The sequence below is a fragment of the Haplochromis burtoni genome, unplaced genomic scaffold (assembly GCF_018398535.1).
Source record: "Haplochromis burtoni strain Fernald_Lab_line unplaced genomic scaffold, NCSU_Asbu1 Contig_29, whole genome shotgun sequence".
In the NCBI taxonomy this organism is placed as follows: Eukaryota; Metazoa; Chordata; class Actinopteri; order Cichliformes; family Cichlidae; genus Haplochromis; species Haplochromis burtoni.
Genome location: NW_024582390.1, coordinates 1727656 through 1799744, shown reverse-complemented (window position 1 = coordinate 1799744; position 72089 = coordinate 1727656). Strand labels below are relative to the sequence as shown.

General features: G+C 38.9%; 3 protein-coding genes across 5 annotated transcripts in view; 1 reads left to right on the top strand and 2 right to left on the bottom strand.

The window, feature by feature from the left end:
- The window catches only part of kcnj3a (potassium inwardly rectifying channel subfamily J member 3a), a 23628-nt gene extending 9803 nt beyond the window's left edge, over positions 1–13825 (bottom strand). Inside the window, exons 1-2 of the mRNA XM_005918248.3 lie at positions 12230–13825; positions 11044–11260 (exon numbers count right to left, since the gene is read on the bottom strand). Of these exons, the coding sequence (XP_005918310.1) occupies positions 11044–11260; positions 12230–12907 (895 nt within the window). The 5' untranslated portion in view covers positions 12908–13825. The remainder of the gene's footprint in view (positions 1–11043; positions 11261–12229) is intronic.
- Positions 13826–23229: 9404 nt separating this feature from the next.
- On the bottom strand, positions 23230–58905 carry galnt13 (UDP-N-acetyl-alpha-D-galactosamine:polypeptide N-acetylgalactosaminyltransferase 13). Of its 3 annotated transcripts, XM_005918249.3 has the most exons (14): positions 58444–58905; positions 52790–53070; positions 48269–48437; positions 45795–45961; positions 44715–44922; positions 41638–41808; positions 40901–41018; positions 39386–39566; positions 37559–37698; positions 35518–35616; positions 34272–34406; positions 33937–33966; positions 30835–31057; positions 24877–24964 (listed from the first exon to the last, which is right to left on the bottom strand). In XM_005918249.3, the coding sequence occupies exons 2-13, from the start codon at positions 52929–52931 to the stop codon at positions 30872–30874; spliced, it is 1746 nt and encodes a 581-aa protein (XP_005918311.1). In that variant the 5' UTR covers positions 52932–53070; positions 58444–58905; the 3' UTR covers positions 24877–24964; positions 30835–30871. The 3 variants fall into 3 exon arrangements, with proteins under 3 accessions (XP_005918314.1, XP_005918311.1, XP_042075125.1); XM_005918252.3 differs by lacking the exons at positions 30835–31057; positions 33937–33966 and having other exon boundaries at positions 23230–24964; positions 58444–58903; XM_042219191.1 differs by lacking the exons at positions 24877–24964; positions 33937–33966.
- Positions 58906–61063: 2158 nt separating this feature from the next.
- rprma (reprimo, TP53 dependent G2 arrest mediator candidate a) lies at positions 61064–62207 on the top strand. The gene has a single exon (XM_014332343.2). The coding sequence runs from the start codon at positions 61331–61333 to the stop codon at positions 61637–61639; it is 309 nt and encodes a 102-aa protein (XP_014187829.1). The 5' UTR covers positions 61064–61330; the 3' UTR covers positions 61640–62207.
- Positions 62208–72089: the final 9882 nt, after the last annotated feature.

Here is a 72089-nt window from a genome sequence, read left to right as displayed (position 1 = left end):
AGACGTCCCAGAGGAGGGCCTTGCAAGAAGACAAGCCTTCAGAACAACATGTTCATGGGGCTCTGTGTTTAGGCCTCGGGATTGATTCACCTGCACTTCAGGGACGGTCACAGCTCCGCAAATCAATGCTGCGAGTGCATCACAACCTTCTTTGGGGTGATAACCTCTTAAACAAGCATAACAACGTAACACTTGCCCTGAGTGTCTGTCCTCTATTATGGCTGGAGTCATGTCAATGTTGAGGTCTCCAGTTTGTGTTATTAATAAAATAAAAAAAAGAAGTGTCCTCACAACAAAGTGGCACACGCATCTTCTGAGAGACAACATCTACTCAAACCAAGTCAGTTATTTCTCGCACTCGGAGTAGAGGCAAAAATTGAGGTACTGCTATTTTATCGCGCAGGTTCATTCCAGGTCTGCCACCACACCTCTTCTACCAGTGATTTATTGCCATCCAACAGAGACTTGACAAATCCCTAAAGACACAATTACCGTGCTCACCCCTTGGGATGGCAGCATCTGAAAGGGATAATGAATCCGGTATGTCATAGCTAGTTCGTTGCAATGTCCATTATGAGGGGTTCAGCCCCAGAGCAATTATTGTATGTGCAATAGCCATAAGATGTTAATCTTACACGTCTTCCTAGAATATCCTTGTTTACCTAAAATTTGCAATGCTAATGTCGCGATACGACATGAAGGAAACGCATTTGTGCAGAGCAGCAGTTGCTACAGGTGTTGGACAAAATACGTTGAACACATTTTAAATATAACATAAGCAAATCAGCTTTGAAATAAATATGCTGATGCCTATAAAGCTTAGGCTACAAGACGCTCTGACTTGTTTCTATGATGAATATGAAGCTTCAGTTTTTCTTGTTGTTGTAATGGAGTGAAATATATTGCAAATAAAACCCAATTACCCAATCCAGTGCAACTACAGACTTTAGCTGAACCAACACCTCTCTGACATTCTCATAAAATGAAACGGTTTGCTTCATAAAGTTAGTTCTTATTGTGGGACTAGTGTGACGCATTGCATTAAATTTATATAGAACTTTGTGATTCTGTGTCATTTCTTTTTTTTCTTTCTGGATGTGTCACAGCTACAGATCTTTGAAGTTATTCATTTCAAGTGAGAAATACATGCAAAACCTGATTCTTTACTCAGGTACAATAAAGCAGTTTACAGTAAAGTGGCTTTTGAAATACAGTACATAAATGAAAACACAATTGAATTCATTAAATATTAATGCAAAGTGAAGCTATACTGTAGGTAAAGTTTATATAGGAAAGTCTCATTGAAAATATTTAAACTTAAAGCTGAAAGGCATCCAACACGTGGTTTATCTCCTCAGCTGCACAGGTGGATCTCTGCAGGGACAGACACCTCTCTCAGGAGCTCTCACCCCGAGCACGTTAGATTTAATTGGAAAGCCTTGCTCTCACCTGAGCTGCGACTCTCAACTTCTCCACCGAACCCACTTTAACCCTTTGACCCGCAGGCCCGAGACAGGGAGCATGACACTGAGATGAGAGGACATGCTCTCGCTTCAATGACTCAAAATGAATTATGGTCAGCTCCTCTGATCTTTCACAGCTGGCTCATAAACGGGGTTTGCGTCTGTAACTGACGTCAGGTGACCCCAGACCTCCGGGGCAATGGCCTCTTGCTCATATGAATGAAACTGTGAGGCCTCTGGCGTAAAAGAAAGGTCTCAGTGTTCATTTCAATTACTGCTGCTGCTGATGATAAAGCACAGATCAAGCCATGACATTGGCTGCTCTGTTAATCAGTGGCAATGAATGTTCCCAATTAATTATGCTGGCTGGCTTTACCACTAGACAGAGTCTACATCAAAGTGATTATTACTCTTAATTTCATTTTCCAAGTATGTGTATTTGTTGCACAACAACTTAATTGATGATATTATATAACTTAATAGTTTTTCCTCCACACAAATCAGTATTCATTGTTGTTTATTTACATAAAATGAGTGCCAAGCCTTTTTAATTCCTTTTTTATTACTGATTCCACAATCTGATGATAAATCTCGAGCATCTGTTTATGTAGACGAATCCAAATGCTAATATTTTCTCCATCGTGTTTTAAAACTTTAACGCATGCCCAAACACAAACTTCATTTATAACAGACACACTGCTGTTCCAACAAACTGAAGGTAGAAGATTCATCATTCAGGGCTGATCTCTCCAGTCAGTATTTATACAGTATTTATGCATACAAAAGCACATGAATAAACATTAGTAGCTGCTCCAGTCTATAAGCAACCACCCCTGCCACCTACACTCATTTAACAAAAAATGAGCAGATAGCTGGGTTATTCTATTTTTTATTCCATAACAGTAATTCATGACAAATCTTTGTAGCAGTATGAAAAAGAGGGGGCCGAAAGAAACCTTTGCAAACAATCCAAATCAATGCACAACTTAATCGATGAAAAGAGAGTGCTTTTGATGTTTTACCCATAATTTCCTTCATTATCGGCCTCAGAACCAAATCAAGAGATGAAGCGTGATTCAGTGTTTCATGTACGACACAGAGGAAAATCATTTCGAAACACTGAGATCATTAGTTAGTGCAGTAAGCTGAATGCGTTTGTGCCCGCGGTACAAAAGTGATGCGTCACCAGAAGAATGAAGCAAAATCTGAGTGAAAACTGAGAAGAAGAAAAAAAGTAATCCAACCAACTAAATGACGTCTAAGAGCGCTGAGTTCATCATGAAGTATAAATCCTGAAGAACCTTGGCAACTGTGCTTAAAAACATTTCTAAATATGACTTATATGCAGCACTCTATGAATTTCGCAACAAGTATAATGATCACACTCCACACATTTGCATGAAAGTCACATCTCTCTGAAAAGATAAAGAGTTTATGCTGATGATACACTTTATGCTCATGAATCACTGCTTTTCATAGCCGATGAGTGAATTTAGAAACACTTTTCGGAGGTTTGCGAAGATTTCAACACTGTTTTGCCGCCATGTTAGACTGAAAACATAATACAAAATTTCAGGGACAGACTAATGTGCTGACTTTCACTTCTGTAATGAAAATGAGGCCCCACGAAATAAATCATTAGCTTGTTTATCGTTATTTATTACGTCTCTAATCTGAAAAGTGCATGGTCTTAAATTACATAGATGCACATTAGCTCCGTGGGAAAGAAAAAAACACAGCATTCGCACAGGAGCGCTGTGGAAATCATGAAATACATTTATTTGCAACACACTAATGAGTTTCATGGCTACAGCAACCTAAACGTCTGTTACTGGCAGCTACAGTTTATTTTGAGCTCTCAAGATTCACCTCCACTAACGAACAGATTGCCTCTGGCTCGGTATTTAAGCCTTCGTAGTGCTGAGCAGCATTACTGGTGTTAATGGGACACTTATCTAAACTTCTGATGTATTTTAAGACTGCATGTAGTAGTTGTGATTCATCTGGCAAGTCAAACTCAGGTCACCATCCGCGCTGCAGCAGAACAGTGAAAATGACCTGCAGCGCTATTAATATGTCATTATATCACAATTTGTTTCTATTTTTCTGACATTCAAGATCAACTTTTTTATATATATTTAGAACAATACTTGTCATTTGCTGTGCTGCACAACAGCAGACGTGCGGCATGTCATACCAGGAAAAAAGTGTGACTGCATTGTATTTGGGTGGGCTGGGTTTGGGGACCTGCTATTGTGTATGCTGGCTGCCTGGTATGAGATAAACTGTTGCCCATGAAGAGTATGATTTCAGTCAATATAGGTGATGCAAGGTATTATATGGTAAAAGATAACGGGAGTCATACTGGAAATCTGTCTGGTGCCTGTATTATATTCTGATGCCTATACTTGTTTAGCACAAATAGTAAATGAGCTGGTTCTTTTATAGCACGTTTCCACTTGCTCTACTTTCCTATCTAGCATTCACGCACACTTCAATGAAAGCACTGGAGAGCAACTTCAGTTCAGTATCTTGCCCAAGGATACTTCAGCATGCAGACTGGAGCAGTCTGGGATTGAACACCAACCTTCTGAGTTGTAGTTGACCTGCTCTACCTCCTGAGCTACAGTCATCCCAGTCCCAGCCTGTAGAAACTATATTTATGTAAAACTAACGTGAATTATTTTCTTGAAAAATATGTTCTTTCTGACCTGTGATTATATGTGACACTCGTTTTAAAACACATAAACAGATTTTTCAAGAAAGGGCTGGTTCAGTTCTGCACCTCATCTTGGAGGTAATTTAAGTGGATGGTTGAGTGGAAGGATTCAAAGTGAAGGGCTTTGACACTAGAGTTTGCATCCTGCATATCTTGTTGTTCAAGCCACTTTAAAATTATTCTGTATGAAAGCAAAACCACGATCTTTCCTCACATTCAATTAATCCCAATGAGTGGTTGCACGTTCATCAAACTATACAGCCCGTACTGCAGACCAGGAGCATGCCTTGCAAGTTAACAATTTGCAGATGTTAAAATGCATTTATAGAAAACAATCAGAGTATCTTTGTTTATTTATTTTTAACTAATTTCATATTTGAGGTAAGTTCATAAGTAGAATATTTTCTGTCATTTCATTTCCTCCTTATGCAATTCCTTTTAATTGAGTTTTATGCATATATTGCCGCTTCACAATAACAGTCATGTCAAGGTGTTTAATATCATAAGGTAAGTCCCTGCCCAACTAGAGCTAAACTCTAAGGGATGAGCCTGTATGATCAAGCACTTGGCAACTGTGGGAAGGAAGAACTCCATTTTAACATAAAAAAAAACCCCTCTAATAGAACCAGGCTCAGGGATGGGCAGCCATCTACTTCAAGAAACAAAAATGAGAGCACAGAGATACAGAGTCAAACATTAATGCCGGCAGAGAGAAGACAACATTAAACGCAAAAGTCCAAAGGTGGTGTAGAAACACATGAGTGAAAAATGGTGACAGAAGAAGGAAGGTTCAGGGCATCGTGGGAAGTCCCCGACAGAGCCTATTGCAGTGTAATTAAGCCATGATTGACCTGATCCAGCCCTAACTATAAAAGGGAAAGTTTTAAGTCTAATCTTAAAAGTAGAGAGGCTGTCCATTTCCCAAATTTATACTGAGCCAGTTCTTCACAGAAAATGAGAGGAACTTTGTAGCTGAAGGCCTTACCTCCTATTCTACTTTGAGAATGTCTGAAAACCACAAGCCTGCAATCTGAGAGCAAAGTGTTCAATGGTGGGGTGTTATTGAGAATGATTTCAAATTCAGTTAGATAGGTCATACAAAATGCCTGAGTCAGGCATAGGTAGATGATAAATGACAAAGAAAACATTTTTTATGTGTTTGTTTGTTTTTGATTGGATATATAAGAGTAAAAGATTCGAATAAATTATAACTCCTTTTAGGTCTTTGTAAGCTAACATGAAAGATTGCTGCCACTCCTCCTCCTGGGCTTATGCTTCAAGACACTTAACAGTTAGTATAATGTGAGGGGTTTGATTCATTTAAACTAATGTATTATTCCTGCCATTGCTAGGTTTCTGTAAAGCAACATAAATCACAACTGAACAATTATAAAATCATTTACTCATAAGCATTTAGAAGAGAGAAATCTAATGATTATAAAACCATATTTCATTGTTTTGCTCTTTGGTGCTGTTTCAAAAGTCATTTTTAATGTATTTTTTTGTGTTGATCTATTGTAGCTGATCTGGGAGCAGTCACAGTCTCTGTGAGGATGAGGTTTTGGAGGGATAACAATAGAAGGGAAGCTGCAGAGAGGAGCGTAAGATTGCAAGTCTGCTTTACAGTCCAAATTCTGGAATGTCGGGTTTTGGGGAAGTTTTACGTATTCAGCCATTCTTCTAGAAATGGGAGCAGCACCATCCAAAGTGGGATGGATGTCATCTCTCCTAATAAGACCAGGTTTTCCCCAGAGAGTTTGTCAGGTGTCTATAAAGCTCACATCATTTTCTGGACATGATCTAGACAGCCAGAGGTTGAAGGACAGCATGCAGCTGTACACGTACACAATTATAAATATATATTTTAACTCAAAAGTACAGTTTTTAAATGTAATGTTGCTGAAACAACAAAATATTTTTAAAAAAAAATCTAACTGATCGAGAAATCACTCATCTTTGAAAAAAAGAGTTTATTACAGACAAATGGCTCTTTCCAAAATAAAAGCTATATTATAAGCTTCTTCTGGGCTATATTCTCAGCAGCATATTAAACATATCAGGTCCCCATAAGGAGAATCATGTGCTAACGGCTGTCTAAATGACTCGGGTAAAGTTTGTAGCATGCGTGCTTGTTGTTTTTGTCTGCTTCCACTTGTCTTTGCACTAGGATGATGTCGGAGTAAATGTGCAGTCATATGCATTGTGTTCCCACTAGTGCTGTCAGCGTTAATCTTGTTAAAATGACATTAACGCCATAACGCCGCAAATCTCCGTTAACGAGTAACCGCGGATCGCCCCGTGCGTGGGGCTGGACGGCGTCAACACGTTAACAAGCTAACTGGGCTAACGCACTGGCGTGGCACGTCCAACATACTGTTTTACTTTCTAATGTCCATGACACGCTTACCATCAGGGTCATACTTCACATGAAAACCAAAATAGTTCCAAACGCCAGATCTGAATGAGGGTGGGAGAGGTTCAATTTCGGCTAGCGTTGAGGCAGCTGCCATGTTGCAACTAGCTTAGCTTCATCTTGCGCTGCGCTCAGTGGATCTGCGCAGATCTGTGCAGATCAGTGCAGCCTAGGCGGAGTAGTCGAAGGCAGATCCACTGAGCTCTCAACACAGACAGCATCGTCAGAAGGAAAGTTGATAAAATAAATTAAAAATTTTGTATTGTTCGATACATATGCGTACCGAACCGAAAGCACTGTATCAAACGGTTCAATACCGATACGAGTATTGTTGCACCCCTAATATATATATATATTTTTTATTTTTTATTATTATTTTTTTAGCAGGTGTGTTACCAAGTGGGGAAAATCAATTGTGGTTATATGGGCTATTCTTGCTGCCCTGTTTTCATCATCGCTTCTGTTTTCACACACTGTCATCCAAATTGTAGACTTACTACTTTTTTCCAATGATTTATCTGCCCACATTGTCCAAATCAATCCGCCCCTGTTCTTTTAATTCTTTGCGATCTGTCAATCTCCCTTTCGAGCTGCCCTGACACCCCTCGTCCCTGTCGCCAACTCTTTGAGGTTGTCCAGAGCACCTCATCCAAAGTCTCGTCACTCATCTGCTTACTCTGCCTTCATCTGAGACTCACTGAAAAGGACTTAAATTTTGCATATTCAAATTTTTTGGTGAAAAATCTTTTTTTGTTGATTCCATTATAAATAGTATACTGCTAACTAATTCTAGTAGTAAATAAAGAGAAAAAATAACGTGACCACTAATATCTTCGGTTATGAAGAAATACAAAAAAACGACAATCTGAAGCTTTATGTATATTTATATGTATTATCAGATAAATAAATTGAGATTGTAGGCAGGATGGGTTTGTTGCAGTCTTGCTGTATTAACAGTTTCTATGAGACAAACTCTGAATAATCACAAATGGACAGCGAGTGTAAACGGCCACTAGACCACTTGCCAGGATTGATCTGGGACTCATTAGACCCTACGTCCTCTGAAGGGTGTTCTCTGCTTTCTCTGTATTATTGCAGGGTCTTTATCTTTAAATATAACACACCTTGAGGAAACTGTTGTTGTGATTTGGTGCTATATAAATAAAATTGAATTGAAATGAATTGTGCAAATACTATTGTGTTCTGAGACAGCCTCAAAAAAGGCAAAACAAAACAATACACGGGATGTATTAGTGCAGGATATGGTAGTCCTTTTTCTCACTACCCTAAATAGCTGGAATAACCCGTACATCTTGAGCCATTTAGGGGTTTTTTTTGCTCAACCTTGCTAAATAAATTTTTTGCTTCACTGGCGACAGACAATAAATTTGACCTTCTAGCGGAAGTGATGTAAAAAAAATCAGAGCACGATTGGTCAGCGAGACACCTTGGAGACACATAACGACACATGACACAGGTCTATGGTGACTGAGCCACGCTTTTCACACCTAATTACTCTTCAGTCTGACTGTTCGAAATGCATCTTCACATCCAGTTTAAACAGAGTCCAGCATGCACAGAAAACGCTTAAGCATATAATAATCACTTTTTCCAGCAGACCCTACCTTATTGAAAGTGAGCAAATATTTCTGCCCTACAGTCTTAGTCTATCACAGACTGTGCATTTAATGTCAAATGTATAATCACATATGTACAAAATGTTATCATTACTCTAAAAGGACAAAATGCATTTGTATTTATTAAGCATTGCAGTTATACCAGAGTCGCAAACATCAGATATTAGCTGGTTTGTAGTCATTACTTGTTATCCACTCCTGCTGCAATAAATTCCTCCTCTTTGATCCAAGCACCTGTCAGGCCTGCAGTGCTCGAATAATGCTGAAATAACTAAGCCGGGTATTATTTTACAGAGATCCAGTAAGTAATAGGTGGATGAAGCACACACAGACACAGAGCCTGATGCGTACTGCTCTGTAGCCCATCACACTGCTAAAATTTCTTGCTGGGAAGTAAATTGGTGTGTGTTGCTTCTATTGATTGTTTGACATTATTCCTGTTAGCGCCATTAACTCATCTAAAACTTGTTACTACAAGCCTATGCTGTTTTTTTCTAAAGCTAGTCTGCTCTTCTGGCAGCATGCACAGTACATTAACTGCAATTTATCCTCTGGAGCACAACTGGTATTACTGCGGAAAAGAAAAAAGATAGGATGCCACGAGACAACCTACACGTCTCATCTGGAAGCTGTATCACATTGAGGCAGTGATTAAAAACACCTTAGGCTCTTGTTTAAAAGAGAAGAGGGTAGGCTTGTGCCTTTTTGCACAATGTAGGGGTTTTCTGAGGTTACAGCAAAATAGAACAATTCTGAGTTCCTTCACGCTCTTCTTTTCTTCTTTTGTGCGGAAAAAGAACTGACAAAATATTTTCGTGTGATCTAGAGGAACGAAAGGTTAGTGTGTCAAAAAGGGTACAGTGTTGTGTCTGTTATTATCTAATGGGAAGCCCAACAGCCCAGTGATGGCGAGGCTTTAATCTGGAGAGTATTTTAACTCATGTTCCAGACAGTGTTTTTCCACGCATAACAAGAGAGAGAGAGAAAAGAAAATAGTGGGGAGTTGGGCAGCTTCTTCACTAGTAAACACGAAGCCTCATAAATATTTCATCTTATTCTTTCTCTGCTGTATCACCTGTTCTGGAAAGCACTTTATGGAAGAGTAACGCCTCTGTGTGCTTTTCACATTTCAGAGGAGAGTCTCCTTGATGCCAGGTGGTGTCAACAACTGGAAATTAGATTCATGTTTAAAAAACATGTTTACCCAATTTATTACCAAAATGATTATATGATTCCTATACCATAAGAATATAAAAAATATCTAAGTTTAGGTGCAGTGCTGCAATCCTGAATACTTAAGGAGAGGTTGCCATGGAAACAGAGTTACACTGGCCAGAAATGAAAGCGTCTGAGGATTTAGACTTTCACTGTACATCAATTTTTAACTATAGATTGTTTCTACATCACCCTTCTCACCAACTTCACGTAACCGCAAGTGCTCCTCCATACAGACACTTCTGTGGAATACAAACGTGAGCACAACAATCCCCCCCAAAAAACACACGGATGATGCGATGACACATGCTTCAGTGACAGCGTAACGCTATAAATATCTGCAAATATAACAATGATGATTTTTATCGCATTGCTACACTGCAGATTTGCCGCACTTGCTTAAAACAGCGAGTTTTAGTTGTCTAGCCAAATGTGCGACAGTCACAAAAGATGTACAGTCACAGCAAGATGAAAGATTAAGATTTAGATCATTTTACACCAGATGTTTAGTGATTATTTATTTAATTTATAATGAGACATCCTCAATTTGTCTTTCACAGAATTAAGTCTGTACAGATGCTGCGTACTGGAATATATTAAAACACAATACAAACTGCAATATATTAACACAACTCAATAATGTGCAGCGCACTTTCATCTATGCAACATGCCAGTGAAATGACGAATCATAAATACTGAATGCCCTGAGCTGGAGGGTCACAGTGAGCTCAATCTTTGATACAATTGCAATAAATTGCTATCATGATTATCTATCAGGAATTGAATGTCTATGCTAATTACTGTCTGCAGTGTTGCCCTGCAAGCTTCCCTGTCACATCTCCATATGCTGTTTTCTCTGAACCAGCCTATTACAACTGCTCCTGTGTTCACTCTGTAACACTGAGGGAGCTCGCCCCACTCTTACTATAGCAACTGTGTCAAATAAATCGTCGAATTTAAAATGACCACGGTGGAGAATTTTACTCGGGGCATTGCTCATCTTGTGGAAATGGAATTCCCCTAATTCTAAAGGGACCTTAGAAAGCAAATTATCATGCCCTCTGAGAACAGCAGCCAAGAGGTAAGAGCTGTTCAGGCACAAAGACGGAGGAATGGAATTTACTGCAGATGACAAAAAGAAAAGGTGTAAAACCAAAACGGTGACCTGCTAGAGCTTCAAGTGTTCTGCACTTAAGTGTGGTTTAAAATTCTGCCTAACTTCTCAAAGCACACAAGGTGTTAAAATTCATTTAAAGCCTGCAGACAAAATTAATCATCAGTGATTTATAAATGCCAACCACTTTCATTATTAGCAGCTCTGTGTGTTTGCCAGAGAAATAAAAATCAATGAATTGCAATCAAGAGGTCAATACCAAGTCCGTTTGGATGTCAACCATTAACACCTATGAAGAAGCTCAATATTATCCATTTCTGTTACAGAAACACATCAAAGTACTTTAGCACCATTAAAAAGACAATCCAACATACTCCTATACTGAAGATGTAGACTGCAGCTATGACTTGAAGTAAAACAGGCTACAAGCTGTCATTTTCACCACAGCAAGCCAACAAAAATGCATGTTTGCTCTTACTCACCTGTGGTCTCCACTATTCCTTCTAATATAACCACAATTTCAAACTGCTCTGTTTGCATGGACCTCTGGGAGAGGTCGTAGAAGGGGCTTTTGGTGTCAATCACATGGCAGATCGTGAGTGGTGAGACGAGAAAGAGCTGATCTGCTCCGGTGCTGAAACCCACGTCCAACTCCAGCTGATCCAGCGGAAGAAACTCGCCTTCGGGGGTCTGGCGAGACTAAAGAAGCATACAGAAAGTGACAGAGAACTCTTCAGTAGAGAGAAGGAAGGGGTAAGACAGCTATCCACAGCATATCAAGAGCCTTTGTGTAAGCTTTTCACATTTTATATGCAATCAGATCCAACCAGTCTATCAGGAAAATTACTACAATTTTCTTAAATTAAGGCAAAAGAAGGACACATGCTCTGAGAATATCCATTTTAGCATAGATTGGAGGTGTCACTGACTCTTTACATGTGTAATTAAATAAACTGGATTTAGTTTGATCCACTTGATCAAAGTGGATTCACCTGCATTAAACTCACCTGCCGTGGCTTATTTGCCCCTATGGAAAAACGAATAAACAAAGCAAAGCAAAAAAGCAACTGTCATCATTTACTAACATGGATGTTGTTGCAGTGTGGCGTATACGTCTTTAATGTGATAGAAGCTGCAGGGTTTTTTTGCAATGTTTCTGCTGTATTGTCAGCATACTCTTGTCTGTTGTTATGATAGTGGATGTACATTTATATTATGGAAAGTGTTTATGAAGCAAAGCAGTAAAAGGCATGGGAAGTGACAAATAAGAATATTCTTGTGTAGAGAAATGAACTCATGGACACACAATGTTATTACTAAGGTGCAGGCCGCTTGGAAAAAGTTGCCAAATTATTTTTTACTGTTATTGTTCTTTTTGTAATTGTATTATAATTCCTGAAAACCATATGCCTTTTGTGTTTTGATTTAGGGTAGGTAATGATCTTCCTGGAGTTATGTCACAAATGTGGTGTAACGTGCATCCACTGCAGTCTATGAAATTTGGAAATACAAATGAGGATTTGTCCAACAGATGCCTCGCGGCTCTATGAACAGTTAGGAGTAGGCTTAAATGTCAGTGTGTAGGCCTTTCTGTATCAGTTTTCTAAACAACTCATGAGGTGAACTATGAGAAACACTGGGGACAAACCCAAAAGCATCATCACTCACTTTTAGCAATTTGCAGCGGATCTGTGCAGAGACCATATGGCTGTTACGCAGGTTCCCGACCCTGAACATGAGAGTTAGTTTTCCATCTCGCATAGAAATCGCCGCATGTTCACTGAACATCAAAGTCTCGGCCCTTTTCTTGGGCTGAGACATCTTGATAAACATGCAGCCGATCAAAAATGCATCGACGATCGATCCGAGGATCGACTGGAAAAGGAAGAGAATGATCCCCTCGGGGCATTTGTCTGTAATGTATCTGTAACCATATCCTATCGTGGCCTCGGTCTCTATGAAGAAGAGAAAGGCTGAGGGAAAGTTATAGACATTGGCCACACATGGAGTGTACTTATCATTGTGGGCTTTGTTGAGGTCTCCTCTGATGTACGCGATGAGCCACCACATAGAGGCCATGAAGAGCCAAGCGACTGTGTAGGTGAGGATGAAAATAAATAGATTCCAGCGCCATTTCAAATCTACTAGTGTTGTGAATAAGTCTGAGAGATATCTGCTGGTTTCACCACCCAGGTTCCCATGCTGGACGTTACATCGCCCGTTCTTGTCCACGAACCGCTGCCTCTTCTTCTTTTTCTCTGGGGGAGGCTGATTGAATCCAGACCCGCTAGATGAGGTGGTCACTACCTGATAATCGTCCCCAAATTTCTTTCGAAGTGCAGACATACTACGATGACAGCAGCGAAAGAAATAACAAATGATTCAATGTTTTTTTTTTCCTTTTTTTAAAGTCTGGCTTTTAGTTGCTGCAGTCGTTAGTGCCCGTGCGCAATGTCTCCTTTTTGGGAAATAAGGTGGTAAAAGTGCGATGTCTTCTCCCGAGTTAGACTTGCATCGTCCTCTTTCGCCACACACTACTGTTGCTACACTCTACAGCCATGAAATATCAATAATGGACGACCAGCTTACAAACCCCAAAGATAGAAGCCATATGAAAAAATAAAATAAAATAAAATAAAATAAGCGACACACAGGATAAGGTATCCAAACGCGCCAGTCGCAGTCCAGGTTTTAGAGGTTTATCAGTTGCAGCGTCGTGGATTACTCATCGCCAGTGAAGGTTGGGGGGCTATATCGACTTGTTCAAAACTGTACTCACGAAGTAAGTTTTCATTGGAAAGTTCAAAATCCTTAAGTGGTCTATAAAAGACAATTATCTCTGCGTAATTAGTCTGTGGAAACGGTTTCCAAGATGAAAACGCTCTTTGCGCACTTGCGGCTGTGTTGGAGATAATTCGGTTTCCAGTCCTTCCTTTGCGATCTCTACACATAGAAGATAAATTGCGCCCAAGTATATGACTGTAAAAAATGACGAGCTGGAGGAAGAAAATCACTGTCCCACTGTCGTCATTTGCTGCTGCGCGCATCGACGCTGTTTGCCTGGTTCTTTTCGGGCACCTTTTCTCCTCTCTTAGAGAAATATCGACTGGATTCTCATAGTTCAGCGGCAGAGATCCACCAGATGCTCTTTTAGCTGCTTAAATCATTCTTTCCCTTCGATTTCCCTGTTCGGCTCCTGCGCACTTCCACGATTTCAGTGATGCACTCACTGTTGCCTAGTGGTACTACAAAGACAGACAATTTGGAGGAGGAGGGAAGAGGATTCGCCTGATTTGACAGGTTTTTTTTCGGGTTTTTTTTTTTTTCAAGTGATCAAATATGGGAAATTGCAGTCGAGATGTCTTGATCACTTTCAAATAATTGCACCGAAAGCAACATTTTAGACTCCAATAATGGAAGAATGAACCCCTGGCTTAGAGATAGATTGCCAATAACAGTTATTAAGGATATTATAAATGCCTTTTGCGTGTTTTAAAAAGCTACATTTTCCTCCTGCAGCTTATCTCTATTTTGCAAAAAATAAAATAAAATAAAAAGTTGCCAAACTAATGCTCATTAGTCTTTTTAAGCACGTAACCAGTTTAAGGAAAAATCGTCCCAATGCCAGTGAACATTTTGAAATGTTTAGCGGCTATTCTTCTGGGTCACCTGTACTGACAGCCACAGCTGACCCCCACATTCATCGATCTCATGGGTGACTGCACCCGATCTATGCTACACACTATCTCTTAACAGAGTAACACCTTCAGCGGGGTAGTTGCTGTCACTCCCAGCAAACTCTTTTAGATCTCAGGAGGACAAAAAAGCTGAAACCAGAATTCACCCATCATATTACCAAGATCAAGGCCACGGGGGAATACACCCACACCATAGTTACCCAGGCTTTCTCTCAAACACATGAAGCAGGGTGAGCAGCCTAAAACAAACAGCTTGTCTATTGTATCTCCACCCTTTTTCCTCTCTATTATTTTCTATTTTATTTTTGTGATTATGTCTTTTTTTCTTGCTAAAATCACAATTACCCCTATCGAAGTCAATGATGTGTGCCTCTTAGATATTAAAGCATTAAAGCAGGATACACACTGCATCATCAGCGCAACAGCAATGTGGATTGATTCGGCTGTATTCATTTTCACCCCAGAAAGAGTAAATAGATCAAATGAATAAATCACCTTCTGAATCAGGCCTGACAGTCACCTACACATCTTGTTGCATCCGGTGTAGTATCACACACAGTCATCTGTGAATATCAATCATTTGTTTTGTATTTACTGCCATTTCATGCAGTATCTCTTGATTTTGTAGTGTAAATATCTATAATGGCCTGTTGCTCCCTTTTCTTTAACCCTTTCTCAATGCAAAGTCTCTGCTAAGTCAGTCTGGTTCCAGGCGAAATCTACCTCCCCTAATATCTTTTATGTCCCTGTACTTAACCACATGATATTCCTTGTCCAGTCAGAACCCAGCAAGCCCTACTGTACCAATGGTAGCTTCTAAAAACAGCACTAAGGCCTGACATAACTGTTTCCAAATGAATGATTGCATGGCAGCACAGAGCAAAGTTGAGATGCCTCTGAGCACTGTCTGCAAGGCACTGTGATTCAGTCCTCTTGAGGAGAACACACAGGAAAAGATTTCCCCATCAGTCACCAGGCCATCATAATTGCCAGGTGAACATTGGCTTCAGCTTCTGCACGATTCTGTGCTTTTATAATGAGTGCAGGGGGACACAGGTCACCCAATTCCTGCATTCTGGCCCTCATTAAGAGGAAAAGGCTATTCACATATTTGCAGAGCAAAAAAATATGGCTATTAGTTTGGATTGGCCATCAGCCAGCCAGCCAGCACCACGAGCTAGAAATTTTTAATTGCTGTATTTCATACATATGCTCACTGAAACAAAAGTCTGTACACTACTTTTGTCAAAGTGTCTCTCCTGCATGTACTTCCAGAAAAAGAGCAATTAACTCCAGGATACAGTGGAGCTTTTTTAATGACAAAGTCCCTTTGGATTATCTTCAGTGTTCATGATTTAAAAATCCCCTGAGGCCTCCAAATCAAGAGAAAATTAAATGTTCCTGATTAAATAGGCACCGAGTAAAGTAAGAAAAAAACACTTTTTTTTAAGAATATAAAAGAGCCAAAAGCCTGTGTGCTGAACACAGCACCCTGCACACAATGCACCCAGTGGCTTACTAACAATGACTCTTGTTAATGCTTACATAGTAAAATCAAAATTCTAAATGTGTGGAAACTGTGGCAGAGTCAGTGATACTGACAGACAGATATAGAAATTGGCTTTAAAAGTTTGAAAATGTAAGTTAGTCCATTTCAAGCAGGGCTTCGTTATCAGATTCAACCAGCTGCCTGACAGAGAGACAAGGTTTGAACACTTTGTGAACACATGAAAAAAAAGCATTCACCAATCAGCGAGTAAGAGTAGGGAGATTTGAATCCTCATCAACTGTTTGTCTGAAATGTGAAATGTGCTCGCCACTCCTTTCATAAAATTGCTTGCATAGCTCAAACTGTAACTCAGATCGACCTGGGTTAAAAATCATGAATCCTCTTGCCTTTATTTTGCTTTGTTTTTTATTTGTGTGTGTGAGCATGTGAGTTTAGCCCATGATTTTCATTGAAATGCTGCTAAATTCTAGGAAGTAGAGAAGAGAAATGTTTCATCACTCATCCAAGTGACTTCCTCAGTCTCAGCTGACTGCGGGTTTCCCTAATCTTATAAACAGTACATTTGCATATATGACCAAACCTAGCACCACTGACTAACAGCATTGTGAGAAGGTGAAAGATGTACCTTCAGGCTCCCTCCTCAATTCAGAGATGGTATGCAGGAACCTTTGAAACTGCACAGTCCTGGTTACTGGAACCGTTTGTCATTGTGTACCTTTACTTTCATGTAATTCCCAACAAAAGCTCCCATTTCCACATGGATTGATTTCAGGTTAACGTGCAGCCACAGAGACAATTACAAAAAAAAAAAAAGATCATGCAGTGTTAGTAAGTGTTTTTTATCCAAACATGCAGAACTTATCAACTGTAAGGGAGTCTATAGAAACCATTAATTGAAGCATCATTCAAGCATCCCCAACCCTGCAGACACGCTTCTTTAATTCTGCTCAGCACATACGGTAGACCTTGTCAGTGACAGCTAAATCCAAGAAAGAGGTTAAAGTCCGGGCTTGTTCTTGTCACACACCAGGAGGCAGCTGATGTGTAACACTGTGCACTAAATTGGAATATATGCAGAGAAGTTCTCATCTAATAATGAGAGAATTTTAAAAAAGTAGTGCATTTTGCTTCAACAAAGAAAAAGGGGTTTTCTCCACCAAAAGCACTTCTTCCATTTGCCATCTATAACCAGCACTTTCCATGCAGATGTTAGTTATGCAACAGCTAGTGTCATGTGTTAGTCAGTGATCAGAAATACTTTGATGATCTTCTGTAACCCATTTCTTAAAAATAGCCTGGGCAAAACCTGATGGGCGGGTGAGGATGGGATTGATTTATTAATCTAATCAGACCAATGTAGGACACTAGATGCATTTGTCCCCCTCCCTAAATCAGCTAGGATAGCACTTGAGGTTATTCTCGGAAGATCAGCCATCATGTCAGGCAATCTTCTCTTATTTTCTATCTTCCTTTATAATCTCTACAATCAAAGACAGTGCAGGGAAAACCGCCTCAGCTTTGATGCTGGCTTTGATGGATTTGTTCTTCTACGCCCCCCACAAATTTACGACTTCCTCACTAAAAATTCTCTGTAATCTTATTTAGCTGCTACAGTATTGATTTCTTGAATTTTGAACAAGCAATCCTCTTCTTATAAAAGATGTGTGCTATGTCTTTTCTCCCTGCAAAGATTAGGCTTTAACATGATCTGAAGCATGCTCATTGGATGCTGAAGCATTATCAGACTCTCCTCTATACTTGGCATGTAATGTAAAACCATGTGGTGGATATAAGAAGAGCAGCATCTCTAAACAAAAGGGCACCCTGGGAGTGCATTCAATGAGCCCATGGGGCAATGCCCTATTTTGCAATTTAAAAGAAAAGGATATATTGCAAACACACCATACACATAAACTGAACGGCTTCTTCCTTTGCTACACCTCTGCACCAAGTTTCATGACATTCACCTCAGACCCACCTCAGCCCTTGCTTTGGTGGAGAAATGGGAGTAAAGCAATTGGGTCACAATGTGGTGCCTCCAAGGGACATATGAAATTGTCAGCATCTTGTGGTAATCAAATGACATTACAGCTTTTTGTCAGTGATTGAAAGAGATGGCAACATTTAACCGCAAAACAAACTATCATACCTCTTACAGCTACGCAATCATAGATTTAAAAAGAGATAAAAATTGTAGGTACACTGAACAGCAAATGGGAATATTATTCTGCGTCTGTTGGTTTTTCTGTCCCTAGCTGAAGCGAGACCTTATTAGTTGTTGCCTGGGTCAAAAATAGCATCTGAACAGGAGTGCTTTGTCGAACAGCTCCTGGAGATTGATGATTGATTACCACACAATTACTGCTGAAAGCAGCGGGGCCCTTCCTCCTAATCACTGCTTTCGTCGTAAAAAGGAGATTATCACATAGGAGAAGCTTGTTAGAGCCACTTCCTCCCTGAAAATCAATAAAAATTACTCAAGAGATGGCAAGCATACATCAGAAATGTCTCAGTTGAATCCCTAGGCTGGCTCTGCACATCTACAGGCAGGTACTGTACATTATTCTCGGTATGTGTGGGTGTGTGGGTGCCTCCTGTGGCAGTGGATGTTACCCCATCTGAGATATTAGCCTCAAACTATGTCTAATTAAAGCTGCTTTCCAACGTAGGCGCTCTGGAACTTTAGGTCCCCTCAACAATTAAGTGCAGGATTTCTCCTTTGGTCTCAAGCGAGGCGAAAAGACACATCCAGAGGTTTGATTATCCCCTCTCTCTCTCTTCTACTACCCATTATTGGATTCACTTAGTTGATGGAAACCTATATATAGTGCAGGGGAGAGCCAGGCAAACTGCAGATACTTGGAGGGATAGGACACAAAATGTACAGCCTTGGATTTGAAGTCAGGGCACGAAAGTGTTGAGTTTCTTGTCATGATGGTTTAATGGAAACGGGTTAGGGAGACTATCAGACTTAAGGAGACGAGGTTCAATTGCTCCTGTTGCGTCCTTGGAAATTCCACCAGGATGAGCTCGAGGAAAAAAAACAACAACAAACAAAAATGAGCTTTTCTATAAGCAACAGTAGTCATGATTTAAAGGTGAAAAAAACTCAAGTTAATGCTTGGATTTACCTTTAAAAGGATGGCATTTACCAACCTTATTAATAACACTATTTATAATAACCCACTAAAACACATTTATGCACTTCAACACAATTATTCTATTGTTCATACTGTTACTTTTGTATTAACTATAACTAACTGCAACACACAAGACACAATTTAGTGCACACAAATCACACACTATCGTCTTTTATTGCCACATGTAGCTGAATGCACTGCAGTAAGTCTCACACACCGGTGCAGCAACTTAAATATTTCCTTTGCACTCATTTGATTTTGCTGGTGACACAAATACTACTGTAAACCTAAAGGTACGTTTATAGTGTGCATGCTTGGCTTCTGAATGAATTCACGTTTTTGAATAAAACATTAAATAATTCCCTTGTGTTTTCTAAACAAACAGTCTCAGGAATAATAGGGACTTTGTTGTGTAAAATGGGGGAATTAGACATGGTGTAATATGGTCTTTGGTCTCTAGATAAAACCACCTATTTATACAGTATTTCCTGAGCATAAAAAAGACCATGTTTTAAATAGCGGAGAACTGCAGAGTCTTCATCGTGAGGATGTTCTACCTTCCGGAGCGACAGTAAGCTGCAGACAGCCACAGATAAGGCTTCCATTAGGGCTATTATTTTAAAGCATCTCACCCCTTAATGGACCCTCCTGGTGTGCCCACAAACCCGCTATCTTATCCTCACAGGGCCCGTTAACCAGCCTGGGTTTCGCTTCCTACAGGTGTGAAACTGTCTGAAACCACAGTCAGTCCCCTCAGGGCAGCTGCTGGGAGCGCTGTGAGGCACTGATGTTTTGTCAGCCCCACAACAACAACTGTTAATACCTCTGCAGTGGGCACCTTAGAGAGCTTTGAGAAATACTGATCAAAAAGCTACCATAAGTGAGGACAATGAAAATGCACAGTATATCTGCTATAAGTGTTTATTATTTACCCACTATGTCTAATGAGACTTTAGGCACAAATAGTTTTTGTTTCTAATTTTATGCTTAAATGGTTATTCTTTCTTTTATTTGGTGAAAAAATGAAGACTTACACCACTCTCCTCACTGTACTTTAAATGCGAAGCTGAGCAGAAACAAGGAACATCAGCACACCCAACACAGTCAATATTCATTATTGGTCTATTTTTATATTTTTTGTACAAATATTTTTGCATGGACTTTGTTCTGGATTGCACTTCGAGCCAACACATCTCTATGAGGCTGTCAGGTTTTATTCAAAGCCCCTCCTTGAGCGTGGTTCTGCCAGAGGTTTCTTCCTGTTAAAAGCGAGTTTTTCTTTCCCACTGTTGCCAAAGTGCTTGCTCATAGGGGGTCGCCTGATTGTTGGTGTTTGTCTGTATTACTAGGTCTTTACCTTACAGTGTTAAGTGACTTGTATTGACCATTGTTGGGATTTGGCACTATATTAAAAAATATATATATATTTTGGCTGGATAAATGATGCTATACCCAACAAGTTAAAAAGTTAGCTTCAGAGATTCTTTGTTTCATGTAGATGTGAGAAAGGTGTTGAGACTCACATACTTGCTAACATCATATCTAATCAGCCAATCACAGCCAGTGAATTTAGGCATGCAGATAATGACAGGATTATCGGCTGAAGTTCAAATCGAGCATCACCTAGATGTCATCTGAACATGGCGCTCTTGTTGGCACCGGGTTGGCTGAAATTACTTATGTACTGGAATTTTCCCACACAACCATCTCTGGGGTTTCGCAAAAATGGATCGAAAAAGAGAAAACACCAAGTGAGCGGCAATTCTCTGGTCCAATGTCAAACTGGAACATGACAGTTCATTGTACTTAAACGGCCTTCATAGGCACCTGGTTACAATCTAATATATCTCATGTGGTGGAAAGAGGCAGTTGCATCATTGATGTGCAGAAAACAAATCTATGCAATAGCAAATTCAATTAGTTCGCAAGGCAAAAGTGGGTACTAGTCAAGCCTAACTTACTGTATAAAGTGATGAGTGTAAGGATGTTCGTCAGCATGTTCAAATCGTTTTCTAATTCCTACGCTCTGTGCTAACAAAGAGTGGCAGCAAATAATATTGTGCTGGAAAAAAAATGCCGATTTCAAACACATTTGCAGTGAGGAAGGTGTTTTATGCCATTTTTAGTCGTTTTACTAGTTTTTAGTTGGGTGACTACACTGACACCAGCTGTTCTTGAAAGTATTAACATGATTTGCTATGAAGTCTATTATGAAGCCTGATTTGATAGCTATAATAGAAGAAGTTGGAAATGCTACCTTGTGTTATATCATGGTGGCCACTGGACTGTGGGCAGCACTTTGGAAATCCTGGTTCCAATCAATAAGCCTGACATTTATTGAGTAAGTCATCAAGCCTTTTTTTTCCTGATTCCAGCTTCTGAAATGTGCAGACTTGCTGTTCAGACAACTTTGCCTGTAAGAGGTTTGAGTATAGAAAACAAATATTAAAAATATATGCTGTCCTTTTCAACAACTTAAGGCTTCAAGGCTAAGCCGTTAATTAATCAACTGAACAAAAATCAGAAAAATGAATGAATATTCCAAATAATAATTAGTAAAGTTGTATAATTCATGACGTCCAGTGTCTGCTGGGTATTCTGCTAGCTTTATTTTTTCAAAGTTTTGCTCAAAAAGAACAATTCTGTGTCTCAGACTTTTTCAGAGTCACCTGAAAGGTCGAGCCTTCTGTGATTAAAAGCACACAGAATAATGACAAACTCCTTTACACATAAAGCAAAAAACCAACAACTAACATTCATTACAATGTAACTCTTATAGTATCCTGTTGTATTGGTGTTTTTTTCTAGCTCATAATAAAAGAGACGGTACAATTTGCTACATTTAAAAAGGACAGAGTAACCCCGGGTAATGAGATGTACGTGAGGCCTTAAAAGCTTATTAATCAACCGTATATTTTGGTGCGACAAGCTGTCAGGTGCTCAACAGTGAAGCTAATCATTATTTTATGTTCAGAAGTTTTATTTTTTCTACAAAAAAAAAAAAAAAAAAAAAAAAAAAAGCGAAATGTACAAACAGATGACAAATGTGCAACCCACACATTGAAACATTACATTCCTGTTCTAACACCATGCACTTTAAGATAATGAAAAACAATAAATGTGTGTGCGTAATATGAAAGAGGTCACTGATTTTCAATCTGAATGCCAAGCAGGCACCTGGCATCAGTTCAGTATTCAAGCAGCATGGGCAGTATACCCCACCCCACCCCTCATGTACTTAGTCCTTCAGATAGTCTCCGAATTGGTTTTTGTGGGACCAATGAGGATTTCTAAAACACAGCACAATTTCAAAACCCAGAGTCAGCACTGTTTTTATTACTTCCAAATCCATCACGTGATTTTGTTTAATCATCATTCAGTATGTTTTGCAAGAATATTCCAGTTTTACAGCATCTTAGAAAAATAATTGGTTCTGTATATATAACAACAATGGTGCTAGATACATCTGAACAGCATTATGTACAATACAATTTGTTTGCCGAATGTGGTGAAAGATATCTGTAAAGGTAACGATGAGTACTGATATACTTCATATTCACTTAATACAATGATCAAGACTTTGTATCATTTATTTATGAGATATGGTAATTATTTAATATCAGTAAGCTGCAATATTTTATCTCAAACCATCCTTTTCAAACATAAAATGCATCAACCATCCAAAATCACTAAAAACCAAACATGTAACAACTTTTATAAGGAAAGATTTGCACCCGGATATGTCATGATATCTCCTATGGAAAGAATTTGAAATCATATGGAAACAGACTTAAAAATAATCTTTTTGATGTAATGATGTTTTGATAGCTATAATATTACAGTGTGATTTTCTCAAAAGTACCTGTTAAAATCTACATTCATTCAAAATGTATCACTTTTATTTCTAGTCCAAAACCAACATCATATTTCTCATCACCTGTAATAGATTAACTTCCATGATGTAATTCCTGTTGGAGTAATACGGAACATCAACAGCTGCGTCAGTTAACAACCGACCTGGAATTTCAAAGATATGTTTCAGGTATAGTGCTGTGCAAAAGTCTCGAGTTGCCCCTCATTTCCTTTTGCTTTGCTTCCAAAGTAGTTAGAGTTTCATGCAATTTTTAAAGTGGTCTTGAGCAATAATTATCATTTGAATCTTTAAAATTTTGTCTTTGGACATTGACTGCTTTTTTTGTTGTTGTTTTTAATTTCAGACAAGTTCTTGCACCTGACCATGGGATTTTGCATTTTTGGGGGGATTTTGCCATTTTCTTATTGGGGGGGGGGGGAGCGTCGGGGTGGGGGGGGGGAGGGAGGGGGGGGTTCTTTAAGGCGCTTTGTTATTAGCATTCTGTTGCAAAAACATTTTTCCCACAATTTCTTTAAACCAAGACTATGAACAAAGGCATTCAGGAGAGAGGTTCAATAGTGAGTCTCTATGGCCATCTGTAAAACAAGGTGGCGGCTCTGTCATGGTTGTGACTGCAATTCAGCCACTATTACTGGGGGATCTTCAAAACTCATCAAAATTGATCAGATTTAGATCCACCATCCCCAAACACACCGCCAATGTAGCAAAAACATACCTGGATAGAAAAGCACACAGTGAAACACTGTCAATCATGGACTGGCGTCCCCAGAGCCCGGATCTCAACATTAATAAAGCAGTGTGGGATCAACTTGACAGAATGGAAAGAAAGGCAGCCAACATCCAAAGACGACCTTTGAATGTCTTTTAAAAAGCCTGGAGAACTATTCCTGAAGACTTACTTATGGAAGTTACAAGAAAGCTGCCTAAGAGAGTTCAGGCTGTGTTGAAGAATACTAAAAACTGATTTTTTTTAAAGCTCCCTAGAATTATACAAACTGTTTTATCTTATACTGCATTTCCATGTATGTTTGCATACTTCAATAAAGCACTGCAAATATCAAGAAGTTAAGGGTGGCTCAAGACTTTCTGCACAGTACTAGAAACTTTAAAGAGATTAGTACAACTCTTTAACAAAGTTTAAGGGATCTTCATAAAAATGGCACTCCTCTTAAGTTAAACTGTAACAACTGATATGGGTGTCAGGGCTTCAACTGAAATTTGATTGTTCAGTTTGTTAAGGTTGGGCTTCCGTTTTCTCTCGAGCAGATTTATTACCACACGGTCTCATGAAATGTGATAAAAAGACACGTCCTAAATAGCTAATGCTACAGTGGGCTTGATAAAGAAGAAGGAAAAGCATTTGTAGGTTATACAGGGCTACGACTTTATCCCTTCAGTAAATCACCTCAAGAGGGTAACACCTATCAGTGCTGATCTCCATATGTTAGTCAACAGTTGCAGTTATAATGACCACCATTCTGCTTGAAGCATAGACACAGTAGACACCGACATGAAAAGAGAATGAGCAGCAAACCAGCTGTTTTCTTTTACAACTGTACCTATAGTAGATACATCAATGCCTGTCTGGATACAGTGGTGGTTATAGAATCTCAACCATTGCAAAGATACGTCTCAGAAAATGACAAATGGTCTCCAGTTTATGTTTTTCCAGAAGCTAATCAGCAGTCAGTGCAGCAGATTCACAGCTAGCAGGTGTCCATCACAGTGTGACTCCTTTGATGTGAGTGTTTTCCATGCACGACCCGATACGTCATTATCCTAGTTCAGATCTGTAAAAGTTCCCAAAGCTACAGCTCATCATATTTTTAGAAATGCAGGTGCCAGTGCAGTTTATCCTCAAACCTGTGTTGAACTGTAATACAATCAAATGGAAGAAAAGCCGCTGCTGCCCGGTTCTCTGCATTTCTTGGCCAGGATGTAAAAGCAAGAGGTGCATGATGTGTGGTAAGAGCCATCTGGTGAGGGTAAGGAAAGCCAGGACTGGTTGGGTGGAGAACGACAGAGGACTGAGGTGAAGAGTCAGACGCTAAGGGTCATGTTACGGAGCAGCCACTGCTGGGAACGGCTGCCATTGCAGTCTCTCAATGTGGGGACCATCTTGTCGTCCTCAGAGGGCATGTCCAAGCACTGGTTGCTATTCACATGCAGCAGAGTAAGTCGCTGGAGAGAAAAGATGAAAAAACAAAACAACAGGCAGTTACAACTGATGTAAATATATACGCATGACATTAAACAATTACAAGTTGAAGACCAACCTCCCCTGTGTTTTACAGTCATGTACCCTCAAAGATGCAGGTCATCACTGAGGGCATCAGTGCCGGCTGCCAGTGCCTCACTGCTTCAACTGTGGTCTGAAGAAAAGCTGAATCTATGCGCATCACTCAAACCAACCCTCAGATTCATTTTAACTACCAATTTCCCAAATTTCAGCTTTGTTGTACCATTGACCCAGTAAATAAACTTAAGTCTGTGCCTGCACCATTTATTAAAACAATAAAAACAGAATGACAAAATAAGGAGCATAAAAAAGGGTTACCCCTCATACAATACATCTCTCACTGTGAAACGCTGTGGAAATCGAGGCTCCTGTCGGGGGAGAAACTTGTCATTGGCACTTTAACAAAAGGATGTTTCCGTGATTGACTGAGCTTCAAAAGCATCAACCTCTCTAGAGCCAACTCCCCCCCCACATTCAGTGGTAATGGGAAAAGGAGTTGTTTTAATGTTAAAACCACTGCAACAAACTCGCTACAGTGTTTCCAGTTTTATCACTATGTTTAGGTTTGCAAACTCCTGTATGTTCATTGAATAGCAGGTGAAGACGCATCATGAACAAGTGGATCGCATACAAAGTAAATGTAGACCTGTGCATACATTTGACCTTAACAAGGAGGTCTACTGAGGCGTTTTCTAGTCTTTAAAGCTGATTTTTGGACCATTAAAAAAGTGATTATATTCTGATTACGAATGTAAATAACACATTCTTTACACATCTTGAAATTACAAAGCAGCTTTAAAAATTAATGTAGGGTCTGTTTATACTCCGTTTTTATCTCCGTTTTGGTCTGTGCCATCAACAAAGGAAAAGATCCGGTCCTGTAGCTCCTAATTTTCACCAACCATTCACTGCAGGCCAGAAAATCAAACCAAAGAGCTGAAATGATAGCGATGTGAGGTGATAATAATGTTTGTTCCTCTGAGTGACCCTTATCACATACATGTGGTGATCTGGTCCATTCTCAGGAACAATAACAGTTTTAAATATTTATTTATTCCAATTATTAAAATAACCTAGGAAAAAGAGTTTATTGTTAACACTGCAGCTCATTATATTTACTTTTTGATCAAAGTGCTACAGTATAATACGCACCATTAGCACCAGCAGTAATACTGCTGGTGCTTGTTAGCACTGACCACATCACGATTATTTAATCAACACCATGCTTGGGATAAACTGTGTTTTTATTGTTAATGCGACACATTATAGTAGCATCTTTTTTCAGAACACATAACAAGTAACCAGGGATCACGAGGAGAAGAAAAAGGTTACAATGTGACATTAGTTGCAACAAATATCTCTACCCTAATGATTGTGTGTGCCTTAATCAGTACACCACAATGATCGCCTCTCAGTTGCAAATTGTGTAAAATCTGATAAAAATTTTCCATTTTTGTTACTATGGTTGCTGTAGCTCAGGAGGTAGAGCAGATCATCTACTAATCAGAAGGCTGGTGGTTCGATATCTGGCTCGTCCAGTCTGCATGCCGAATATCCTTGGACAAGATAGTAAATCCAAGTTGCTTGTATGGATGGGTGAATTAGGCAAGTTGTATAAAGCACTTTAAGTGCTCAGTTAGAGTTGAAAAAACCTATATAAGAACCAGTCCATGTATTAGCAGTGTGTCACAAAAAAAACCCACACAATTTGTTGCCATTTTTCAGCTGATTCAAAGACAACACAGTTTGACAGCATTAAATTTTTTGCACCAACAAGGTGATTTGTAAAGAGTTATTAGCAGAAAACCTGGCATATTTGAGCAGGGTGCGCAGTGTGTCCTTAAAATTTTTGAGGAAACTAGACAAGTGAAGGACAAAAGAAGTGGCTACAGCAGATTCACTGTATTTGTCGTGTCCTTATAAAATAGGGGGGGGAAAAAATCCAGCAAAGACCTGACACAGAACCAGAGAGATGTATCTGGCCATTGAACTGATCCATCTCTTGTTCACTGACACCTCATAAGAAATTGTTTGAAATTGAGGCAGAGAAAAGAAAAGGCCAAGACATGCCAAATTATATTTATAGAGTGATAAATCCAGTTTAGAAAATTTAGGTTCAAATCATCATGAACAGAGGAGTTCAGGAGAAAGGTACAACAGGGAGTGTCCACAGTTATGTATTAAACATGGCGGAGGATCGGTCATGGTTGGGGGTTCAATTCAGCCAGTGGTGCTAGGGACCTTGTCAAAATAGATGGAATTATGGACACAGAGAAGTAAAGTCAGACTCTGACCCACCAACAACTATAAGGCATCTGATTGGCAGCAGCTTCAGTTTTCAGCGTGGACTCAAACACACTGCAATGCAGTAAAAGCACGGAACAAAAGAAGAGCTTTGACTGTCCTTCAAGAGGCCTTGAGAATTATTCCTAAAGACTCCTTTAAAAAATGACATGGAAGCTGCCTAAGACAGTTCAGCCTGTGTTAAAGTATAAAGTCAGTAACACCAAATATTGACTTTCAAGCTCATTGCAATTGCACAAACTCTGTTGTTGCCTTATAAACTGTATTTCTATGTATGTTTGCACATGTTTTGAGAATCACTGCACTTAGTTCCCTTTTTCCTAGCAAAATATAAAGAAATAAGAGGTTGCTCTAGACTTGCACAGCATTGTATACCAGTAAAAACACCTGTACAGAACTAATGAAGGTGTGTAACTGCAAAGCTTATCATTATAGAAGTATTTTAATAACCTTACATTTCTCACAGTGGCTTCATTACACATCACAGGCCAAATATGCCATCATCTGCTAACTAAATTGACCGTGGGACAAGTTGGATTGGGCTCTGTCTAACTGGGCTCAGGTGACAATGACTGATTAACTGGCTTTCTTCATGAAAGACATTTTAGTAAAATAATGATGAGTGAAAACCATTTACACTCTCAGGGATCTGGTACTGTGCATACTGGCTCACTGTCACTGCCATAGCTCATCAAGACACTTAAATAGAACAGGGTCCCTGTTAATGTAATTACAGTATTCCTTCTCCTGCGCCACTCCATCGCTCCTGTCTGTCCTATGTGATGCTTTTTCGTGGAAACCAGAAAGGCTAGAAAACAGGACAAACTGGACCAGACTGGAAATAAAACACCTGTTGTGATGAGCTCGAACTCAAGCACCACACAAGTGGTATGTACCACAGGAGAGAATCTGTGGCTATCTGCCACACGTCACCAGAGATAACACCCCCCACTAACAACTGTGAGAGAGCCCTCAATAGCCTTGATTAACCATTTATGTTTAAACCCTCAGTAGTAACATGCTTCCGCAATTTCATTCCTCACTTGAGTTGCTTTTCTCATCCTAATGATCACATGCAGAGGAGTAGGGGACTTGAGAGTTGGTTTGTAAAGAGAAGCAGAGCCTCTGCAGAGAAAAACAATGCCACGAGAGAAATTGGGAAAATTATGTTAGGAGCTACAAAGATGCCATGTAATATATGAAAATGTATAAGCGTATAAATGAAAACCAAAACAGAGATAGCCTCAGGTTTAGCAGTTTGCAGCTTAACACAATGTTATATTAGCATTAAAAAAATAAAACTCAGGTGAACAAGTAACCTAAAAATACATCATGGCATAAAAACTGGTCATTAAGCATGATTTGGGGTTTTTTAAATTCTGCAATCGAGGCATAATTCTTCATTAAAACAAGATTGTGCTTTGACAGTTAACAGAGGATATTCAGACTAATGAGCTCACGGAGACGCTCAGGCCATGTTTGATCTCAAGGTATAAAACACAAGGGCCCAACACTATCTGCCTGGATACAAAGAAGTGCATGCAAACACAGCCACAGCCACACACACACACACACACACTCACACACACACACCTTTCCTGAAGTACACATTGCAGACTGCCCTACAGGGCACACTTGTTCAAACAGAGTGAGAACAAAGAGAGCAGGTGGCACACAACCTCACACACCTGTCTAAAAACAAAGGAAAAGAACAGTAAGCTTGTGCTACACTATACTTTAATTTAAAATGTAGTTCTTTAATAGCAGTTGTAACTTCATAGCAAAGTTCTCCCTAAACTATTGAGAAGAAGAATAAAAAAAAGCAAAGATCAACAATTTTTTCCTAATCCAGACTGAATGAATACTACATTTTTGAGCCATGCGCAGGGCATAATCATTTACAAAGCCTTTCTAAACAGCCTTAAATCATAAAGATACTATTTTTCCTTTCATTCAAAATCTAAATTTACTCCAGGGGAACATGTGGCACAAGAAAAGTATGATTTGAAAAAGAAAAAAGTTCCATGTTCAATGAAATTACTCGAAATATGGAGGCCCTGTCCTTTGCTCATTATCATTTCATGCTTGCTTTGGGGCAGAGAAAACTCCCATCTTCCTCCCAGCAAACCAAGCACAGTCTCCAGAGCAAGAAACCGAGTGTGTGCACAGCTGAGACCAGCTAATTAAATGATGACCGTTTCTAACCATAACCCAGGTTGAGGAATAGCATCCTCTTTATCACCACACAGCACACTGGACTTGCTGAAAGGCAGAGAGGTTCTTGTTTTGACGTGATCTTCTGTGCTTGCTGCTGGGGATCTAGATAGAGGAGTGGCTTTTTTGTGGGAGATACAAACACAGCAGATACTTTTGTATCTCAGGGCAGATTCAGCAACAGTGTCATTTGCTTTAATGGAGCCCTTCTCTTGTGTACGTGCTCCTCTCTGCTTGCTATGCTAGGAGGACGTCTGAGAGTGAACAGCAAATCAGGCCATCTAACAGCAGGTCACTATACTGCCACAACTCTGACACACACCAGCAGTCCCGGGAGCTCCTTACCCAATTTGCCCTGCTTGGACACAGAAACTGTGGCATGCTACAGTGAAATTGCTCTTTAGCGTTTTGAGAGATACAACAGTACAGGATTCTGAGGTGTTCACTCCAAATTACTCAACAGAACAGAATTGGCTACAGAGAGAATGACTGACAGACACAAAGCCTGGAAAAGGCAGGAAAATAACAACTCCGAAATGGACAGAAATGCTGAGCTGAAGAACATTCCTCACAAAAGTATGTAAATAAGAAGGCTTAGTGGTGAAAAAACACTGATAATGGGCGTTTTACAATGTACATGGAACACTGTGTACACAGCTGCTTTTGGCCAATAAGAGAGTGGCCTGAGCAACTACAGCCATGAAAGATGGGTTCACAATGAAGGATCACTTCAAAAGAACTTGTAAACAATGGCGAGCCCATTTGAATAAGCTCCGCATGCAGATAATCAGCTAAAAATAAGCACGTCCTCCATCTCGGCCATCATTCATCATGTGCAGGCAGTCCAGGGGACAGCCAGTGAATTTTCACATCAAAATATAATATTTATTTTGGAAAATAAATGTCAATTGAGATGTAATTTAGCAAAAAGATTAGCTAAAGATCTTCCAGATAGCATCTTATACAGAGAAGCATCTTGACAGGACATCTGTCATTGTGTAATGAAGCTCTTCCCATGTCTCTGTGCACTCCCCCCTTGAAAGGTCACCAATAACAAAAAAGTGTTAATGCTTCCTAAAACACATGCACATTCAGGCGTACACCTGGAAGAACCACAAGTCTACTCTCACTGACAAAAATCAGAAAATCAAACATACTCTCAAAACAGCCAAAGTTGCCTATTACAACCCAAACAGGTCTAGTGAATTCTAACAGTGTGAAACTACGTTGCTACAGAGCAACTATGATGACCACCAGCCTCTATTCTACACCTAACTTGTGCTAATCTGCTCACCTCACGCCCCCCGTAGCCCCCGAGAGCAGACTTGAGTTTAGAGAAAATAATCCGTGGGACTGAAGTAGAGGTGTCTAGCGACCTCCAGACGAGTGTAGTTGTGGAGGATCCACGACTGTATTGGACTGTTGTTACAGTACTCCACAGTGGGGCCATAGGTGCCGTCCTCCAGACGGCCGATGGTCAGACATGATTGGGTGATGATGTGGAGGAAGGTGTGCTTCTGCAGTGAGCCAGGAGGGAAAAGGGACAGATGGTTTTCAAGGTAAGTCACAGAGTCATAAAGTAATTCTTAAACTGATGTGTCTGTTCTTCGCAGTAAACTTTCCCAGACACTGACTAAATGTCTGACTTATTTGGTCCATTTCTTGTTTTATTTAGTTATTAGATGGACCATATCTTCATAAGCGATATGGGTCATGTTTCAAATTATTCATGTGACTATTGGCTCAGTCACCCACGAAAAAAGGTAACAGGATGGCAACCTCCTTGCATCAAATCAGTAGCAACAATCACTTGTAGGCAGATCTCATTGATGCAGACAGATTGGCAACACATTAAAATCTGTCTGCATTTATGAATCTGAGTGTGTTTGCACCAATAAGCGCTTGCCCATTGAAAGTTTCCTGGTTAAATTCCTATATAAAAGCAAGCAGAGTGCCTATGTCATTCTTTAGTTAAACTGCCATCCTGCAGCAATTACATCACAGTTTAATGTTTAATATAAAGGTGCCATATTCTGCTGATTTATCACAGTGAATCCCTCTGTTCTCACAGATTGCATGTAACTGCCAATTTGACCCCATTCAATGGCAGACTGTTGACAGTCTGATAGGAGACCCACTTATTTTTAATAGACATCTTGATGCACAAAGTGGCTTTGGGGTCAGCAACTGACTGCAAGTAGTTGCAGGCCTGGTTGCTGTCTCCAAAGCAACCACTTGAAAGTCTAGGAGGTTGGTTTCAAACCCCTGAGAAAATGACCACATCAACAATTTGAACATGTCCTTACAATGAGGCAGACGATATTTGCCAAAATTAGCACAATGCAAATAATTTTGGGGGGCAATTTATAAAACGAGATGGACAATTTAAAAAAAAAAAAAAGTTAGATGACATGTTTTTACTAAATATCTATGTTCTAATTCGTGGCAGGCCGTGGTCGGCAGGGAAAGCGGACCCAGCTGCACAGGATCGCAATCACGCCTTGCCAACTTAAGATCGGTGTAGAGTCCTGTTGTGGTGTTGCTGTTGTTGTTGGCATGTGGCTGGCAGCTGGGAAGCTGAGCCGACTTGTGTGAGCTTCAAGCGTAATAAAGAGAATGTCCAACAGTGGTGAAACGCGGTCATGTCATGCCCCTTACCTGCAGGAATTTGAGTTTATCTATTTGATTCTCCCATTTTACTCCCTGATACAGCCTGTGGCTTAGTGTGCCTCACTTGTAAATAGCTATTCAATCAATATGCCAATCCATGTCTCAAACTCTTTATCTCCAATAAACTCATTACTTGCATTTTGCTACAATAGTTCAAGTGTGAATTAAATAACGATTAGCTCAAATATTTTAAGTCTTAAAAAAATAAAGAACATTTTGGGTTTCTTTAGCCAGAAAACTGGCTGAAAAAAAAAAAAAAGTTTAAAAACTACAGTAATTAGACTCTACTAAAGCTAAAACACAACTTGACAAGCACAGCAAAGTTAAAAAATACAGATAAATTGGTGAAAACTTCAGCGCACTTAGAAATTTTGGCTATCATGTGTTTGAGTGGGATATCCATGCGAGGGAAAGCACAGTAAATAGAACTTATTACTGGCTGAAACAGCAGAGTAGGTGAACAGGAAAGTGGATGTCGGTCACAACTGTAAATGAATACAGGAGGAATATGGAGAAGCCAGGTATTTCTGTGAAAGTGAAACTGATGACCAGATGAAATGTTAATGGTACTGTAGTGATCCAGGATTCAGTCCCTGTCAGTCACACCTGGGCTAAAAATAACACCGGCCACTGACAGCGATGAAACCCCAGAGCTGTTTACAACAGAGACCGGTCCTCTTCGTTATGAATTATTCATTTTATTCTCTTTTTTCCCCCCCCATTTTAAGGAAAACACACTGAGAGCAAAGTGTAATGAAAGGATTTCTCCATGGATTTGTTCAATGCTCGATGGAAAGGCCTCTGAGCTTCCTCACTTTGTTATATCGCCATGTCAGTGATAGGACATCTCAATCACTCATAGACAACTCTGTATGCGACACTGCCTCGTCTAACCATCTCCCAGAGGATTAAAAATGCATAAATTGTTCATATAAAAATGCTTTTTGAGTTGTGTAATCCATAATGTATTTTGATGTATTCTAAGGAAACAAGGCTTGAGAAGAATATTTAGTTTTCCTATGAGATTCAAAATGTCTTTGTTTCCTGCCCACAACATCTGTTTCTTCATTTGACTGAATATCAAAAATGCAAGCTTATTACTGCTTGCATACCCAGGAATATTAGGTAAAGTGAAACCCTGGTGTTCAATATGCAGCGTCTAGCTTTGTCAATTATATTTTCTAATTCAGTGCTATTGCAAAAGGAAAAGACTTTGATACATACATATATACACATATAGAAATACCTGTAATGAGCAACACAGCTAAAAAAAAAAAAAAAAAAAAAAAAAAAAGAAATAGACATAAGGTTATTATTTTTTCACCTCACCATTTTGCACCTAATGCATGCAATCATTTTTCTTTGATATTTGTAGGTGATACTTGTGTTTTGGTTTGTTTGCTTGTTTGTTTGTTTGTTTGTTTGTTTGTTTTTTTGGGGGGGGGTTATAGGTTAGACTTCAGTTTCTCTCTGCGATGTAAATTATTTGGTGACTTGATTGTTCTGCTGCACATACAATATATTTGTCTACAAAATATAAAAGGATAAATTGCAATGCGTGATTCCAGGTCACCGATGTAGGAAAAGGCTTCAGTACACATCCAAAAAATATATTTATATAAACGATCTACCGTACTAAACACTAACACTTCAGCGTCCACACACTCATACTCACAATACTAAATCACAATGTGGCACTTCAGGAGGGACAAATTGAACAGCTTACCTCAAAATCATATTCCCACTTGCCAACATACTACATAATGAGACGAGAAAAGACAAACAGCTGCTGGGTTGAAATAGCAACTCAACTTCCATGGTGCTTTAAAAAAAAAAAAAAAAAAAAACAACAACAACAGCACACAGCACCATCTTGTGGCAGAAAACAGTCATTCTAGTTTTCCCACGACCAAAGATCCTCAGTGTCCTATTGCTCATGAAATTACCTTTTGACAGGTAAAGGTACAAACGTTAAATTGAGGAACAGGGGAAAAGAATGGCCACTTGCTTTAGAACCCTTATTTTGAATTATTTGGTTCCTAAAAGGGCCACAGATCCTACCTCAGCATCGTACTCAAACATCTGATTGCCCTTCATGTGGTGACACTTGAGCATGACAACAGGCCCGTTGAGGCGGGAGACATCCAGGCAGAGGTCATCTGTTCTGATTTCTTTATCCGCAGTGTACGAGAACACCTACAGGAAGAGGTTTTATTTATCTCTTGAAAAATATCAGTAACATCAACATCACAAAAAATAAAACAACAGTATTGTAAGGGGTTTTAGGGATAGATGACTAAACTGTAAATATTTTTTAAACCTTAATTTTTTTTTCTTTTTGTTTTTTGTTTTTATTTACACTCCAGAGCTTTTTAAAAGTTTATTGTGTACTTTATTGGGCATTTCCAGGATGTTCTACAGATATTTTTTGTACAAGACTGGACAGATATTCTGTCTTGTGTGCTGCAGAAAAAAAAACTATAATGAGACTCGAGTATAAAGAATATTGATTGGACCAAAGTGAATTCTGGGCTAGAAATCTTTGAGTCTAATCAACACTGGGCTTCAGAAATGAGAGAGAGAAAGCATTGTATTGAAAATCTGCACATTGACTTAGAAGTTGGAGATTAACACACTCCTTGCTTCCAACCTGAAGTCAAGTTTTTGGGCAAGATAATGTACTGCTAGAGGCTGCACTTTAAAATTAAGTACACCCCATGATTTAGTAGCTTGGAGAACCATCTTTAGCAGTAATAATTTGAAATGATGAGCAATAATTTGAAATCATCATTCTCTCGAATCACTGTGGAGAAATTGAAGTTTGTTTCTGCGCAGCTCTCTTAAGCTCCTGCCATAACATTTCAGTCAAGTTGAGGTCTGATTTGACTGGACCATTGCAACACCATGATCATTTTATTTTTCAGTCCTTCGGCTTTAACATGCTAATTGAAGCCTGGATGGTCTGAGATCTAGTTCTTGGGATTGTGCTTTAAATATCTTGAAGTATTACATGCCCTGACCTTGGAGTAAATTTGTTGGCAAGTCTACTCCTGGGAACATTGTGTTAACACCTAAATGCTCCAGATCAGCAAATTATAGAGGTGCTCACACCTGCTAATGATCAATTAATCAAGTATGTTTAGTTAGCAACACCTGGCTGCTACCCAAGTAGAACGCTTAAGGCTGTGCTTAGTTTCATTCAGATTTAAAGTTACATTTGCAAATTCTATTATAATATAGACAATAGTATTTCTTTCCACAATTAAGCATAATACTCTCAATACAGTATTTCCTGTTATCTCCTCACCTGGTTTCCACCCATGCCGTGGCAGTTGAAAAAGCCAACCTTCTCGTTCTCCTTTCTCCCCATGTTGTCCATACACTGGTTGGTTTCAACATTTCTGATCTATAGACAGGAAGTTCAGATTTACAAATAAGAAGTACAAGTTTATTAACTTTGTAACACTAAAGTCTTAAAGTGTTACATCATAGCATTTTATTTATGTTTCTTTTGACAACAGCTGGCTACAGGAACAGAAAAAACATACATTACCAGAATAATGACGTTCCATTTAATACATCAATAAAAAAAAAAAATCCTTTTCTAAGTCCTTGTTTTTTGTCCTCCCTCATTGTTTGAATTCTTCATCCAAGGATCTCTTGTGCAAATTGATTATCAATCACTACATCTTAAATATTGTCTTCCAAAGAAATTAATCTGTTAATATATAATTAGCAACAGCATTTTAGTTCACTCAGTTGTACTGAGTATCTTTAGGGTTTGATTAGTTTTTTAATTAACCTTTTAAACCCAAATATTTGATCCATGAGTTTTGGAAACATACATCAGTGTTTTGTTTCCTCCCAAAACAGCAAAATAAATTGCACAATATATTTTTAAGGGTTTTGTTTTTAATTTTTTGTCAGAAGGCTTAATAATCACTCGATTTCCAAAATCTTTAATTTTCTGGCAATTATTTCATGGTTCAGGCTTTAAAGGGTTAAAAAATTAACCTATTTCTTGGCATTTGATAAAATAATCATATAAGCAAATCACAGAGAATAATGTTAGTTGCCACCCCAGGTTTGCAAATATTGCAGCATCACTAATGCTGAAACCACTTTAAATGCAAGTCACAGATTTAATGATGCTTTCTTTTTGGAAACTGGAAAAAGTTTGTCACCATCTTCCATAAATCCTATAGCTAAAATCATGTATATACCATGTCACTGAGTTAATTTAGTCCAACCTCTGCTCATTATATCCACTTTTAAAGATGAAACTGAGCTAAGTTGACTGCACACTTCTCAATAAGCAATTATCACAGCTCCTACTGACTTCCAGTCAACTCAGCTATCTAATGAACTCCTACATTCACAGAGCTGAAGCGGAGCTGACTATGTATGTTGCCTAAGCCATTACCATGCCTATCATGCAGGAACGGAATGGCATTCATAATAATTAAGTGATATAAAACCTAATGGTTCCGGCTGTTAAGGAAAGGCTGACTGTGTGTTATGGGGGATGAGAATCAGCCAGAAGTAGTCTGGTTTAGAGGAAAATGGAAAAAAAAAAAAGGTGCTGCAGTGGCTAAAGGGAGATAGAGAAAACCAGTTTTTACTGCAGTATAGGAGAGCAGTGCAAAGGAGAGAGAAAAGTCCCCTCATCCTCAGCTGTATGAGTGTTAGAGGATTACAACCTCATTTCACACTCAGTTCTTAGACTGACATTACTTTTACATGACCTCCATCTATGTCCAGATAGCACGGCCCATGTTAGCACTGAGTTGACCCCCGCTTCAATGCTTCCCGCACAAAGCTATGTTCATCAAGAAGCTGATTGTGGTCACTTTAAAAAAGCAGAAGGGAAATAACTAAAAAAATCTCTCGTAAAATAAGCTGTGTCAAAACTGTAAATGAGTAGTTATCAAACCATACTACATGCTTACAATTTCTACATATTAACAACCCTATGAAAAATCTGATTTCTAAGGTAGGTACTCGGAAACAGTCTTTTTTTGTTCTTTAAAGAGCAGAATACAAAACTATCTAGAATGCATACACGAGCTTTATCTCACTGCCTCAACATGTGGGGGGGATCAATACCGACTCCTTGAACAGCCAAACGTCTGTTTATTATGCACGTTCAATACAAACTTGGTTGTTTGTTTTTTTTAAGCCTTTCCTAGATCCTGATATTTTCAGGCTATATCTCACAGAGATATTGTCTTTCTGAAAGAAAATGAAAAAAATGAGGCCAGGCGCTAAAAGGATATATCTGACTGAACGCAGAAGGAGCCGGTGTATGCGATACATTATAGAAGATTAGAGTATAAGAGAGCTCATACTTCACCAAGAGAGTAGTATCTTCTTGGGATCTGGGAGTCTGGGTAGATGTTCTCTAGATACCAGGAAAACGGTTTGCACTTTAAGGCCTCACGGAGGGTTTTGCGAGAGGAGACGTCTCCGTACTCCACCCGCATCACGCCTGCAAATGAAATGTCAAGACAGGAAATGCAGCCATATGTATCAGTGAACATCATCCGTCACATTAAGAGACACATTTTCTGCTCTGAAAAATAGGATGGTTGTGTCTGTGCACCACCGAGACCCGACACCAGAGGGAACCTTTATGAAGTGAAACAAAGCGCTTTACCTGAAAATATCCCAACCATAATGTTAGCCTGCAATCCCATTTACAAACAGTGTAATGTGGAAGATGCATCTCCTTCAATAGCGCACAAGTGCAAAAGCTGTGCAATAACTGTGGGCCATGATGTAAGTCACTTTAGCCAAATGTGAACTGCCTGATGTATCAGCCTTGATGAAACTAAAGACTAAGAAAGGATTAGACAGCGACTGGGCACAGACACTTACAAACACATTAGACAGATGGTTTCTTCCTAAAGTGCCGCTTGAGAACTCGTAGCTTGAATGCAGATAGACTCAAGGTGGTAATTTAATATGAAAGAGCATGATTGCAATGAGGGAAAATAGAGGACAGCTTTCAAAAACCAGTCAACATGTAAGACGTACAGCACTGTATGAATCTATCTATCTATCTATCTATCTATCTATCTATCTATCTATCACACATAACTAAGATATTGCAAACAGCTTACCAATACCATCTCAGGCTTTAATGTGGGAAACAGAAATTTCAAGTTGGCAGATAAAAACAGTGAGCTGAAGGCTACTTTTCTCTCCCTTTCTTTTTTCTATCTGCGGGGGCTAAGCATCACATATTATAGCTCATGATGAATAGCCTCTTAGATCCAGTGCAGAGGAAGGACAAGGAAAGGGGTACACTTTTAATAGGATCACCAGATGCCACTCCCAAATTCAGCCTGAGCAACATACTGTGCTCTTCTCCACCAATAAGGGAGGTCTGGCAGCAGCACAACCCAGATCATTCTCCCTAATGTCCTGGAGGAACAGACAGTCATCGCGGGGCCACAATATACAGAGAATCATCCATCACAGCCCTGGCTCTGTCTGCACACATGCCCGTGGAGAATCCTGCCTGACTGAGAGGAAGAGAAGGTCACAATTTGTGCCGTAAGATCGAAAGATTGCAGATGATCCCTTATAGGTTGGCTGGCATCTAAAACAGTTAACCCGAGATTTCCGGGATACCGCTTCCTGCAAAAGGGTAATCACATTACTAAGTCGACAGATGGAGGGGTACTCATCTCTCAATCTGCACAGTCGTATTGTTCTAGTTTGTCCATATGTGTTTGAGCTCTGTTTGAAAGATGGCAGTTCGTGACTAATTTCTGAACCCAAGTTCAAGAGAGCACTAAAAAAAAAAATGTATCTGAGAGAAGGAATTAATTAATCCCACTTTGAAGATGGCAAAGCTGCATTAAATTCAAATATAAAAGTAAAAGAAAATGTACATTTGCATAAGAATAAAAAAAAAACCTTGCAAGAGAATGAAAGACTAAAATGGAAGAGACATGTCTTTCCTTTTACACCAATTTGCTAAATTAACCACACAGGGTTCCAGCAATGAGGTTTGTTCATGTCTTCCTTTGACCAGCAGTGCACACTGAAACCTTTTTTATAACATGTAAAATCAGCAGAGCTGATTTAAACTCTTGGTTTTCAGTTTTCTGCATCATTTTAGTGGCTGAGAGTAGTAGTGACATGGTGGCGGTTTCATTGCTCTGTACCTGGTGATATGATATAAAAGAAGTCTTTGAAATCATCCATCCAGACTTCGGCCAGGCGCCTGTTGTTCTTGTTGATGACTTGGCCCGTTCCTCCAGGGAAACTGTATGGGGTGGCCTTCCGGAAAACATGGCCCACATGTGAACATGTTACAATTTCCAAGGAGCCACCGCATTGCCAAATCTGCAAGCGTAGAGACAAGGCAGATTTATGTAGTATGTGACAGGAAAGCAGACAAATAGGCTGGATAAAAACTGATGAAACAGTCAGTGAATGCTTGTTCCCTTTGTTCTACCCCCTTGATGCTTAGGTGACCTACATAAATGATAACGTTTGTTACCAGTAAAAAGATTTGCTCTTAAATTTTAACAGCGTACCATCGTACCACACACACACTTACTGTAGATCTGTTTGTGACTAGATGCTGCAGCTCACAGGCATGCCTTATAACAGCACTTCATGTTTTCTGATTACAAACGACAAGCTGTGACAGGAAGACAAAAACACCTTCTATAAACTGCCCTTGTCATAGTTTCTGGTACAGTAAGTGTCCCCAGAACTAAATTTTCAATGATAGCAAATTCAGAGAGACTCATGAGGTGAAGTACGAACCACACTATCACTAACTGGTAACAATAACATATACTTTTTACAATAAACTGTACAAACATAAAGCAAAGAGACTAAATATTTTTCCCTTATGTTTGTGTAAGCTCAAAGCTAAGTACACACAAACATGTAATATGAGCACACACATCTAAGGCTTTCATGTGATGTCAGTTCCACATCTGCAAGGTTTCATGAGTACATCCTGTACAGTTGTGACATTACAACAATGACAAAAATCTGTCCACACAGATGTCTGCCAAAGTGCTCAAACCCATCAATGCACAATAGTACATTTGCCAGGATGATGCACAAAGAGAGACTCTCACAAAAAAAATCAGCAGCAGCAACCACATGGTTGCAGCAGGAAACAAAAAATGTTTGCAACAGTGTATTTTTTCTTTTTTTTATATTTAGAAAGATCATCCAATTTTATAATATGTATAAATGTTAAAAGTCTGCTTGTTCATTGTAACCGTTTATACTACGTTACCCATGATGCACCTCGGTATCTGTACTTCCAGTTGGGAACGTGTTCAGCGCAGTTCTGCACAGGTGAGAGGTGTGTCGGAGGATAACGTATTTACTTGCATTCCTGTGTGAGTTAATACTGTGTGCGTGCTTACCATATGACCACACACACACCCATATACACACTCACACCCCCTTTACCTGCATGTGAATACTGCAATGCCTCCCTACCAACACTGTACATCCTGTTGATGTCATCTGCCACCTCCTTAGTAAAGTTATTTGAACTACATCACTGTGGAGTACCATTCCTTCTGACCGAGGACGACTCAGTTGAAGCGTGATCGGCAATCAGTGCAAACATACATTACAATAAATATCTATAAAAAGGGAACAACACAAGGCAGAAACATGTGCTGGTACACAGAGAAACCACTCACTCTAAAAGACATTTCCAGGTTTTCTCCTCCCCAGATATCCATCCCTGGATCGTAACTTCCAATTTCTTCAAAATACGTCTTGTCTATAGAGAATAATCCTCCTGCCATGGTGGGAGTCCTGCAAAAAAGATAAATTAAGGCAACAACACAAAACCTTTTTGTAATATTTCATTTCCTCATACTGAATTCGTTAGCATCTTTTTGTAACTAAGAGGAACATTGAGGATATAATAACAGGCCAATTTGTTTGACAATTTGAAACAAAGCCTTAGAGGGGCAATTACTTTTATCTTTTAATTCATTCTATACTCAAGTCAGTCCTAAATAAAGGATATTGTTTGCTGCTTGGAGTGATTTGCATACAGATGAGTTTTGTGAAGCCCAAAAAGGCAGCTCTAAGCAGTTTCTATTTTCCTGTTTCAAAATACATGGATGCTTATACTACAAAGAGAAACATCACAACTCTGTGGATGCCATTTAGGCAGAAGCTGGCATCAGTGGGACACAGAGGGAAAGATGATCTATTTCTAGCTCTAGATAAATATGGAGCTTTTTATAAAATAATATTTTGTAGAGAAATTTAACTTTCAGCATTTCCTCTGTAGCCTGCTGTACAGAAAAAAAAAGCTGCATTTAATTAAGCTTACAAAATATTTCCAACTTTTTCAGCGTTTAATCTGATCTCGCCTCTCTTATTTCAAGACGATATGCAAGTGCAAAGCCACACACAGATGTACCTGACAGGGAGTGTTCTATCCCCTTTGCGTCGATCCATCTCCCGCTGGGGAACAGGATACCATCGAAAATTCAGCTTCCAGTTGAATCCACCGTAAGTCATATCAGAGCCTGCCATGTATTCAAATGTCTCGTCGCTGATGACATCTATGATAGGGCACACCACTGCAGTCCTGAAACACACAAAGTGCCATAATGTTCACATGTATGATGAAACAGGCTTGACTGAAATGAAGCATGTGGTTCATTATCATATTCAACGTGCCTCAACATCCCACCATCATAAAATCGACCGCATACTGTGAAGAAATCAGGTTCTGGGTTGTAACTGCAAATTCTATGCACACCATGCCAGCAACTAGCTATTACTCACATTATTAAATGTTCTGAAGAAAATGATCATTAATCGTAAAGCGCTGCAATCAGCTGAACATTCACGTTTTGATTAATCAATTAACTGGTTAGTCTTTAAAAAGTAACAAGAAAATTAAATCATCAAAAGTGTTGTTCTCCTTTTGTCCACTCAGCTGCTGTAATATAAACAACATTTCTGTAAAAACAGAGATGAATCCCTGTTTCAACTTATGAAATACGAAGTCAAAACAGAAGTCATTTAAACCCTAAACACAAAATAAAGACAATATATTGAATATTAGGTGGAATATATAATAGCTTAATATGTTGAATTTATATCCAACAACATTTTTAAGGTGGAACTGGGGGAACGAGATTTGTGTAACAGTTTGAAGGGCAGAATGACACTGTGTTTTAAAGGACAGGGATCTGAGAGGCTGATTGGCTTTGGAGAAGGAGTCAAGAAGATTACGGGATCAGAGGGGATGACGACAAAATTAAGAATGAGTGGAATTTAAAATAGTGGGAAAGCGGAAGTGACCAAAGAAAAGATCAACAGTGACAACAAAAACACCTAGAAAAGCAGGCACATGGAATAACACAATAATTTCATTTCTGAAATTATGCAAGCAATATTCAGAAAATCCAGGGAGATCTCGGTACACAAGGGACACGGAGAAAACCAATATTGAAGCTTGAATATTTTGAATTTGCCCTCAGGCAACACTGCAGCAGAAAAAAAAGAAAAAAAAAAGAAGCTACAATTCTGTAATGGAAATCACTTCACGGGCTCTGAAAATCATCGCAACTGAACGCAATTTTATCGCAGCTAAAAATTTACCATGCAAAAAAAAAAACGGAGCCCGAGCTCATTTAAGATGGATTGAGAGGAAGTAGGTAAACTGTCAGGTGGTGTGATGGAAATCACAGATCCTGCATCCTATGGGATAAAGAGGAAAAGGACCACCCAACTTATTACCAGCACAGTTGAAAGGCTAAAATCTTATGGGATATATTTTTAAAAAGATATATTCTATGTTTTATATGCTGCCATCCAGACAATGTCTATGTTTATTTGATCGAGACAATTAAGTAAGACTGTAGCTACCCCACAATAAGAGGTTTTATTTAAACATTTTACATATTATACATTGAACAAAATCGAACACAGGACCACCGAAATTCTTGGGCAGCTGACAAACAACAATAAACATTCTCAGTTCTGTGTGTTGGAAGACAATGTAAATACAGTTTCTTGGAATCACTGCATTGTTTTTATTGAAGGGCGGTGCAGATGTGTAGGAAGCAGGGTTGCACAGGTATTATTTTGTAAGATAAATGCATGTACTTCCTCTCAGGATAGTCACAGACAAAATTATTTCTTTATCAAAAAGAGCAGATCTGGAAATTTAATCTTTGAACATACAGTGTAATTTCTGCACCATCTCAACAGTCTGCACTCAGACTTAAAGACATCAATACATGTGCAGCAGCATTCAGTAAAAGTGTAATGGCTCCATAATACAATATTCGGAGTCATATGATACCAATTTCCTCCTGAGGGTAAATTAATGTGTCTGACCTCAGATAAGGTAAGAATCACAAGAGGATCATCATCATTCATTACTGTCACACAGAAACAGTGGATGGCATAATGGTGTCTACAGAGCATGGGCAAATGCCTTATGTAGTATCTTAATATTTTGATAAACAGCATAAATTAAATGAATTGAGTTTTACAGATGCAGCAAACTCAAACCTTTGCCAACTTAATACAGATACTGCATAAGTCATATAGTGTTGACATGATGGCGGTGTTACTGTAATTGTCATGGTCCCAGGATTCTTATTTGTTGGTGGTTTTGTTTATTATTACAGTTTCTTTTTTGATGCTGTGATTATTTTGCTTTAATGACTTTCTTGTATAACTTTACTGAAATTTCCCAGTATTTGCCTTAGTGTAAAGCTGCTGTGTGTAGGTGTGTGTCTAATCTCTGCATTTATTAGCCATTTCCCTTTTTTCCCTGTAATGATTCGTCTCCGGTGTTTTGGATTTAGTCTTACTTCCCCACCTGACTCGCTGTCTTTGATTATCTTCACCTGTGTCTCGTTACAGGGCTGTGTCCACTTTCCCTTAATTATAAATACTGTCAGATAAGTGTTGTTGTCTTCCCCTCTGTCCCTGTCTGTGATCATCACCCGGGTGGTTTTGTCTTCATGCTCTTGCGGCTTAGGTTTTGTTTCTCTTCGTGTTTTGTTCTGTGGACGTCTGCCATCAGCCTAATTAAACGGCTTACCTTTTGTTAAACCCTGCTGCCTCCTGTGTCTGTTTTTTGGGTTCTCAACCTTACACTCTACACAGTTTGCATAACCTGCAGATTGACAGAAGCTATCTTTTCCTTTGAGGTTGCAGCATAATTATTATCTCATATCAGCAGTGCCAGGCAGCGTATTAATAACTGAAAGTTTGCTTTCCCATCAGTATTCAGATAGTTTTGGCTCAAGTACCCAGTGATGCAACCAAGGCGAAATATGATAACAACTGCAGTAATAAAGCCTTTTTAGGGCTCAATAGTAACGCTAAACTGTCAAAACAATAGGAGGTTTTGCAGTAGTGTGGTGCACTGCTGCAAAAACGTCAAACATATGTGTGATTTCCTATCAGTGCCTTCAAAAAAACAGCATTAAATTCAAAATACTTAGTGATGTCAATTTTAGCTCCTACCTGTCCTCTTTGATGCGAGCCAGCAGGGGCTCTAGCCAGCCAACAGTACACTCGCAGTGAGCATCAAGAAAGGTGATGACCTGACCGGTGGTGGCGGCTGCCCCCCTCAACCTGGCTCTGATTAGACCTGAACGCTGCTCCATCCTCAGGATCCTCACCGGCACCTCCAGAGTACGCACATAGTTCTCCAGTTTCTTCTTTAGGAAATCTGAAAGAAATTATGCAAAAGAAAATTCATAACAAGTTAAATATGGACAATATGATGATGAGATTTCAATCAGGTCATCAAATTATCAATTCGAGCTAGTCAGCTTATGTCCAGCTGAGAACTTATGGATTCCAAAATAAAATAATAACATTTGAAAACCAGGTTTTTAGCTACTACCTATTGGGATTATATGTCATATTTATGGGTTACAGAACTGCAAATTAAAAAATAAGGTAAAGGTAGTAAGACCATAATTACTTGAGCACATAAATATTGTTTCTTGACTCATCAGAGGTGGATGTGCCACCTAAAATAATAGCATAACCAATAAAGGAAGAAATTCTTTACTTACATGTCTTTAAATATTTCACGATTCCTTAAACTGTGATATGGCTGAATCAAAACCTGGAAACCCGACCGTTATTTCTATAATGCTCAAAAATGTACTTATCAATGTGTTTTTACTTGAGTCTTCAACATCACACTCCTCATTTGTTTTTTCCAGGGTTTAGTGAGGAGTTCTCAGAGTAAAAAACCCCAACATTATGTAAATTTGAACCACAAACGTTCCATTTGGCTTTTTTATTAATCTAAAAGATCTTAAATGGTTATTTGAAGATTACAAGAACAAATGGGACTCACAGCCTTACATCGAAGGTTAATTGGTGTATTTATTCATCAGGTTCTAAAAATAAATACTAACACCATAAAGTCCTTATGTTGTAATTTAAAAAAAAAAAAAAAAAAAGCTAGATTAGCTTTAATTTAGCTTGCTACACAGCCAGAAACGTGGATCCCTTTTATCATAATCATCCTACAGTACTCCATCACATACATCCTGTATACTTTGTTAACGTACACAGATTACAAACCTCGCTCGCTGGCATCATCAACTAGGATAATTTCCACCAGCAAGTGTTTAGGAGAGCGGTTGATGACGCTGTGAACAGTTCGCAGCAGCGTGCTCCATGCCTCGTTGTGAAACACGATGACAATGCTGGTGTTGGGCAGGTCATCTGAGTACACTTTGGTCTTACAGCTGACAGAGTAACACAGGGGGGGAAAGGCAAATCAGTGACATAAGACTTTACAGAGGAAAGTTCCCTTAGATATGCAGAATCAACAAACTAGGTGAAAAGTCAGAGCTTTAATAAACCCTATTAATTTAAATCCATATCTGCTGGCAGTTAATTTAAAGAGTGTTTTTGTCCTTTGTTGATAAAATAACATTAAATTTTTATTTTTTTATAGTTCAAATATTTCACAAATATTTTAACTATACTGGATGTTTTTCATACTGATAATTATTAATATGTAATCACCATTTTACAATATATTAATCTTAGACTGTTTAGATTTTTACACTGACAATTGTTGGAGATTGCAGATTATTGTGTAACAATATGTATTACTGTATAACAAATTTTAAAAATATTATTTCATTTTTTGAAAGAAAAACAATTATACTTTTAGTCTCAAATAATTTAGTCCTGTAAAATTACAAGCAGTGACAATTAAAGTTTCTAAAAGGTTAATATATGGTAAAACTGTAATGTTACGATAGCTGATGATCTGATTATCATTTGTTATAATCTTTGATATTCTGTTTATTAAAGGATTCATACTTTGAAAATGTATCCCAAAACTAAAATGGTCATTTACAATGACAAACATAATTTCTCAATATGTTTGAACCACTGCACAGAGCATCTAATCTGTTGCTGTACTACTACTGAGTTAGTTTCAAAATGCAGCCCATTATTTTGTATCAGAGAACATAAAGTTCCCAAGTGTTATCCAGTTTCGCCATCAGTGCAAAAACACTGTCACAATAGGTTTACTGAAAGATATTGAGAAAGAAAGTAGAAAAAGTTAAACCAGTGTTGACAGCTATGTCAGCATGTCCTTGGATTAATGTGACGTCTGTCAAAGCCAAAGGGTGTGAATGTGGGACGGTGCTGTAGTCAGGGCTGTTGAATAAAGAATTAGCTACATTACAGAAGAGGATGTGGACAGTGAAGGCAGCATGTATGGCTAGAGGAGGTGGTGATGTGGGGGAGGGGGTTACCGGAGCAGGCAGCATTGCTAGTTCTGTTCTGTCTATTCAATGTGACAGCACTGACTGACATAACTAGGCCAGGAGGCTGCCTTGAAGACATAATGCTGGTGAAATTTTGCACAGCTCAGCTGTGCGCTGTAATAAAGATGCTGTATTATTTATATGGACCCATATTGGGCAGAAATACAGAGTTCACATCATCTGAATGTTCAACTTTTTCTCTCTAATATAGATCTTCTTTTGCACTGTATAAATTTTTATGTATTGTATTTTATACAGTTTTTCCACATCCCAGACAATCTGGAGTCGTCTTCTTCTTGAAACAGGCAAAAACAGGAGCTAAAACAAAAAGAATGTAGGAGTTTAGAAAGATAATTTTGTGGCTTATTTCTCATTTGACAGGTAGAGACTCTGATAACCACTTAATGAAAAGTGCCGTGAAGAACTCAACTGGAATAGTTAAACATGAATCGCTTGGATATTGTCTCCGCACTAGGCAAACGTCTGTGCATATCAGCAGCCTTAAATGAATGTGCCCATGTTTCATACAAGATGCATTTTGAATTTTCATTAGGTGTTCAAGAGGCTCTTGAATGACAGTAAACAAACCCTACTCCCATTCAAATGTCAAGCCTAATGCAAAACGCGAGGGACCTAATAGATCCTGCATGGAAATGATAGTCATTATTAAAGATATCTTTCACAGTGGGTACAGTTGTTATTACTAATAACATGTAATGGACCCAACTGTTTAAATTCTATTTAAATTATCAGAAAACTTTTCTTACATTTCCTTAGTTTCTGCAGTCCTTATGAGACTAGATAAGCATCTTTCAATCAATTTGAGAGCATAATTTCTTGATTTCACTTTCAGATATCATTAAGCTCTCTCTGCAGTCTCCTTTGCACTCAAATAGTCTCCGTACAGCTTCGTTCAGCTCTTGCTCAAAACTGTAAGTGCGTCACATACTTGGCTCTGGTTTTTGTGTAGCGGCTTATCACTATAAAAATTCCTCCAAGAATAAAATGCCAGATATGGTGTCGACCATGGAAGTCACCTCTGTATTCTTACCAGGCTGTTTGCTTTGAGTAGAGTGAGTCAGTCTTGTTCTATTATTCTCTGTTGCTTTCTCAGTAACTCTGAGTTAATTATATGTTAGTAAAAATCTGACAAAAAAAACAAAAACAAAACAAACCTCTTAGCAATGACGGTAAAAACATTATGTGCCATGAAATGTGATGGATATCAAAGATCTGCTGTTAGTGAGGACACACGAGCCTACGCACCCATCCAGCCTCACATCTGGCAGACTCCTGTTGAGTGCAATCATATCACTGGCCATCAGATTGAACTGGTTAATCTTAAAGAGCTCCTTCATTTTCTCCTGGTCATCCTTAGGGATGTTTACCGCTTTGCCCATCTCACCTGGACCCTCGTGGCTCCGTGATATCACTGCTGTAACATAACAAGGACACCACAGAAAAATATTTGATAAGAAAACATTTTTTCTCACCAATGAGGCAAAAAATTAACATCAAACTGCATCATAAAACAAATCCTACTGCATAAAAAATGGACTCTGTGGAACAAGGAGAGTGCAGAAAAGCGTGCGTGTTCTATTTCTGTCCACTTTGTAAATTTTCTAAACTCATATAGCACCCAGAGCATGAAAACCTAATTTTCCAGATCAATGTGCATGTGCGTTTGATAACAGAAATAAATGTACTGGCAGCTGGTGTTCACATATGAACAGTACATCATGTTCACAATTATTACATTATTATAATACTGTATATACACAAAAAAAAAAGTGAAAGCCTCTAAAAGCCTGTGCTATTAAAAGCAAGGAAAAATGTGTTTCTTCAAACATCAGTGCATGCTCAGCAGAGAAAAACCTTTAACACAGTGACAGTGCATCCACTCCGCTTAAGCTCTCTCCTGGTGGTTCTGGCTTAGGCTGACAGGGTATTAAGCACTGTACACTTTGCCAGCTATATTTAATTTAAAAATTTAATCTATTAGGAGGTTTTGAATTCAGAGATTTAGGCCGATGTATTAATAGGTGAAAAAAAAAGCAGCATGACAGCAAAACAATTGCTACAGTTTTTGCTATGAAAGGCCTGGAAAATATCAGAATTGCTACTGGTGCTGCACAGCGCAAGCTTCTTTCACCGAAGGTAAATAACCACCCATTGATTTATGGCTCTGCTCTCTCTCACTCTCTTTCTCTCTAATAATCTCTTAGAACAGAGGCTGTGATTTCCATGAAAGGGGGACACATAGTTCACATTAGCTGCATGGCCTCCTGCTAAGAGGATTTCCTAAGACCCCTTTGTGGAGACGGACTGGGATCGGTCGGATTGTAACCTAAACTGATCCTGGGTTTTCTTTATAATGCTGCTGACACTCTTCATTTGGACACCAACTGACATCTGATGGACACAGCTCTCGAGCTGCATGACTGAGCATCAAAACATTCTCAGCCTGCTCCAGCCATACTCCAATCCATCATTCTTTGTGTGTGGATAAACGTCCTGCAGAAAGAGAGAGAGCACCAAGCAAACCATCGATAGTAGTTTGGGTTTCTAAAGAAATTGTAGTGAAATTGCCAGCTGCAAAGCTGAGACTGTGCAATATTGCTTGATAGATGGATGGCGGCCAAGCAGCAGTGCAATGACTAAAAGCTGGAAGCTGTACAGTACAGGTTTGTGTTATCTGAAAGCTAATTTGTACTGCCTAATTTATAGCGGCTGACAAAGTATTAGATATGCTAATGTGAAAATAGGGTTAAAAGGGCAAATGAAAGGCAGCAAAAGGTGCTAAAATGAGAGTTAAATGTGTAATTATGTGTAAATTCTCAATATCCAACTTAAACTATACAGGTAAGAGTTGTCATGTTTTGATTGTTAGCTACGAACCATGTGCACTAAACACATCCGTGCATCTTTGTTGTGAGCTTTGTGTTGGCATTGTGATTTTTTTTCCAAAGCCTTCAATGGTCATAAAGCTTGTCCTAGTGGAAAATGCAAGCTGGAAGGGACATCTTTTAATAGTCTTCCCCTACTCTGTAGGCACCAATTAGCTTCACTTCACATCATCGGTCACTTTCTTAAAGGAGCCCATAACATTTGAAGGGCCTGATAATCTATCAGTCTCTGAATTATCATAAACTGACACTCCCTAATGACACTTCTTGACCTGGTTTCCAAGTCCTTATCAGTTGATTAGGGCCCAACTTCCTAATGACGTTCTGAGCCCGAGTCAGTGTACGCATGGATAAGTGTTGAAACAGTCTGAACCCAGGATTTTAACAAAAGAGAGAACCTAGAGGCCTAAAGAAACACTTCAACAGACCAGTGCAATTAGCAATCTAATTAAATTGCTTGGTTTTCTAGAATATTTCCAACCTTCTGTAATGCTGTGGTAGCTAAATCAGAAAGAAAGGTTCTGGAAGAGAGAAAGATGTAAAAGTGGAATATCAGAACAGTAGCCAACATGCTATTTAGGCAATGCCAGGTAAGAGAAGAAGCCACAGCCGAGACCAACACACACGTGAGCGTGCAGATTTTGTGCAGTCATCATCACATGGCTCCTAAGGTTCCCCTGTTGTTTTCATTCTCGTTTACGTAGAAAAAGATCTGTGTAGTGTTACACAGTTGGAGTCTCCTCCTTAGGCTCAATCCATTCTTTTTCATCCAGACATTACCTCCTCTTCTTCCCTCTCCTGCTCTGCTCTGCTTCCTGCCTGGCACAGCTGCCATTTCATTAAAGATCAGAGGAGCTCCTCTTGAACACATAACCACAGAAGACCATGAACACACATCACACAGAGTACTTCTACACGTCTCTGATATGTACTTTAACTGTAACTCTCTCTGGTGGTACATGACAGGTAAGGGGCTTTGTTCATAGAAAGATTCCAGCCAATTAGAATTAATGTACCATCTGTGAAATGTAAGTACACAGAACTGGCTTAATTATTCTTGGCATAGATGTAACACACATTCCAGGAAGATTTTGGTCTATATTGATATGACAACATCATACAGTTGTTGCACATCCAAGAAGAGAATTTTCAGTTCCACCACATCCCAACGTTGCTCTATAGTAGTGAGATCTGGTGACAATGAAGACCATTCACAGCTTGAGATGATCTGAGCTTTGTAACAAGGTGCATTGTCCTGCTGGGAAATGCCATCTGAAGATGAGCACATAAAGGAATAGATATGATCAGCAACAATGCAGAATGGAGATCAATCAAGTGAGACCATGCGAATTATAGGAAAACAGGAAACTGAGGCTGACTTGACAAGAGTGGCACCCGGTGTGGTCTTCTGCTTCATGGTTTGACATGTAATAACGCACCCTGATTCTACCAGCCTAAACCAGTGTGGCCATTTTCCTCTGACCTCTCACATCAACAAGGTATTTTCACAAAGACAACTGCAGCTCATTGGAGATTTTCTCTTTTTTGGACCATTTTCTGTAAAGCCAAGTTTATGAAATCTCCCCATCTGCCACCAACAACACCACCAAATTCAAAGTCACTTAGTTCACCTTTTTGCTCCCATTCTGATGATCCACTTCAGTGGGTCATCTTGACCATGTCTAAATGCACTGAGTTGCTACCACTTGATTGGTGTCATTGATTACACATTTTGTTTATCAAGCTGTTGCACTGGTGTACCAAAGCAGCCATACTCCTGATAACCTAAAACTGCCTTGTAGATATTTTTTAGAAAGAAGAAATTTGTTATGGAGACATATACAAAACTTATTTTTATATTAAACTGCAAGAGATATGAATTTTCTGTCTGAAGTTAAGCATTTTAAAATCATATTCTATAGGGAATACTTAATCGGCCTCAAGCAGTCATTCGTGGAACCCCAAGGGCTTCATTATTCAGCCTCAGATCTTGTTTTGTCTACTTAACATACTAACACGTGCTTTATTGTGTTTTCAGCAGGTTTGCAGTACTGACAAAGCAAATTTTTCATGCAAGACTTGTTTTCACTAATGTGAATCCAAGCTAAGAACTATTTTAAACCCAAAATATAGCAGTGAATTTGTGCTAAACTAAAAATTATATTTTCATTTGACAGCTGAAAAAACAAAATAAAACAGGGGTACACTAAACAAGATAAAACTTGAAACACCTGAAGAGACATTGCAAAATCCAGTGTTTGACAGCAATCCTAAGATATAGTTATTATACACAGAAAATCCTGCGATTTTAAATGCAAAATAACATCCAATGTAACTGCCGACTTTTGTATGGTAATGAGACAGTAACTTGGAGCTCAGCATCATTCTAACCTTAAAAGCAGATTACTAAGCTTCTTAGAAACCTGCTTACTTGAGGACATGTGAGGAAATTAACTCTCCAAGAGGAAGTGTGTTAAAGTGATTTGAGCAGCACACCTTTATACAGAAAAGCACAGTTTTACAACAACAACAAAAAACTCAAATTTCATCAGTTTTGTTTCATAGTCCATTTAGCAAAAAAGACACTACATCAGAAATGTCTAATTCCTATAAATGTATTAATGTTTTTGTAGTTATAAAACCAGAATTCCTACCTTTTCTTACATTACCATCAACTATTAACTGTTTCATACGTTTTATGTGTTTTTCTGCTCTTTCAGGCAAAGCTTTCCCCTCAGTGAACACTGTTTTAATAGGATTTGTCACAGATGATGAATATTTTACACTCAAGTGAAATTTTAGAAGGTATTATTGTCTCCAGCTTACATTCTCATGCATGTTTGATACAAAATAACAGGGAAATTCTGCAACATCAACTTACCTCGAAGAGCAGGGAGCAGCGAGCGGTCCTTCCTATCATCACATTTGTTACACTCGCTGAAGTACAACAGCAAGAACACATCCACCAGCACCCACACTAAAGAGGTGGTCAACACCACCTTGCAGTAGACAAACCGTCGCATCACCTCTCTAGGATGACAGCCAGGCAAGTTGATAGCGAGCACTTAGGAGCGCTCAGGCTGCCAGTGAAACATCTGAAGTCCAATGACAGGGTGAAGTAACAGGGAGGAAACCAAGCAGGTTTGACCGCGGGGCATCATCCTTCAGGAGATGGGAGAAGAAAAAAAAAAAAGAGGACAGAATACTAAATTTAATGTGAAATGACATAATAGTTTAAGTATTCCTGCTATGAATCCAACTGATATCAATCCTTACAATAAAATGACATAAAATGCAAAGGAGGAACTACATTAAAGTAGATCAATATTAACCTCTTTTAACCTTTCTCAGGCTTCACTTTATCAGTTCCATTGCTCTGTTAGCATTTCCAGTAGCTACTTAAAAGACCTGCAAAAACATTAGTATGAGTATGACCTGCTAAACTTAAGTAGAATTTCTATGATCTTTCTAAGATATTGATTGATCAGCTATAATCTAGTAATGACACTGCTTCTTCACTGTTTTAGGAGGAGGACCATTATAAAGCTCAAATATTTCCTTTTGTAATTTATTTTGTAATTGATCTACTTTTTGCTTTGAGTCATTGCCCTAGAAATGTTTAAAAATATCCAGGGGGTCTTATACAAGCTGCGATTTCTTTTTTTACTAGTGGTTCAGTTTGTGGCAAAACAACAATGAAGTTCATGCATAAGTTTAAGAAGTAAGCTCTCTATTTACTCATCTGTGTGTTTGACCTGCTAGTCCATTCTTAAAACACTCGAGTCGGTCTACATCACTTTAGCCCATTCATTTTCCCACCTTCTACAAGCTAGTGACCCACTTTTTCCATGTCCTTCTGATCTCAGCGCTCGTCTATCATTCTGCCTTTTAGAGTCTCATTCGTGCGACCTGCCTCCTCCCTGCCTCCACCTAACTAAAAGATCTTCATTTAACTTTTCATTACTTCTTCTCCACCGTCACCAGCATCTGGGTTCCAGGGGATCCTGTCCCAGCATTGTTGGGACTCCACTCTGCTATATGGAGTCACTGTAAAAGTACACCGCTCTTTCAGTTCAATGGTTTTCATGTCAGGACATAATAAACATATGGTGAGATCTGCCAAAACCAGCTGTTAGTTTCTGTGGAGCAGTAAGGATGCACTTGCATGTGACACAGTGCAACAGCTGAGAGGACCACCAGGCTACACCCGATGAAAAATGATCTTGCTTGACAGTAGCCTGTTTTGTATTCAACTGTATATCGCACTTAATTTTTCATTTTTTTCTAAGCATGACCTCCCTGTACTGATTTTTGCTAATCATATTTTCTTCCGGTGAAGTATAACTGACAGCATATACAGACAAAAATATACAATGCAACAAATTCCTTTGTTGGATTATTTTTTCTTGTTCAGCTACACGAGTGTGACTTCAGTGTCTGATCAGGTTTTTTGATAGGAACATTTTCGTAGTGGTCCCCTACGCTTTGTTTTGGTGAACTTTGGGTCTTCGCTTACAGTGAAGAGCTTTCATGCTAACAGCATGTAAGTGTGTGGCTGTGAGTGAACACTCCATGTTTTTTATCACTATTTTTTCACTCGCCACATGTTATGCAGGAAACCCATGAGCTACATCTCAGACTCAGTTAAATGTTTAAGTTTAAGACAATATGTTTAGAAAAAGACTGAACAAGAATGGCTTATTTGGAATGGCTTTTTCTCTCAAAAAAACAAAAAAAACAAAAACATGTCAGCACAGCCTAGCTTTGCAAAATCTGGAACAATTTCCTTTGGACAGATGAGACCAAAGTGGAGATGGTTGCACATAACCACGTTTGGTGAAAACTAAACAGAGCAAATCAGCACAAACATGTCATGCCAGCTGTCAAGTACGGTGATAAATTGGTGATGATTTGGGTTTGTTTTGCAGTCAGAGGATCTGGGCACTTTGCAGTCATCGAGTCAACCACAAACTCCTCTGTATGCCAAAATATTCTAGAGTCAAATGTGAGGCCATCTGTCCGACAGCTAAAGCTCAGCCAAAATTTGGTCATGCAACGGGAAAATCATCACAAGCACAGCAGCAAATCTACAGAATGACTGAAAAAGAAAACAGGCTGTACCTTAAGAAAACTGTGCATGAACAAATATCTGCAAAACTAAATGAATTGAAGCAACATTGGAAAAAACAGTGGGACAGAAATCCTCCACAGTGATGTGAGAAAGTGAACAAATAATACAGTTATTGTTGCTAAAAGTTGTTCTATAAGCCACTAAATCATGTGGGTATGTAGCTTTTCACACACCGATCTGCACTTCAGTTCATTTTCTGTTAAAGAAATAATAACACAGCGTACTGCAATTTGTCATGTTTTATAGGTCATCTGAGGTCGTATTTACTTAACTTTATGATCTGGTAACATTTACATGCTATGTAAAACCATAGAGTGTAAAACTTAGGGCATACTTTCCTTTTATCATGACTCTAGGTTCAGCTGAGTCTAATTCACTTTAAATTATATAGCGCCAAATCACAACAACAGTTGCCGAAAGAAGCTTAATATTGTCAGGGAAAAGACCCTATAATAATAGAGAGAAAACAGAAAACCCAACAATCAGACAGCGCCCTGTGAGCAAGCACTTTTGCGGCAGTGGGAAGGAAAAACTCCCTTTTAACAGGAAGAAACCTCTGGCAGAACCAGACAACCAGACAGGGGCGACCTGTTGGGGGTGAGGAGAGGAAGACAGGGCAAAGACATGTGGTGGAAGAGAGCCTAGATTAATAATAACTAATGATTAAATGCAGAAATGTGTATAAACACATAGAGAGTAAAAAAGGTGAGTAAAATAATAGCCAAATAGCTTATTACTCAAACTCTGTGCTTCTATAAATCACGGTCAATTCTCAAGCAATCTTTGCTTCTCTACAGGTGTTTAACTTTACTGCAAACATTTTCTAATTATAACTAATAATGATGAGCAACATATGAGACAAATAGCACTACACATAGTATATTTTCTTCATACACGGTTCTCATTTTCTATTTCCATTCTTTATTGCTTTTACAAGAATAATAAATAAATAAAAATTAAAAACTGAGGAATGAAGGTCAAATCCAGTCTCCCACATTGGACTGACCACAGTCCCTTCGCATTCTTCCATTTGAGAGGATGAGTGAATGCTCATTTCCCTTGTACAGTCTTCACCCACTTCATCAGTAGTGCTGCTAAGACCATCTGGGATGCTTAAATACCAGAGGCAATTTGCAGAGGTTAAATATCTCATTGGCATGGAAAGTGCGCCTCACAATATTTCTGATGAAAGACAACATAATTTTCTGTCTAAAAGGATACTTGACTGAAATTATAGGTTTTTGTTAACTGAAAGACTTACGAAAGTACAATCTGGATGATATTACAGTCATGAATAACGCTTTCATTCAAATACACAAACCAAGCACAGAAATGGTCAGGAGTTTTTTGAACATCTGTAACAAAATACACCACAGTGCTTTTACATTACTCTGGGTAGTAAAACAGATCAAAAAGATTGGATGGTCTACCGATTGTTTCCAGCCTAGGATGATGTGGTACATCCCATGTATTAAAGCCACACGAGCCTCTTGATATTCTCAAAATGTAAAATACATTAAACATAGTTTCCATAAATAACTATGCATTTAATTGCCAATGCATTTAGATACAACTTACCTGAGTAGTTACTTTCATAACTAGCTGAAAAACGCCTGCAGAGGAGTAAGGACAGATTTCCTTATCTTTCGCATGCAGCATGGTAAAGACTTTGCACTACACACACACACACACACACACACACACACACACACACACAAACACACACACACACACACACACACAAACACACTCACACACACACACACACACCACACACACACACACACACACACACACACACATGACACACACACACACACACACACACACCTCTGTGCCCCCTGTCTAAATGTCCATCACAGAGGCTGACACGCTTACCTTAGGCTAACTCTTATCTCATTCAAAAACAAGGCAGCCTCTACCCAGCTGCATCAAGACTGAAATCACAGTGCAGTGGATGATTTCAGTCACTCAGACAGAAACTGCACACTACTCACTAAAGTAGATGGATGCAGTCTACACTTAATGACTGTAATGAACAAAACTGTGACATTAAAAGCGAAACACAAGTCTGCATCTAGCATATCACCTCCACTCACACTGTAGACAGATCAATGATGATTCTGCCTTTATGATGTCTGTTTGCATCTCTAACCATCTGCTTTGCTGCATGTGTGTTACAAACATATTTGGGTGACTATGACTGCACCAGCCACACCACCAAGAGTTTGCTGGTCTGAAGAAGTCTGACTCAATTAGTCCCACCATCTGGAGAGATGAATATTTCCTGTCTGCTGTGCACAGCTCTAAAAATACATGTCTACATTCTCGACTTGAAGCAATTTTTTTTTCTTTCAATCTTTTCAATAGGAGTGTAAACCACTGGCCATTATTAACTGCTTCTCAAGTGACACTTAATTGTGTTGTTAGCAACACTCTTTGTTGTGAAATGTCTGGTGCAGTGCTACAAGTTAAATTATGTATTCCTCGCCCATTCAACAGGAGTGCTTCTACTGTATGCAAATGAAAGGCTGTATACTTAAGCTGCCAAACTGCGTTTCACAGTAATATAATTGGACACGGCTCACATCAGCATCTGACAATGGAACTGTGACAGTAACAGGAGACTAAAAATTTAATAAATTAAAAAAAACATAACATTTTTGCATGAATCTTTTTCTCCTCCACATTTACAGTACAAACCCTGCTGACCATCAAAGCACCCACTGAGGTTTGAGTGCTTTCTTAGGAGTAAGAGAGACGAGGCCAGCTAATAATTGACTTTGATATTTTCCCATCACGCACCTGCATCTAAAAGGTCACAAGCATCATGTAAAGCTGCAGTACTTTCTTAAGTGTTAAATGAAAACTGTATTTGTTATGTATGGTAAAAGAAACAAAAACTGGCATACAAACAATTAATAATTGGGTTAAACATATTGGTACAAACTGGAAGTCACACTGGCAGTGGCACTGAAAAATAACAATACATACACTGATCTTAGATTGCCCACTATGCATATGCAAGAGATTGTGGCAGCAGAAAATCATAGGCTTACTGGAAGAAAAGACTCCATCTATATAGCTCACTGTGGTGGTCTTAAAAGTGTTGATTACCCTCAATCTGTCAATCTTTCATTCATGTTCAGGTACATTAGGCCTTGGCTTCAAAGACTGGTTTATTAATTGTTAGATGTCACATGAACAAGACGACAAATACTGTAAGAGCAGCCAACCAAAACCACTCATTTTATGGTAATATAGATTAAATCTAAACTATAACCAAGCTCTCGACCACATTAAGATCACGGTTTAATGGTGTGATGTGTAACCATAGGAGCCAAATTTTAGTCTTGCTATGCAAGGTGTGCACGCAACAGAAAACGGGGACACTCTTTGCTTACCTAAATTATGGATGGAGTGAACCATTGACCTGTTCCTGACTCGCTCCCGGGCAACGTGTTGAACGTGGACGACATACCCAAATCTACTGCTAATTACTGGTTTAAAAAAACGGGGCCAAATTTACCGCGCGAGCGCATAACATCTCGTAAAAAGACACCTAAGTTGCAGTCCATCTCAGCGCAGAGTAGTCCAAAATCCAGTCCGTCCAGTAAACCTTCTCATGGTACCTGTGTGGACTCCTTAATGTGATAAGTCTCCGGCTGAGCCGCACTAAACCGGTGGATATGAAGAGTCTCCATTATTTTTCCCCTTTTGCGTTTAAATGGATATGCGGTCACTGCAACAGACGCCTCTCTCCGCGCACCTGTTTTCCGAGTGAATATTGTAACGCTAAGAGGACAGGCTGAGATAATAGTCAGCACAATCTAACCTCAGCTCAGACCGACCTGCATATATACAGAGTCTCCTCTCTGATTGGCTCACAGCGACGTCGCTCACGAAATCCCTTTGAAGTAGGGCTTCACGGGCGTCTGGTAAATGTAGGCGCGTGCATGCCACCAAATATAGTGTTTGTTTTTTTTAAATCATATATTAACATACATTTATCGAAATACGCTTAATTTGATTTTAGATACTTGAATTTTTATTTTGTTTTAAATTCGTTTTCACGGAATCTTCTCAGACGTATATTAGGAGGTCAACTTGATGACAGTTATTTCCCATACTTTTCATTTAGCATAGGTTACCTGCAGCAAGAAATACAGCTATAAAAGCAATCAAAAGAAACGCCCAAATACCTATGCTCTTTGTGAAATGATCTTTTATTGACATTCTCGGTTTTAACTTTGTCCTAATATTCTGAACTAAGCCTGATTCCTCGTGTGGTTTTGTAGTTTCGCCTTTATAAAGCTTATAAGCAACTGTTAGAGCGTTTTCCTGTTTATGTTTCCAGTAGGGACAAGGAGAAAGCTGGTTAAAATGCACTATAAGGCAGATTACACCCGGTCAGGGTCTAAAGGTCAATTCACTGAAAATTTCCAAACGACACAGACACTTGTGTACATCACAGCTATTTTGAAGCAGACTTTTGGTGGATCGTGTTGAACAATGCTGCCATCTACTGTTATTGATAAGAAACTCGGTTTTGCCCCTGGGCAATTAGCCAGATAAAATCTAACCGAAGCATTTAATAAACATTCAGGGAATCATAATAACTCTGATGTACTGTCAACAATGTGCAGCCACAGACTCCAAACTCTCCTTTATTGCTATTTCATTTACCTCAGCGACAATAAAGAAGCTGCAATAAATACTGCAATCTGTTTTCTGTGAAATAAATCTGACTTCCGTTCATATCTGCAGTGTATGCAGATGAACACTGGCTTCAGATCAGACCCAAATTATCCACTAGATGTCACTACACGCCCTCCTTGAGTTAGAAAGTAATAAAAAAATTTGAAAATAATACTTCTATTATCATTAGTAGTAGTAGTAGTAGTTTTAAGACTTCGAGTAACTAGATGGCTTTGGGGAGTATGTTTTTCTACGACAGCTGAAGTATAGTATAAAGTTTTTTTTCAAGTTTTAGAGTGAGCTCTACTGGCTGGGTAATTGTGAGGGAAATGTAAAGTAAAACTCAGTGGAAATAACCTGAGTTTTGAACTCAAAACTTTATTTAAAAAAAATTCAGAAAGGATTCCTTTTATTGTTTATGACAGGCCAAAGCTGCGAGGTGTGAGGCATCAACCTCCTAAAGGCAAGATAGGAAAACACTGTGCTATAAGCAGGCCTTTTGCGTGTGGCAGTGGAGAAAACACTGATTCATATTATTAAATTTGCCTCCAAGCCATTTCAGGGTCCTCATATTGTGCATGTTGGTTCACTGTCATGAACAAAGCCATTGTTACAAACATCTGTAACACTTGTGTTCTTATTATTATCACGTGGAGCTTAAATCAGCCAGCTAAGCATCCAGTCTGGGCGGCTTTAGATCATGTGTAGGAGGGAATATATTTTGGACTTTTAACTTATATTCATAGGTTTCAGCTTTTCCGGGTAATCTGATAATCATCGTTGCCATTCATAAAAAGGAATTAAGTAACAGATCAACAATAACAATTAAAACTACGGATATTTCTCTCTCTCTTTCGTTTTTTGCTTGCTTTTCAATTCACAGACAAATTCATCAGGACTTTTTCTGTAATTTTACGCATGTATTAACTACATCTTACTACATTTACTACATCATTTACTTCATGTAGAAAAACCGAGACGTGCTGTTTCAGCTGCAACACGCATTTGTAAAGCTTATGAAGCTCACTTTGCATTCGTATATTGAACAGTTCTGGTCTTCAGTATGGCTGCATGAACACGATGCAAGCTGCTCTGGCCTCTCTCTGACACGGGGTCAGCAAAGACCTGTCAAGGTTTTGAATGAACCACCAACTCAGTAAACCATGCATGCATACACACACCAACACACAGATGTCCGCAAACACCCAAACATACGTAACAGACAGTACGTAATGTCCTACATACATGCACATTAGTAGCACGCATGCGGTCCGGTCGTATGGTGGCGCTCTTGCTGTGCCTTCCTGCCACTGGAAAACAGCGACAGTCTGGCTATTTAACGGCGGGGCTGGTGGCTTCATTCCGCTCTGAAACTGGCAGCACACCACATGAAATCCCCAGTAATGCGATGCCAAAGCAGCTTGTTAAACTCAAGAAGAGCGCTGTCTGATCTGAGGGAACTTGTTCAACTCGCCGCCTCCTCATCTTCACTTTTCACTTGATGACAATTTCTGCCGGATCGTGCCCAGCGCGTCTTTCTCTCTCCGCCTTCCGCATCTGTCGCACTGAAAGTTTGGTTTTGCGAAAGTAGACATGAATAACACCGGCTTCAACCAAACAGAGAGCGGCCTATTCAACAAGACAGAGGAGTTTTTTTGCTGCAACTTTTCATCCGTGGTGACTGATAATGGCTTTGTGGCAGCCGCTCCGGATGAGAGGAGCCTCTTCATCATGAGGGTGGTCCAGATAGCTGTCATGTGCGTTTTATCCCTCACGGTGGTGTTTGGCATATTTTTCTTAGGCTGCAACCTCCTCATAAAGTCAGAGGGGATGATTAACTTTTTGGTAACGGACAGAAGACCGTCAAAAGAAGCGGAAGCAGTTATTGTTGGAGCCTACTGACTGATAAAGACATATACAGTGATCACACTCTGATCAGATGGCCACAGATCGGAGACAGTGTGATGATCAGCCGCCAAAACCGGGCCCCGTTTTCATAATGGTACTTAGAAAAAGAAACAAGAACTCAGAGGAGCGGTCACCTTGCAAGAGGTAACTGAACTCTGCTGGTGGCTGATACTCACGGGGTGGGTCTACCTTATTTCTGGTGGCCTTTAAAGCCAAGAAAGACTCATTCATCTTCTAGAGGTATAGTGCGTTTTAAGCCTATTGTTGTATTAAGTACTGTAGGCTATTTAATCACGCACTGTTGTCATTTCAGTATAGTTTCCCTGTTTGTAAAGCAGCATCCTTTGTCAAAATAGTGGCAAAGTCTTTGTATTTGCTGCTTAGAAATACCTCCTTGCATCGAAAATGCAAGGGCAAAATACATGAATGTTGTATGCCTCTGCATGCAACATGCAGCTCTCTATTTTCTGGTGACAGTTGTTTGCGTGTCTTTGTCGGCGGCGGTAAAAGTCCGTAATGCTGTGTATCATGTTCATTTGAATAAATTCATTCTGTAATTAAAGTTTTCTTCTTAAGATCTGCTTTTCTGTCATATCCTCCACCACGCCCTCTGCTAAAGTAACTGAGATCTCAGAAGCTAAAATTACAGCAGGAGAAAGAGCTCTTTGATTCATACTGTGATAATGACATGATGTTAAAATACAACAGAGGGTACTGATCCCGATGAATATATATTTTTAAGCTTTATCTATATCTATGAAGAGTTGTACAGTTACAGGGAACAAAGAAATAGCTGCTTTTCCCTCTTTTGATTTTTTAAATTAGATTTAGATTTAACATCTAAATATGAATTATTTTACCCAAAAGGATGCCTTAAAAATGCTCTAGAGTCCAAGAAAAAAAAGCCTTCCCGCCTTCCCAAGAGAGCCCTGTCTGGGTCAGATTTTGATCCATGCAGCTTTTTACATCCTTCCTCCTTCTGCCAAAACATCTGTTATGCTCATCCCCTGCTTCACCTGGATTCTACCTCCCCTGGAGCCTTAAAAAATGACTTGCTTTCTCAGTTCAGAGAGGATGAAGCTATCGGACAATACGCTGCTGTCTGATTGCCCACCTGTGCTCCGCTCGCAGTTAAATAGAATCAACTTACTTAATTTAAAATGCCCTTCACCCCAGTTACTCCATCTGTTTTACCCTTTCTGATCTATGCATCTCGTCTGACACGGCCTTACTTGTCTGATGAATGTTTGTCAAGGTGGAAACTGTCTCCGGCCACATTTGCTGTCCTCATGCTGGATCTGAAGAATTCAAGCAAGCACTTATTTTACTAATCGTGCTGAGGAAAAATAAATGAGTAAGCAGTAATTAGATTTTATACTCTTATAGGTGGAAGACCTACACATGGGTTACATGAAATTAAAACAACTGCTATCAAATATGGCACAATCCAGTAGAGTGGCAATAAATGCTGCATTTGTGAAGCTTATGATGTTGACTTTACTGCGGCTATATTTTATAGTCTTCAACAGTGGGGGGCAAATATTGCCTAGATTCTTTAGAAGAGAGGAGTTTAATGAAAAACCACCAAAAACAACAGCTTGAGAAATTGCAACAACTCTCGGAGTCAGCCTCCACAGAAACCCAGAGCTGGAAATCTTAAATATACAGCTGAGCTGGGTTTAAAGGGTTCATATTCTGTTCTTGTCTTGCCTTCTTCAAATTTCTAATAAGAAATAACTGCAAAAGCACACAATCCTGGAAGGTTATTCATAGCAAGTTAATAGGCTTCTTTACATGTAAAATTCACACCCCATAAATTTACCTCTGAATAATTAAGCCACATTTAGTTTTTCAAGCTGAGCAATAGATTTTTTCACATTTTCACCTCAGGTATGACTCTCTGTAGTTAGAGCAACACATTAACAAAGCAAATGATGCAAAGAGAAACATGTCTTTCTCTGTTAATAACAGCATGAAGTGTTATTAATATAAGTAAACATAAAACATATAAACACAAACATTTTTTTGGCCTAACTGAATATGGAATACAATAACAGTAAAAATGCAGCAGGTATAATTGTATTTGTATATATGACTCCAAGCGTTTCTCTTTTCTGTGATTGCTAGTGCTGAGAATAGCTCTCAAATATTAAATATCCAGCAGAGAACAATCTTCTCTCTGCAGCTGAGCTGTAGTTAGTTTATCCCGCAGTGCTTCATACACATTTATATAGGCTGAAATCTGGCTCATTTTAGACATCCTGAAAGAAGCAGATCTAAAGTTGGAAATTCAAGTTTAAATACTATAATTTTTCTTCTTATTTAGGATTTTACTTTGGATTTACCACTAGAGGCCATCTCAAAGAATACACACACCTGTCACACACCAATGCTGAGGGAGATTTAGGAGATTCTAACAGCAAACAGTCATCTATACCGCCGGCCTTCCTGCTCTCAGCAACCTGATAGTTCCCCGCAAAGCTTATGTTAAAGTCCTCTCGATATATCTAGGCACACATTAAGAGTTTTACTCGGTGTAAAACAAAAGCACCAAGCTAGGGCTTCATAACATGGTTCAGTTTATAACTTGATGTTACCTGGTTTTGTGTTAATCATCATTTATTCACAAAGTGTTTGGGATTTTAAAAAAACAAACAAACATGTTCTTATTTTGTTAATACACTTGCAGTCTGGTTAGAGTAACTTATATCACAACCGCAGCACAGGTAAAAACAGCATTAACTCACTTTATCCCATGTGGACTGTATGCCAGCTTTGTTCAACTGTGACTGCATCTGCAGGGTGTTGATTGTGGGCTAAAAGAGGCTTCGGGTCCTGACTCGCTCTCATATGATTGGCTGGTAAGCAGAGATTCAGTCGATGAACTGGATAGTGACTAAAAGCTCCAAATAGCAGCAAGGCACCACAGCCACCTCCTCGGTTTACTCCTATTCTCCCACAGCTTTATTCCCATTCAGTTTATTTTATAGCCGTGATGTGGGAGAAATAAATCTGTTAATGTCGTCTTATGTTTATCTCATTGAATTGTGGTTTGATGAAGTTTTTCTCTGCTGTGTCTTTAAACAGTGAGATGTTTCTTCTCAAAACTACTCAGGCTCAATGTAATTCTTTATTACTTTCCCATTTTTAAAGAGTAGGTACACTGAAATAAGAGTGAAAATTAAAATGTGAAACACATTTTAAAAAGAGGAAAAAAACATAAGCAAATTTAGCCAATTCTCTATTGCTGAATGTGATTAATTTAATTGTATTTAAAACAAAATAGTGTTTGTGCCCATTTCAAAAGAGTTAGGACAGGGGCTTGTTTATATCTACAATTCACTTCTTCTTTGAAAAACCTTGCATAAGCATCACAGGCAAGAGATTTAACTCGTACTATATTTTTATTACAGATACATGCTGCTGCAGCATGTGCAGAATCTGGTTTGACATTGTCATTCAGAAATAAGCAAGCCTCATCTGGGTACCATATGACACTCCTAAATCTGTATATAATGCAGTTTACACCCAGAATATGATATTATTTTAATGCAGTGTTATCCAAGGGCCTTAAGATTACAACCCTTCTGTATTGGTTTTCACCCATATCACTTGTATGTGGACAGATTTTTAAAGATTTTACATACCACAGCTGAAATCTACTGAAATCTAGACATTTAGACATTTTATTTTATCTTTTATTTTCCTAAAATCTCAAAGTATTTACCCACACCAACTTTCACAGAGACCTGAACCCCCCTTTATCTGTACTTCTGAAAAACACAGGATTTATGGGATTTTCTTTTTATATCCCGTCATTTTCCTAATTAGCGTCATTAATTGTGAGACGTTCTACCAGGTGTTTCTTTTGCAGTATTTTCATACCAGTTTTTTTACAATGTTTGTCTTGCACCCAATTCCAACTGAAAAAATTTTGCATTTTATCTTTGTTGTGCTATTAAATCAATGTAGGGATTTGCCAGTCATTTGGATAGGGTTTTTTTTAGCATTTACCACAGCCTTCTTGCTTCTTTGGAAACATGGCTGGAAAAAAGCTGAATGCAGACTATAAAATGCAGATATTTTCATCAACAGTAAAATGTATTCGGTCTGAACCAGCTGGTGCAGATGTCATGAGATGCCAAAATCTAACAAAAGCAATAATTGTGGAAGACAAGTTGTGATAAATCCACGAGGACTAGTTCTGGAGACTGATTGCATTACTTCACATCTCGAACAGCAGTTATAGGATGAGTCATGGCTCTGTTGTACTGTTGATTGTTTCACACTGAAGCATCACTGGGATTTAACATCTGAGGAATCCTGCCACTAACACTTTAGTGTAATCCAACGTGTGTGTGCATACATTACTGAAAGAGTAGGAGCAAAAGTCTGTTCACTTTTAGATTACTCTCAAGCTGAACAACTCGTTCACTTTTTGTTTCTTGAAGTGCAGCTGGTAATGAGTAATGCAAAATCCCAACTTGGCTGAACATCACAGCTCCATGAAGCATCATTTTCAGTTTACGGAGTGACTTTAACTGCTTAATGCTGTTGTGTTCATTCATGTCAGGTTCCCGTTTTTTGTGAAAAACCTCTGATTAAGTTACGGTTCAAGCAATTTTACCACACAATGTAAGGTTTATGGCATAGCTGCCTGAAATTAACACCATTGTTAATTATTGAAATAATTTTTTATGTTTCTGTGTGCCAAATTACAGCTATTTGCTTGCACTCCTGAACAGGAAGAAGTGGAGGAAATTTGATTAATTTCATAGAAATCCAGTGTGCCTGCTCAAATGTGGGTATAAAAACATGAATTCAGTTAGGTTTTGTTTTTTGACTAATATATAACAATATGATTTATAGTTATAAACAAGTTTTTGACAGATTTCTAAAACATTTGTTGCAGAAATTTAACAAATGACGGGTTGTTAAGAACGCTAACTTGGACAAAACAATAACTGACTGACAAGACCGACAAGATTACTATCTCATAATATAAATGCTAGAATCTATTTATTAATCAACCAACAGGAATACCACATGAGAGGTACCCTGACACTCATGTTGGTGTGAAAAAACAAAGCAAGTCCAAACCCAAAAGCTCATACACTGCATGTGCTAAACAAGAAAGAAAATCTCATTTAGTTTGGCCAGCAGACGCCTTGTTCGTAGAATGTGTCTTCCAGCTGTTATCATGGCTGCATCAAGGAGGAGATAATACAGGGATAGAGAAACTGCATCCATGCATGCTAGCCTACAATTTAATAAGTATTATCATCTCTCAGTCTACTTACATAAAACTTGATGTTGTGTATGCAGGTTTGTTATCCATGCTGGACAGCGTGGCCTGCAATAAACTTATAAGACTTCTGAAATCTGACAGTCAGTTGGTGCCTTAAAAAGTAGGTTAATATGAGTTTAAGGACAGAGTTGGGATAAAGGTGTGTGTGTGCATGTGTGTGAGTGTGTATTGAAGAAGTAATCGGGTATTTCTATTTTCTAAATAGACACTTGTTAAGTTTTGTAACAGGATCTTACACCGGTTGTGATGCTATCGTGTTGGGAAAATCCACAGTGATAATAAAAAGAACCTGTCAACGTACTCAAAACCTCTTTTGTGACAACGGCCATAATAAAACATCAATAAGTGAAAGACATAATAAGATACATTATCATGTAAATAAATCTTTAAACATTTGATAAACTTACAAATACAGTCAAAATTTAAAAACAATGTGGGAAGAAATGTGAAGTGTCCCTTTGTAAAATAAAATGTCCCCTTACTCAAAATTTGTGGATGCTCTCAGTGCTCTCTGCCAGCTCATATTTGACCTGTAACGCAACAAATGGGCCTTTTTTTGAAGATCTTTACTAAAATGGTGAAAGTGAAAACACATTTTTGTTGTTACATCACTGTTAAAAAACCTGCTTCTGAAGATTGACATGAACCCTTGTTTCCAAAAAAGAAAAAAAAGCAGAGTGCTTTTCACATATCTAAACTTGAAAACAAGTCAAATGTGACCCAAACACAATATAAGCGTTCCTCCCTTGTAGTTTTAGGCTGATCGACCACCTTAATCTTGATTATCCTCACTCCATGAGGCAACATCTTGCATGGACCTACAGGCTGAAGGCGATTGATGGTCATTTTATATTTCTTCCTTTTCCGGATAATCGCACTAACAGTTGTCACCTTCACATCAAGCTTCTCACTGATGGTTTTGCAGCCTATTCCAGCTTTGTACAGGTCTGCAGTCTTGTCCCTGATGTCTTTTGACAGCTCTTTGGTCTTGCCGGTGGTTGTGGAGAGTTTGGAGTGGAAGAAACTGATTATGTGGACGGGTGTGTTTTATACACATAGCATTTTTTATTTATTTATTTATTGTGATTGATTGATTGTAATCACAAAAAAATCAGCACACAGCTGATATGTAGGATTCTGGATGAGTTGTAGGGGTTTAAATTTCACTCAGTGAAATACAAATCAGTTCATAGCTTTTATTTAATGTGATGGGGGTTTTTTTGAAATTTTTGCTTAATATTCTGTCTCTCACCATTAAAATGAAACTGCCATAAAAACTAGAGACTTTTCATTACCTTGTAAGTCAGTAAACATACAAATTCAGGAGGGGATCAAATAATTATACCCCCCACTCGGAAGACAGACAAAAATGCACCTGCCAAAGTACACACAGCCACCTTTGTCATAGATGCGGCTGTGGTAGGTGTACCCAACACAGCGCAGTCACAAATAGACTCACAAGGTAAAAGCAATACCAGCTTTGCTATGGCAGCTTGTAATTAGAGGATACATCAGATTTTGCTAAACCAAACAATTTTCACGCTAAAGACAAGATTCATGACAGACAACAACAGGAACTCATCATTCACTGCAGTCATGCAAGCACAGTGCAGCACAATATGTAATGAGTCTTTGTTGTTTTAAAATAATAGTGGTGTCGATGTGTTATTGAACCTGCAATCCATTACAGCTGTTGCGTGAGTGCGTTTCAGACTTTACTGACCTTCTAACCATGCCACTCTCTGCCAGCTACAATCAGAACAGTGTTGTCACCGAAAGGGAATTATTACTTGACTTTCGGGGGGGGGAAGTTTCTCTATACACCATTACCACCAGGTAATAACCTTTTCAAGAGACCACTCTGACAGAGTATCAAGGGAGGGAGTTGTTTTTTTGCTTTTTTCTTAAATTGCACTTTCAAACTGATTTTTGATGAATGAGAAGACTTTGCTATCTTTCATTCCTGATATACAAACTGTTTTAGTGTAGTAATATTTCTGGGTAATGATTTGAATCTGTAATCTGTTCATGTGGATGTAGTGTTTTCAACAGCGAGAAGTAATACTGTAACGTGACAAAATGTGGAAAAAGTGAAATGTTGTGATTATTTTCCACACATCGACAGTCAAGAAGTCGAGCTCACTAACTCAAATCACCAGAATAAGCTACAGCTCCTGTCAATCAAATCAGCCACACCGTAACTTATTGTCTTATAGATAAGACACACACGAGGGATATCAGTGGCTGCAAAAAGACCCTCAGTTCTGTATGAATCCATAAGAAAAACAGTCCACAGCCCTGACCTGAATGAGTAAATGACTTTAGAATATGGTTTCAAAACATCAAGATGGTGATTTCAAAAACACTCATTGTAAAGCTCACAAATCAGTAGATGATCTCACAGTAGGATCCATCTATTATATACCTTTAACACAATGGACTGAGCAGGAGAGAAACTACAGTTTTTGCCATTTCTGCAATGTCTTCATTTTTACAACTGCTTGATTCTCCAAGAAAACCCATGAATTTGAAAACATTTGGTAATCTACGAGGAGCTGGACAAGTTTTAGTCTGTATTTCTACTCTACCTGAAGCATTCATCCAAACTACTTCAAGCTTGGCTCTGCATTATCAGCAATAGGCCTAAACCCACCAAGTGTAAAGCAGACTGGATGAATGGTACACAACAAAAGCTAAGACCAGCCCCACACAGACAGATTCTTCTATTTATTAATGAGATGGTTTCAACAGAACAACAAAAGACCTTCTGCGCTCTTCCTGCTTTTACAGTTTGCTGCATCACATTTTTCCTGACCTGTCACCATGACCAAAGTGTATTTTTAATCAAGCGGTCTTTATTTTGAGTCAATTGTGTGTGAAGCTGTTTGTGCACTTTCAGTGGCCAGGAAAACAGCTGAAGACCTCAGTTTGACATCTGGCTCACACTGGCATCACACACCCGTCTGTGGGCTTTCATCATCACCACCACCACCTGCTCTCGTGAGACCTGAATGACATAGAGGAGTACTCATTCGAGTGCTTTACCATTTGAAAGGATAGAGAGAAACAGTGATGGTGCAGTACAATAAAAACAAGCAATTATAAGGTCACACAACCTCTAATTAATAGAGTTAATAACTATTCTGTTTTCAAAAGTACAAAGTCTTCTGCAGCGTTTATGTGAAGAGCTAATCTTTTGGCTGAGCAAAGATACACTGATGAGAAGTGTACTCTTCATTCCTGACCGTAGAAATGAGCCGTGACAGTTTTGGCCTCCCTGCCAAGCACCACTGTCCTATCTGCCTATGCAGTGCACTCCCATGCCCCAGCTGTCAGCTGCACTCAGTCACTGTACCATTAATGAACTACTTTTGGCCGAGCCATACTTTACTATAACATACAGTATTTCTTAACCTGATCATCTTCATCCAAACTGCATCATTTCTATGCTTTGGCCACAACAGACTTTATATACAGCTATACAGTTTGCCCCATGCAGTGTACAGATATAGAGTCAAGTCATTTTATTTATATAGGAAATGTAAATACAACAGATGTTGACCGAAGTGCTGCACAATGAATAAAATCATCAAATGGCCTGTATTTATATAGCGCTTTTCTAGTCCCTAAGGACCTCAAAGCGCTTTACACATACAGTCATCCACCCATTCACACACACATTCACACACTGGTGATGGCAAGCTACATAGTAGCCACAGCCACCCTGGGGCGCACTGACAGAGGCGAGGCTGCCGGACACTGGCGCCACCGGGCCCTCTGACCACCACCAGTAGGCAACGGGTGAAGTGTCTTGCCCAAGGACACAACGACCGAGACTGTCCAAGCCGGGGCTCGAACCGGCAACCTTCCAATTACAAGGCAAACTCCCAACTCTTGAGCCACGATCAAAACACAATGTAAATAATTTAAGGGCAATAAAATGAATAAAAATAATAATTCAATATTTAAAAAACATGTAAAAATCTAAAATGATCACAGTAAAAACAACAATTAAAATAATAAACGTAAACAAGAAAGCACTAGGGGAAATGCAGCATGTTCAAAAGTAGTACGAAGCTCAAAAAGCTATTGAAAAGAAATATGTCTTAAGTTGGGATTTGAAGAATTTTAGCGAGGTAGATGGCCTAATCTGAGGAGGGAGACTATTCCAGAGTGTTGGTACTGTGACTGAATACACAGTCACCTTTACAAGCCAACTGGGAATTCATAATAATAATAATAATAATATATTTTATTTGTAGCACCTTTAAAGAGCCTTAAGGTCACCTTACATTAGTGCAGCAAAATAAAAACCTATACAATAAACAGAATCACAATTATAAACCTAATGAAGGTAACAATAGACTAAGACCAAGAGATACTGGATGATGATCCACAACTCTAAGTGAGCAATATGGGGCATAGGAATGTAAAAAGAAATCCACTAGATAATCTGAGGCAAGCCCTTTTAAGCACTTGTATATCACTTTTATATGAGCAAATATATTTTAAAATGGATCGAATATATTATTACAGGACAGATCTGAAAACAGAATGACTACATTTGTAACCTATTCTATGCATCCAGTATGAACAATAGATCAAATGTGACTTGCCAGATGGGCAAAGTGTCCTTTCTTTCCGACCTGATGCGGTACCTTGGGAATTCATGCCTAATGGTGCACCTTCTGATTCTGTCACAGCACATGAAAGCCTGAATGCTGCATGATAAAACCTCTACAGGGTCATGACTTATTGAGCTACCTCAAATTGCTTCTCACGGTGCTGCAAGCTCTTCCTCCCCCAGGCCTGGCTCCATTATCGCCTGACTCTGTCTGCAGGTTACGGTCACATCCCTGACTTCCTCTATTTAAGTTATACTGCAGCTTAACTCCACAGTGCATGCGATTGATTTGAATTTTGGAAAACTTTCAAATTATCACAGGAAAAATAATAATGCCACATGGCTCAGTTTGTGTTAAAGGTGAACACATGAAAGTATACTACAGTAATCCTTATGAAAGACAATAATTACTCCCATGTATGACTTTTCTATTAAAAGCATCATATTTTATAAGAAAAAGACAGACTCTTTAAAGGGGAGACTTGGTGAGTAAAGATAAGAAGTTGCGTTGA

Excerpts from the sequence above, each read along its gene's own strand:
- galnt13 (XM_005918249.3), bottom strand. The coding sequence starts at position 52,931 with ATGCGACGGTTTGTCTACTGCAAGGTGGTGTTGACCACCTCTTTAGTG. Across the intron at positions 48,438-52,789 it reads GCTGCTCCCTGCTCTTCGAG|CAGTGATATCACGGAGCCAC; the intron begins GTAAGTTGATGT and ends GTTATGTTACAG. Across the intron at positions 35,617-37,558 it reads GATACTACTCTCTTGGTGAA|ATCAGAAATGTTGAAACCAA; the intron begins GTATGAGCTCTC and ends TCCTGTCTATAG.
- rprma (XM_014332343.2), top strand. The coding sequence starts at position 61,331 with ATGAATAACACCGGCTTCAACCAAACAGAGAGCGGCCTATTCAACAAG.